At 37.4% G+C, this 60,948-nt stretch overlaps 2 long non-coding RNA genes and 2 pseudogenes across 2 annotated transcripts; 1 reads left to right on the top strand and 3 right to left on the bottom strand.

Annotated features, from left to right (window-relative positions):
* The first annotated feature begins 2,726 nt into the window (after positions 1–2,726).
* LOC147475566 (ribonuclease 3-like protein 2 pseudogene) lies at positions 2,727–3,970 on the top strand (annotated as a pseudogene).
* A 15,866-nt stretch (positions 3,971–19,836) lies between these two features.
* On the bottom strand, positions 19,837–20,671 carry LOC147475565 (uncharacterized). The gene is made up of 3 exons (XR_015207613.1): positions 20,564–20,671; positions 20,380–20,460; positions 19,837–19,896 (listed from the first exon to the last, which is right to left on the bottom strand). It is a non-coding gene; the product is annotated as an uncharacterized LOC147475565 (long non-coding RNA).
* Positions 20,672–24,670: 3,999 nt separating this feature from the next.
* Positions 24,671–25,794, bottom strand: LOC147475564 (uncharacterized). Its single transcript, XR_015209642.1, has 2 exons — positions 25,468–25,794; positions 24,671–25,134 (listed from the first exon to the last, which is right to left on the bottom strand). It is a non-coding gene; the product is annotated as an uncharacterized LOC147475564 (long non-coding RNA).
* A 4,684-nt stretch (positions 25,795–30,478) lies between these two features.
* Positions 30,479–30,572, bottom strand: LOC147475563 (small nucleolar RNA R71; annotated as a pseudogene).
* Between the last annotated feature and the right edge of the window lie 30,376 nt (positions 30,573–60,948).

The following is a 60,948-nucleotide window of genomic DNA, read 5'->3' as shown; positions in this document are numbered from 1 at the left end:
GTATTAAAAAAAAACACTCATTCAATTGGCTTCTCATACTTAGAACCAACTTTTTAGTTTCACTATTTATATATCGATTATTGCCACCACGGTGTCTACAACACCTCTTCAGTTTGACTTTTTTAATTAGATATTCAAAAAAATCAAACATAGAAAATCTTTCTTTGTTATCAAAAGCATACTCATTTGCCAACCAAATATCATTTGAAGAATTAAAAAACATCATAAATTTACAAGCACGATGCCTACAAAACAAAAAAATTGAGACAAAAACATTAGTAAAAAATAAAACTTGACTTTAGTATAAACTTTGATAAAAATAAACAGATAAAAAAAAATCAACTTACTCTTCCATTGAGAAAAATATTCCAAGAGAACCAATAAAATAATAATAAAAAATACATATAAGACATGGGAAAAAACTTTACTAAAATTTGACAAGGACTTCAAACAAAGCATTCTTCAAATGTAAAGAAATCTCTAATAACTAGAAATATTCAGTATATCAAAATCACTAATAATATGATATGATTTAAAAATCCAAATACAACTACAGCTATATTGTATACAAACTTTCACTCAATGAATAAAGCATAGAAAGCGTAAGTAGCGGTTTAATGTATATAAAGCATAGCATACTTAAGTATGCTTAACTAACGATAGCAAATTAGGAAACTATAAATAACGAGAGCGAGATCAAGGGATATTAGGAAAATTAAAAGTTACCTTTGAGAGCGATGAATTAACTTTTCACTTAAGTCAACTCAAGATAGATACTCAAGATTCAAGAGATAGGTTGCTTGGATAAGAGTGCGAAAACACGTCGGTAAATTAGAGATACAAGTGGTGAAAATGACACCACGTGTTAAGTAAAGTAATGGGCCCAAAATTTGGACATCTTAATACGGCCCATTCATACAAAAAAAATAGTATTTTAGTCCACAACCAAAAAGTTTGACATTTTAATACACTATAAGGCCCATTGATATACAAAAAAAACAGTCTAACAAATTATTGGTGCTGGGAACTTTGATAAATTAATTTACTGTATGAGTTTCAATATAGTTTGGAAGTAAGATTTTTGATACATAATAATAAAATGAAATAACGTATATAATTCGGTGAACAGGTTCCATTTAAATGAGTAATTTACCTAATTATTTTTGTCATTGATTGAATGCCCATTGATTTTGTTAAATAAACGGGTTCTATTACATATATGAATTTACATAATTATTCTTTTTGGCACTATAATTATGATAAGATTCATTGTTTGTGTGGGCGCTGGATTAGAAAATTTAATTTTTTGAATGTTGTATTGTTGTTGTTTTGAGAGGGCAACTGGCCTGTTAACATATCATCATGTTGGTAGAAGCTACAACGTGGCTACTCCCGCTCTATGTTAGGCATCTTTTGATGGGTTATTCAATCTACTCACGGACTCACCGAGTATTGAATGGAAAAGTACGATATTAAATCATTACAATATTCTAAAGCTAACACTTTTTGGTACATAATAATTCGATAAAAAAGAATTAAAAAAAAATATCAATTATATGAAAACGATCCCCGTTATGTGAAGGGTGCCAATTTATGTAATTTAAGTAAATAATTTAAAAATAAAAATAATTATTTTTTCACAAAATGTGAACTGAACATGTTTCGCCTATGAATTAAAGTGTAAATTAGGGAAAAAATGACTGGTTGTCAAAATATAAACAATTAAAAAGTGTCGTCGACAGTTAAACTTTAAGAGTTCAATGACTTTTCCAATTTGAATTTGTGCATGAAAGAAAGATAGATTCTACTTTTAAATTTTAGGATTTGTCAATGGTTTGGTCATAAATCAAATTAATTATGTTTTCGAGCTATTTTTCCCTTTTATTAATACTATATTATTATGCCTAAATGCCCTTTCTACGAATCAGTACAGTATTCTATAGTTAATTTTTTTTTGATACATAATAATTTAAAAAATATTAAAAATAATCAAATCAATTTTATCAAAACAGTCCCCGTTCGTTGAACGGGCTCAAAAACTAGTATATATATATATATATACAAAAATTCATCTCATTTGGAAATCTCTAACCTAGGAAAGCATTGCGAATGGATTTTTCAACAGCTTTTACAGAAACATCATCAACCTCCATGTTTGTACGAATTCGGCATCTTTAAAGAAAATTGTAATCGCATTTTCCTTCATATATGCTGCGGCATCCGGGCCGCCGTGACCATCAAACACCTCAAAGAAAGCACTTGGAGTGGGGCAGCTTCAGAGCAAGCCCAAATGCAAGGATAAGTCATCCATACGTATGTGTCCGTCTTCCGTAATTCTTCGCGGACCAATGTCACTAAAGCTACCGGAAGTCCGGAACGGATGGTTGGGACAAACTGTCCAACAGAAGACTCCATAAGCTTCACATCCGACATAAAGCATGGAATCTCTTTATCAGATTCTTCAATCATCGGATCTGTACTAGTTTTTTCAGTAGTAAATCTGCTAAAGCTGTTCTTTTTACTATACGAACTAGGAACATCTACAATTTGGATGCTCTTTATTTTACTATAAAAGTTATTTCTGACTTCAGCTACCATCTTTATTTCAGCAAAAAAAAAAAAAAAAACAGTTCCTAGCAAACGACTGCGAGTTTCTATTTATTCCAGAAATCTTCTAAGTTTTGTCCTTTCCGATACGAATTAGTATTAGTATTTCTATTTCCTTTCCTTCTTCGCCTTGGTTTCTATTTCCGTAGGCCATATAAATAGGTTTGGTGTCAGTAAGTTTCCTTTTCTACTTGCTTTCCAAAACAGAAACAGACCTCTTCTCAAACGCCAAGTATAAACTCACACACCTTCTTCCCTCTTACTGGTTCTCTCGTACAAAACAAAACCAAGTACTTTAACTTTGTTCTTTATCTCTTTTGATCATGAAGAAGAAAAGAACAGTGGTGAAATCTGAGGACTGCCACAAATCCGTTTCTATACCAGCAACGCCCATGATGACATTGGAGGACTACTTCATATCGTCAATTCAAGCGGTTGAACACATTCTCAAGTACCGGTTCAAGGATAAGTCGCTCTTGGCAGCAGCGTTAACTCACTCTTCCTACACAGACTCACCTTCTTACCAACGTCTAGAGTTCGTAGGCGATGCTGCACTTGGTCTTGCTTTTGGGAACTTTGTTTTCATCACATACCCTAGTCTTGATCCTGGACAACTTTCTCATCTCCGCGCTTCGAATATCAGTACTGAAAAGCTTGCTCGTGTTGCCGTAAAACATGGGTTGTTCCATTACGTTAGGCACAATGCGCCTGCTCTTCTTGCAAAGGTTAGTGAGTTTTCTGTAGCAATTCAAGAAGAAGATGATGATATTTCCGGGTATGGAGGAAAGGTAAAAGCGCCAAAAGTCCTAGCGGATATTGTTGAATCCATTGCTGCAGCAATATATGTGGATGTCAAATTTGATTTGCAGCTTATGTGGGAGGTCATTAGTCCACTGTTGGAGCCAATCGTTACACTTGAGAATCTACAGCAACAACCAGTGACAATGCTCTATGAGCTTTGTCAAAAAGAGGGCAAGAATGTTCGTATTCAACAACGGAAGAATGGGGAAAAGAACATTATTGTTGATGTTTTTGTGAATGGGAAGATTTTAGCTTCAGCGTGTTCAGAGCAGAAAGAGACTTCGAAGCTTATTGCAGCGAAAAGAGCTTTAGATAAATTGTGTATATCTGATCCTATGCTTATGAATGTCAATCGCAATTGTGACTTGCTGAGTGGAGTGCAAGAAACAAGTGGAGCTAAGCAGAAGCTTATAGCGATCTGTGGCAAGAGGCATTCGCCAGAACCAACAACTTACGTGTTTTGTAGTCGGATTTGCTGAGTTCAATTCTTGTTTGTCTGTGGTTTTTTTTTTGCAAGAAATGAGGCTCAACCCATTGGTTTTAACTTGGTTGAGTATAAACTCCCCCCTCCCCCCCCATCCACCCATATCACATAACCTCCCTGTTTTCCAAAAAAGAAATAAAATCTGGTCTGTTTTTATTTCCCATTTTATCTTATTTCTTTTTTTACTCTTTTGGACTATATGTAAATATATTTTTACATAGTCATATATATATATATATATATAAAAAACTATATTTGTATAGTCATTAGAGCTATAAATACTTAAATTTACATAGTAACTTTTGGGATTGAAAATTTCTCTATACTTGACAGAATATATGTAAATGTATTTTTACATAGTCATATATACGTAAAACTATATTTATATAGTCATTGGAACTATGAAAACTTAAATTTACATAGTAACTTTTGGGATTGAAAATTTTCCGACGACACCAAATAGAATATAAATTTAAATTTTCCCATGAAAAAAAATTTCATATGAAAATTTAAATTTAAATAGGTTAAGAAGACTATGTAATTTTATATTGCCATATGTAAATATAAATTTACATAGGATGACGTCAGCCCGGTTTGCCCTTAAGCCGAAATTATAAGTAAAGATTGATGACGTTAGCCCAATTTTCACAGAGGTATTTTGGTTTGTTTTGGCTTTGATGTTATGTTTTAAATAATAGAGAGGTTTTATGCATTTGTTTGCTTATAGGGGGTTTTTGTACAACCATTTAAGTACCAGGCAGATTAAACCCATTGTACCTTTTTTTTTTGTGTTACTCATGTTAGACTAACCATTTGGCTTGACATATGGCCGGACTTGCTACATAGATAGCTAATGACTCAAAAGCCTAAAGTCCACTTGAATAAATAATATATGTATATTGATAGCTAATGATTATACTTTGTTTGAAGGGTTTATGTTTTTCTAATTTTTTTTTGAAGGGGATTGCAAGTTCTCAAACTTTGATCTAGTAAGTGTAATGCGTATATCTTTTTTGGTTGATGCATCAGCAGTAGCAAAAGACAAATTGATGTCAATTTCAAATCTAGATGAGAGTCCTACCTTAGCTTTCTTAGCTGTTTGATGAAGCATTTGCACAGTTAACTTGTGGATTGTAGCATCAATCAGCACTCCACAAATAAAAATCAATATAATTACACTTCACAGTCAGAGTAGCAATTAAGACGCATTCGAAAAGGTCAAGCCAACATTGCACTTGGTGGTCTCTCTTTGCAAGATATCAAAGGAGACATCAATATATACCAAGCGCAAAAACAGTAAAAGTGTAAAACCGTTGCCTTCATTCCAAGGCCTAAACTAAGTTACGACAAATTATGGTAGAAACATGTTTTTTGACGTACCACAACTAATATAAGCCTATTAATCTCTTAGATAGTTCAATCGATGAGAACTTAATTAAGTACTTGACAATACTATACTAAAAACAAACAATGTATATTTTATCATTAGAGCAAACAATTTAGAACCTAACAATGCAAAGATCTAAGTTTTATAACAATACTACTACTTGATTGAATATTCAAGAAGAATACATGCCTTAAAATCATATGTTTATCTTTTTAATGATTCCACAAAAGATACGCTTATCAACTGTCACGGGGATGAGATGGGAAGATGAAGTGTTGTTTGGGTTTTGGAAAGAAGTGCGGTGGGTTTTAGATAGTGTTTTGTTTGTTGTGAATTCTCAAAAAAAAAAAAAAAAAAAAAAAAAAAAAAAAAAAAAATCTCTGTTAGATGTTGTTTCCTGTTTTTTTTTGTTGATTCATTGTTTCATTTTTTTTCTCCTGATTCTTGTGGGTAATTAAAATTTTATTTCTCTTATTTTCTCGTGACTAATTTTGGGTAATTAAAATTTGCTGATGTGGACAGCCTCAGAGGCTAGGAAAAGGAACTGCTAAAGACTAACTACTTGGCCCAGCCTATGGCCGGACTTGCAATTTTTTAAAGTTGACTTTGGGCTAGCTATATTTTTTTAGTTTATTATTATTATTATTATTTTATGATTAAGTAGAAATTGATATTATATTAAACATTAAAAAGCATGGATAATATTCCATATATATATATATATATATAATATTCCAGATGATATATTGTTGAAAGAGATTATTAAAAACCAATTGTGCGTGGCTGAGAAGTGGAATGAGTAAATATAATACTCTGCAATATTTTGTTGAGTGATTGCGTGCCCAACAATGGTGAACATTATCTTGGAAAACGGCTGCAATATAACCTAATCTAATTCATGATCCTGTATACCTCGATTTTTCCTAGAATAGGAAAAAAAACCTCTCAGACAAGTTTCCTTATCCTGTTCTATAGATAGTTCCTTTCCACTTAAGGTAAAATCCTTCATTGATTACAGTGAGAGTTCTTGAGTGGAAAAAATCTTGAATGAAATATGAATTCTCTTGTTTTGAATAGCCAAAATTTCCCATCCCTTCAAACAGCAACAACAGCTGCACAGCTACAAAACCCCACGCAAGTGGTGGAAAAAGACAGCAACCAAGGAGCAAATGGAGCTATCTCAAGAGGACAACCACGAAACTGGAACACTCTTTTCCAGGGAGGACAAGGAGAATCTATCGAAACTGGGCTTAAACAGTTTAATCTGAACATGGTTGAGGGTGTTGCACAAGTTCCAGAAGAATTCATTACAAAAGGTCGGTCTTTATGGAAAGATTATGTTGTGGGGTTCTTCTTAGAACAGAAACTTCCATATCCGGTGGTCAGGGAACTCCTAAGGAAAAAATGGAAAACTAAGGGGGACTATGAGATGGTTGCGAATGCAAACTTGTTTTACTTCAAATTTAGCAATGAAGAAGACAAGAGAAACGTGCTGGAAATGGCACAAATATACATGGCAGGGAAATGTTTCATTGTTACACAATGGAGTCAGGATGTTGAAAAGAGGAAAAACATAGTAAAGGCTATCCCTATTTGGGTAAACTTACATGATGTGCCAAAGGGCATGTGGAATGGGGAAGGCTTGGGATTTCTCGCAAGCAGAATAGGGGAACCCTAGAGGATGGATGAAGCCACTGCTTCAAGGAAAAGGTTAACTTTTGCTAGAGTCAGTGTTTCAGTAGAGATTAATGCAGAGTTACTTGAAACCTTTGATATCGATATGGGTGGGAGAGACATTAGAACGATTTCGGTGGAATATGGCTGGATTCCCAAGATGTGTGACTGCTGTAGGAAGTTCGGTCATAAGACTGCAGGGTGTTTGAGGAAAGGTAACATAGGGAAGAATGATCGACAGAAGAAGGTGATAGAGGACATTTCGGTCACTATTCCTGAGAGTAGCACACTAAGGATTGAAACAGGGGTAGAGATCACAAGTGTTGCTGAAGATGCAGCAAGGCAAAACCCAGACTCCCTAGCTGCAGATAGAGTGGAGTTGTCAAATAGCAACGCCAGTGAGGAAGGAGAAATACGAAACCCAGATAGTGGAACGGAGATCAACAAAGCTACCGTGGATAATCGCCGGTGATAGAGGAGGTGGTGAAACTTGAGGTCGATCTGAGAGAACGCCAGGGCTAAGCACAGGGATATTTATGAGCACAGAGGTAGTTGAACATGGTGAAGCAGTAAGAGAGACTAAGCTTAGTGGGGTTTTAAACAGAGATAGCAGAGATGAGGATTGTGAGATGGATCAGGGAGTTCAGACAAGGGCAGAATATGAAAATGAGCAAGCTACAGAGATACCAGTATCGGCAAGTGGTATAGAAAATGAACAGGAGCAGTTTAGAGTGGTAACATATGACAACAGGGTGGTTAATTCAGAGATGGAAGTGGGGGATTTTGACAATGCCTTAGTGCCTTATGAGGAGGCCTCACAAGGTATTGAAATAGTTACAGGATTTAACCCTTTGATGTGCTATGAGGAGGAGCAGGATGAATTCAATAAATTCAGTGAAAGCACAAGGCCGGGGGAGCTGTCTGACGTAGTAGTATCTGAAGAAGAGACGGAATACTTCAAAGATAGAAATCTGATTCCCTTGTCTGTAGAACCTCAAATGCCTGCTCAAGGTGGAGTTGTGACTCGCAGCCAAGGTAAACAAACCCAATAAGCCAGTGGAAAAAAACAGCAAGGAAGTAAAAAGAGGGGGAAACCCAAGGGAGCAAAGAACAAAAAAAATCATCACTAATGATAGGTCCGATCTGTGTATGGAATGTGAGAGGAGCAAATGATCTTTTGAAAGCAAAGGAAATAAATAAGGTGAGAGTTGAAAAGAAGTTATGTGTGTTTGGGATTCTCGAAACAAAAGTGAAAAAGGAGAAGTATGACGGAATAAGAAGCATTTGCTGTCCTACATGGGAGCATGAAAACAATTATGAGAAAGCTGGGTCAGGCAGAATCTGGGTATGCTGGGATCCTTTTGTGGTGAAGGTAAAGAAGATAGACATGACTGAGCAATTCATTCATTGCAGGGTTGAATTCCTACCAAAGGCGGAAGAGTTTTTCCTTACAGTGGTGTATGCGAGCAATTCTTTTCAGGAGAGGTTATATTTGTGGCAAGATGTGATTATGCTACAGAGCTCAATCATAAAACCTTGGTGTGTAGCGGGGGGTTTTAATAACATCAGAACAGCGAATGAAAGAACAGGGGGTGAACCTATGCATCCTAAAGAAGCCCAGGACTTTATTCTCTATCTTCAGAATGCCGGGTTAACTGATATCAATGCTAGTGGATTCTTTTACACTTGGTGGAATAAATCTGTGGGTGCGGCTAGCATTATGTCAAGAATAGATAGATGTCTAGTAAATAGTTTGTGGATGCAAAATATCCTAATTCAGGGGCTGAATTCCTACCTCGGGAGTTTCCACCACTCCCTATCTTTGCTCTCACATGGAATGACTTCACCGGTCCCCGACTCCTTTTAGATTTTGTAACTTTTGGGTTTATCAATCGGAGTTTAAAAATATTCTAGAAGAAGTTTGGGGTACACTTATATATGCTAATCCCATGTATGTTCTAATCCACAAACTCAAGATGCTAAAGGAGAAAATCAGACCTTGGGCCAGGAGAAACTTCTCAAATTTACATGAGAGAGTTATAACCGCAAGGCAGCAGTTAAGTGATGCACAGATCCACTTACAGAATAATCCATCGGATGTGGGGCTGGGATGGTGTGAAAAATAGGCAATGCAGAGATATATTGATCTTGCATGAGCGGAAGCAATAGATTTGGACCAGAAGGCTGAAGCTCAATGGATGACAGAAGGGGATAGGTGTTCGAGTTTTTTCTTTAACTCATTGAAAGAAAAGGCAGCCAGGAAGGGTATATGGGCAATAGCGAATGATAAAGGTGAAACAGTGCATGGACAGGCAGAAATTACACAGAGCATAGTGAAGTACTTCACGCAGCAGATGGGTATTGCAACGCCACCGGTGAGTGAAAGCGACTTTTTCACGGAATTGAATGTCAGAGATAGTGTTGACTCAGGTATGAGAACGATGTTGGAAGCTGAGGTGAGTGACACAGAGATCAAGGAAGCCTTGTTTGAGATGGATGACAATAAGGTGCCAGGTCCAGATGGGTTTAACCCATTCTTTTTCAAATTTTGTTGGGATACAGTAGGGGTGGATGTTGTGAATGCCATCAAAAATGTCTTTAGAACAAACAAAATGCCCCGGGGAACAAATGCTACATTTCTATGTCTGATTCCAAAAGTGGCTACGCCAGCTAAAGTGGAAGATTTCAGGCCGATTGCTCTGTGTAACACGATTTACAAATATATCTCAAAAGTCATCACCAACAGATTGAAGAGGGTGATACCAGATCTAGTACACGACAATCAGTCAGCGTTCATCCCAGGGAGATCTATACAGGATAACATCCTTTTATCCCATGAAGTTTTGAGAGGATATGATAGAAAACATGGAACTCCAAGATGCTCTATAAAACTGGACATAAGGAAGGCCTACGATATGGTGAGTTGGCAGGCCATCTTGAACATGACGGATAGATTTCAGTTCCCGTCCAAGCTGAAAAAATGGATTCAGTTATGCATTAGCACACCTTCTTATTCTGTCCTCATAAATGGCGCGCCTGAAGGTTTTTTCCCTGGAGGTAGAGGGTTAAGGCAGGGAGATCCCCTATCTCCATATTTGTTTGTGCTAATAATGGAAATTCTTGGCTGCCTAATCAGAGAGAGTGTGGAAAATAAGCGGATCCAATTCCATTCTAAATGCAAAAGGAGTCAACTCACGCATCTGGCTTTTGCGGATGATGTACTTATCTTCTGTAAAGGGGAAGTGGATTCCATATATGCACTCAGGCAATGTTTGGGGTACTTTAGCACAGCTACTGGGCTACAGATAAATTCGCAGAGGACCACTATCATGACTGGTGCTATGAGACAACAGGATAGTTTGGCTTTGGCTCGGATTTTAGGTATTGAACTCGTCTCCCCTCCAGTGAGATACCTAGGACTTCCTCTCATATCAGCTAGGCTTGGAATCAGAGAATGTCAACCACTGATAGATAAGGTCACAAGCGAGAATCAAGGATTGGAAAGCAAAACCGCTATCTCATGCGGTAGATTGCAACTCATACTATCAGTGCTTGGCTCACTACATGTTTATTGGGCCCGAACATTCATTCTGCCAAAAACAGTTCTTGAACAAGTTGAAAAAGTTTGTGCGACCTTTCTGTGGAGTGGTACTAATACAAAGAGATGTGTGCACCAAGCGAGCCGAAGAACCACATGCAAGACAAAGGAAGAAGGGGGTCTGGGGATCATGAATATGGAAGTATGGAACAAAGGAGCCTACTGTGGTTTGGTCTTCAAAGTAGTGGCGAAGGAAAGTAGCATCTGGGTTGACTGGGTATGGAAGAACTTTTTGGCCCATAAATACTTGTGGACGATGACAGTCCCGCAAGACTGCTCATGGTCATGGCGGAACATTTTACAGAGCAGAAAAGAAGCGAGAGAGCTCATTCAGTACTCGATCACCAATGGTAGAGATACATTAGTATGGCACGATCTATGGTGTCATAGTAGCCCTCTTTTTGTTCAATCTTGCAGGCGATTCTTGAAATACAGCTCCCACTAAATGCCACAAATGGATCAACTCTTAACGAAGGTGATTGGAACGGCGAAGTGGTACGAATATCCAGTGTAATAGGCTACGAGAGGATATCTTGAGTACACGAATCAACAAGCATCTAGTTCAAGATCGAGTGGTGTTGAAAGCTCATCAGAGTGGGAAATTCACGTCGAGAAGTGCATATGAAGCCCTGAGGGTAAAATATGTAAAAGTTAGATGGCAGAGACTTGTGTGGGGCAGATGGGTTATCCCAAGACACTCCTTTACGACCTGGCAGCTGTTTTCTAATAGCTTATCAACGCAAGATAGGCTGGTGCACAAAAAAATCCTCAATTCCTCCAACTGCTGCTTGTGTAACCAAAGTCGAGAATATTCAAATCATCTCTTCTTTGAATGCGCGTATTCGCGAGAGATCTTTGATGGTATAAAATCAGTCCTGGGCATAATAACGGATGTTAGAAGTTTAAATAGGGAGTGGTTATCGCTGCTGAGGTTATGTAGAGGATCCAGCTTCGTGGCAGATACTTATAAGGTCTATACATGTGTGGCAGTTGATGGGATATGGAAAGAAAGGAATGGGAGAAGGTTCAAGAGTAGGGAGAGACCAGCGAAAATAGTCCTGAGGAAAATCAGCAGAGATACAAAGAGGTATGTTCAGACGCAAGCAGCTGAGATTGAAGATTCGCTGGAAGCTAGACAGCTTTGCCAGACATTAGGAATTCGGGTAAAGTTCAGAGAAAGGAAGAGGTGAGAGTGCAAGTGGCTTCCTCCGGAGGAAGGCAGGGTAAAGCTAAACGCAGATGGTGCTTTGACGGCGGAGGGTCCGCCATGGAGGTATAATCGAGAATGTCAAGGAGAGGTGGTAGCAGCCTATACGGGAAGCGGTGATGTACAAGCTGTTCTCTATCAGGAGCTGAAAGCAATCGCGATTGGACTCGAGTTATGCACTGAATTAGGATATAAAAAGGTGGAAGTTAAAACTGACTCCCTTTCAGCAGTGAATATCATCACAAAAATTGCAAAACCACCATGGACTTGTTCGAATTTGGAAGCCATGATATCAAAGTTAGCTGCCACATTCAGCTACTGCTCTTTTGCGCATGTTTTCAGGGAAGCTAACAAGTCGGCAGATTTGCTTGCAGGGCTTAAAATTTCTGACTGTAATAACTTAGTAAAGTTTACTCCTCCCCTAGATAGAGAATTGTATAGACTCATAGAGGAGGATGCTATAGGTACGATCTATGTAAGACTTGGTTGATTTATACAGGTGAGGGTCAGCCTAACCCTAGCTTATCTTTAAAAAAAAAAAAAAGTTGTAGGTGGAATTCATGTATCCGCAATCAGAACCTAGGGACAAATAGTATAAAGAAATTGATCAATTTTTTTGTGTATCTCTCAAAGAGGAATCCCCATTATCTTCTAATGACAACAAAATTCAAATGAAAAAAAATATCTGGTTTACATGATAAATTACACGATTCCTTCATAAACTAAAATACATGTCAAGTGCATAATTACATTGACTGAGGTTACTCCAAATGGTACACTATTATGCTATTTTTATCTGAACATGAATGAAATTTGGTAGGATGGGTTGGAAATTTGACCTAATACTGCCTCGCCAGTGACCCTAAGGGGATGTTATTGCCTTGCTGCTCAAGTCCATACAAAGAGATTTTGGAAGAATAACCACCATTATAATTGTAAGGTGATAAACACATAATAATTCAATTTTAATTTCAAAAGAGTACAATAGTCAAATAGAGCTCACCTAGAGGTAGGCTCTCAAGAAAAATAAGACATACTACATTATGTACTACATGCCTGCTAATACGATAAATATGAATAAGCTACTTGAAGGCTCATAGGCCGTATAATACAATTTAACTGTTGTTTGCATTTGATTATACTAATAATATCCAACTACTGTCAAGTCTTTCCCGTATGCACAAAGTAATTCTTCTCTTCAACTGTTAAACTGTGATCCACATCTCAAAAGGTTAAACATGAGAAAATTGTTAGCATAAAAGGCTCCAGTAGATACATGGGTTGTTGTTTGCGAGGGAAGGAGGAACAAACTTTTCAGCCATAGGGTTCAATTTGGAGAGGAGATCTTCTAGTTCCCTCATATCCTGTTCGAAAACCTACAACAGATGTACAATTGTAATTAATAATCAAGAAAAGAGAGAATGTTTTGGTGCATGGATGTCCAAAAATTGCAGGTACAACATGGAAATTTGGCAGCCACAAAAGAGAGGATTATGGCATCTAAGTGTTACAAAAGGTGTGATACTACATATGCTCTTAAACATATTTTGTGCGACTGTCTAGATGCTAGATGCCCATGGGAATGACTGGAATACAATTTGGCTTCTAAGCTAAATGGTGATCAATGCAAACACAAATGAGAATTAATGTTCAGTGCTACTCTAACACAATGGAATGCAAGTACTTTATACACCTTTACTTTTTCTTTCAATTGAAAAAAAAATAAAAATAAAATAAAAATAACAGTGACAGTTTGGGTAAATAATAATACCCTTTGGCAAGCATCACAAAGTAACCACAAATTTCATACTAGCAATATTCTTAACAGCGAGACTATTAAAGAATCTAACCAAGTAAAAGACACAATGTCCATTTTGGGTTTCACTTCTCCAATCTTGTTGTTTCAATAAATTGTTGTCCACAATTTTGTAATCTAACTCTCAATTCAACATAATTAATTTGGCCCAGACACTTGCTATCCTACTTGTGAAGTGATGTTCGGTATGGATCTTCGTAGATATAGAAGTTTGTATACCTAAAGTACTAATATCAATTTTGATCTCAGAAGCATAAATTGGAGTCGTCTCAGAAACAACAAAATTCACATTAGATGTGCTTGACTCAATGCTTCCACTCCTATTCTCAACTGAATCAGCTGGTTTCGAAAACAACAGTTGAAAGGCATTCAATGGGCCATCTAACTTCAACTTGAAACCTGAAATCCCCACCAACAATCAAACAAATCCCAAGTCCTAAAGCAATGCGTTAAAAGCACTTAAGCAGCTGACACACATAAGACTTTCGTGTTATGTGTTAGACATTTTTCTTCAGTATTACGCAAGTATGGTATTCTAACTCAAAACTCCTTACTAATTTCAACAAAAGTAATGATTAAAAGATTGTTGCACATAACCTGTGTGAACCATGGTTCAACTCTTAGTCATTTTGGACAAATGTGGAGCAAGTGCACAAACAGAGCTGGTTACAATGATATAGTAGTAATGGATTAACTGATAACGACAAACTTTGTCCCTCACCGTGTCTGCATTATTTATTCTAGTATTCTAATCTTTGATAGGTAAACCAAACACAAACAAAATAACATAGCATATGCTAAAACACCAATCCCTTGAACAAAATAAAAGGATATTTTTTTAAATTATGTTCCCCTGCATTATTTATTCTAGTATTCTAATCTTTGATAGGTAAACCAAACACAAACAAAATAACATAGCATATGCTAAAACACCAATCCCTTGAACAAAATAAAAGGATATTTTTTTAAATTATGTTCCCATAAATATTATATTTGATTTATAGTTGCTGTTGACCATCAAGAGATCCACTTGTTCTACTTCAGCTAGCAAAAAAATCATGACATGCTCCGGCTGCCTATGCATCCTGAATATTAAAAGAAAGTGTAAGGTGTAGAAGATAATAATTCAAGAAACATAATGAGGCACATGCTTGTCAGCATATCTAAAACAGTAAATTGTAGATTCACACAGAGAGAGCATTTATCATATTAACGCATTATTTATTTATTTTTCTTTTTGTTGGTGGTGGGTGGGTGTATGTGTGTGTGGTGGGGGTTAACCCAATAATATATAAGGTGTCACACCCAACATTAAACAACACGCCATAGGAAAGACATAACAATAAGAAGTAAATATAATATACCCACAATTACTACCAAAAAAAGGTCTAGTATTCTTATTTCTTTCATGGTAAAACATGTATTCCATGTGACAACAGACATCAGTTTCAAGAGGGGGGAGATGATAAAGCTTCTCAGTTTGGTTGTTTATAGGTCAAGATGCCAATATCACCTTTTCTCTGGTATAATTCCTTTAATCCTTTCTTCCAGCGCTTATGCACCACAAAACGGATTTCCAATTTTAAGTTACTTGATCACAATGTGTCTGCAAATTATGAAATGGGCAATCATTCAATAAGAACTAAGTGTCTAAGTGTACAAACTGGTTTACAATCCAACCTAATGGTTACAATTTCTTCCACGTTCTAAAATAATTCCAGACGCCACCTAAGACCACTTAATTCAATAGACTTTGTATGCGAGTCTACCCATCAGATGAGTCACTAACATTTTTTGTAACATGATGTGTGTAGGAACCGTTATTTCAGAATGACTATTTCTACAAACCGCGAACACCACACGCAGCAGAATTAATGGGTGTCCACGATTTGTGATTGGAAAACATACCTTTTAGATCTAGTTTTGATAACTCTGAGAATCCAAGCTTTATGAATCCGAATCAACAATCAACCCCTTGATCTTCTGTTGTATTCCTTTAGAATAGATTGGACGTTGTGTGGACAACGATCTACCAATCCCCTTCTTTCTCACAAAGCTAGATCCAATTTTGGATCTATCTTTCCTTGCCTATTTTTCTAAACCAGGTGAATAGTGAATTTTGGCCAGAGAGAGAGTATTCTATTTATAGGCTACAACAGGGACCATGAGGAGAAATTAGGGTTGGGCCTCCTGACGGGCTTGGGCTTCCCATGTTCGCCCAGAACACAAGGCCCAAGTCCGTCAACAAATGACTTATTCCACTAAAGGCCATTATTGCACTACCGCCCTAATCCCAAATTACGTGTCAGCGTTTATGGGCTCCATATTATATGCTCGTTGATCTCCTCGTGTTTAAGATATCGAATATCCATTGATTAAGTCAAGTTACTGACAACTACATTAATCAACTTCTTATGTCCTTGAGTAGTACCACTCAACCTCATTGTCATGTCGGAATAAATCCACCTGCAGGGTTTACATGACAATCTTTTTGAGCTCCTCAAGGGGACATCATCAACCCGACTTCTTGTGGGACACGGATTCCTTCTATAATCAACATCACACCTTACATACAATATCATTACCCAATCCATCGAGTTTGTTGATTCACAAATGAATCTCACTTATTGATGATTTAAAGCAATGTACAATACATGTAAGTGTCCGTTATTATATCCAGATTAGGAGAACAAGCATCCATAATAACAGAGGTGTTTGTTCTCTTATATAGTCAGTATAAGGAGAAACAACCTCATTTGGTCCTGTTCAATACACACAAAGTGTATTAGTGTAATCCTATAGTCAAGATAGACTAATACCAGATTATACTACAACCGTACCAATGGTTTGTCCAAATCCATCTAGGTTGTGAACGATTACTTATACTTTATAAGGTACTGATGATATGATCTTATTGTGTTTCACACCATATCATCTACAACATAAAGTATTAGACACATGCATATAACTAATAACATATATAATATGCATAACATTTGCCCATATGATTCTCATTCAAAATATAAAGAATTAGAGTTAATACAAAAGTAATACTTTTAGTATATAACCCTATCAATGTGGCCATGTGGGGCATACACATATCACTATAAGGCACACGATCTACCGATACAATAATAGTTCATACACACATTACTAACAGAATCAGTGTGCAGTGAACTGAAGTGACCAAACTGACAAACGGAATGATAAATCAAAATCCAGTGAAAGTTCAGTTCGACATACATCTTGCATAGATCCATAAAATTCACAAACACCGTCTTTTTGGTGCCTTCACGAAGTACTTGGGGAAGCCTCATCACCGTCCTACGTCTATCTCCTGCAAGCTTTGGATTATTCTCACGCAGGATGTTGAATACTATGCCTAGAAGCTGACAGAAAATTTCAAAATTAAAGCCACTTTAAAACAAAATCACTAACAAAATTAAAAAAAGAATAGTTGTAAACTGAGGATGTTAAAACAAAATTAAAGCCACTTTAAACAAATGATCAAATGATCAAATCTTTACATACTGTATGTGAACCTTTTCATATTCTATTGTTTCGATCAGTTCCACCAAAGCATAGTCGTATTACATTATAAAATTTGATATTAGACGATTTGATTGGTTGGAAAGTGCATTGTGGATTGCTACTAAAAAAGAAAAATAGATGCTCACGATAGAAAATACATTGTTTCGCTGTACTTACATTTCTCATAAGTAGGGAAGCTTCCATTTGATGAGTTAGAGTACTCCAATGATTCTCTATTACGCAATTGTTCTTGACTTTGAACCTCATTCACTCGCTCTGTCCCTCTTTGGCTAAAGCCTAAACTCCTTTTATAGTTGCTACTTACCTCTAAAGGACCGAAATCACCCACCATCTCTATTGGCTGAACTCGACACGAATATCGATCTTATTCACTGCAAGTTGATAATGATCTAGAAATTGTCTTCTTGGACAACACTTGCTGGACTGTATCACCAACCTTTGCGGATTTGGCCTTTTTCTGTGTTAGATAGACAAATGTTGTAGTACCCACCATTGTACTTCGGCTAATGGATCAGTTACAACATCAACCTGTCCTTGTAGTAATAACAATGGTAGAGATATGTGTATCATATACTCTTATGAACATTATTAACCCACAACATCAAGCAAAACTGAAATTGATAATTGAAAAACAGAGTTCATCTTTTAACCAAACTTCAACAAAAAAAATACTTGGGCAAATGAAAAGTGAATTTATGTAAATGAAAACTGAAGTAGGATTTTCGTACTTCTCTTGATCATTTATCTATTTCTTGAGTTGTGTTGAGTAACTCTATGGCTACTTATGTTGAAATTTGAAATTTTGGGCGACTTTGATGAGCTGGAACTGAGTGTCTCTAATTCTATACATTTAAGATTCAATTCTTAATATCAAATTCTAATAATTTTGTTTCTTAATACCAGGAAGCAACTACGGAGAAAATTGTTATAGCTATTTCATAATACTATGGTACTGCTATTATTGAACTATTTAGGAATATACATCCAAGATTAAACAGAAGAACAACAACACCGATCTTTCAAATGAATCTCCAGAAGCCAAAAACTGTGAAATTAAATAAGTAATACATATATATTGCTAAAGCCAAATAGATATCCTCATTTCCAAAACATATCTTGTTAGGCAAAACATAAGTAGACATGACATAGATAGGCATTGCTTGAGCAACTGCTTGGACTAAAACTGATCTTCCAGCTTGTGAGAGGACCTCGATCTGCCCTCCACCCTCTGATTTTTTAGAGAACTTTATCCCTTGCTCTTTTTCAAATCTTCTTCTCTTTTCCCCTAGTTCAAGTCTATTCATACTAAGGTTGCTTAAGTATTGAATCATATTAATTTCACATAGCAAGTTTCGATTGTAATCCAATGCTTAGTGTTCTTATTTCATCAAACTACACTCATTCTAGATAAATCTTTGCACAAAGATAATTTATTTCTAAATTATGTAGTAAGCACTGATCTAGAAAACATCGAAAAAGAGTTTTCAAGAGTTACCTGAGTCATAGTCTCAAAACCCATGTCTTTAATCACTTTCATAGTTATAACTGAATCTCCCCCTTCTCCAACCAAATCCATTACTTAATCAAGACAAAACTTTGTTTAAATATTCTTTAACGTATGCAAGAAAAACAACCAATATGAATAGAATTTAAAATGATGTGCAATTGAATTCAATGGAGATTTAAAAATATGAAAGTTAATGATTAGCGACTAAGCGACTTTTTTTATGGAAAAATTGAGGTACTACTATTCAACTACCTTTTTCGATTTGTAGGTTTGTTCTTTATGGTCATTCTTCTCCTTCTGAGTACCTCCCTCAACCTGTGCAATCAGTAGACTGCGCTTATGGTTTATGCAAAATATACACATATCGTCATGATATATAGGACACTGTCAAAACTGATACATATCTTTGCTAATGCCAAAGGTTTTACAATTAAAATGATGGAAAATACTAACAAAAAAAAAAATTAGACCTTTGCTTTTCATTTCCTGGCCTGAGAGCTAACTTATCAATAAGATAAGTAGCAACTGCTACTTGCCGCTTCACAACATCATTGTTCGTGAAATCCTTGGCGTAATTTACTCTTATATTTTCAATGTATTCCTGCATAGATATCGATTAATGTACAGTTATTACCACATATGCACACAAACAGTACTCAAGAACAAACATAAAAAACAATACATGGAAATGAGTTGAGAATTTACTTTCAACAGCCTAGCCTTCTCGTATTTTTCCTTGTCACTTTGGCCTTTTAATGAACTTCTAGCTGCCAAGAATACATACTTGAATTCTTTTGGATTGATAGGTTCATTCCAAAATGCTAACCATGTAACAGTATTGTCATGCTTTACTTCTTTCCACCTGCAAGCCACCCCAAATAAATTAACCCTTGGAAGGATAACAGAATAAATCCTCATTCACACCTCAAAACACAAAATAAGTGCAATCTTAATGCAATTGGATTCAGGAACCTTTCACCAGGTATTGAGCACTCCAGAACTGGAGCACCTTTTCCTATATTGATGGTAATATCTCTTGGACGAATGCATTTTTTCAGTTTTCCCATCTGAAAGCATAAAAACCAATAAGACTACATATAATAACCTTTATGATAAAAATAAACTCTATTAACAGCCATTATAAGCTTTTAATCGCATGCTTTTCTAAAAATCAATCATTTTATAAACAACAAAGTATATAACCTTGGGATGGTCTCCACGACCACAGAACAATCCCGGTGGTTCAACTCTAAAGTTTCCAACCTGAGATTGAGAATGTCACATCCATTAAAAAAAATGTAAACCTTGAATAAATTAGCATGTACCTAAAATTACATATGCATATAAAAAAACATTTTCAGCGGAAAAACTAAACACCACCCCCACCCTTTTTTTTTGGTAAAATGCAAGTACTCTAGGTGTATGTATGCTATTACAAATGAAAACCATAATCAGCTATTCATGGCCATCCATAATGGGGACTATGTAATATGCAACAAAGCACAACCCCTAAACAACACCAACTCTGGAGAATTGTGTATGCTTTTTATCATTCTACTTTCCCAATTTCTCAAAACCACAACTTCGATATACACCATCATCTTAATTCTTTCTAATCAAAGTTTATATATGACTCAAACTGAGACCTATTTTATTAGAAAGAATTAAGTGCAATTACCAGCATAAGATTCATGTTACATTTAAATAAATATCTAAGAGCTTATATACGTCAAAGTCAAAGGTAACCTTCTATTTGACACCATCAACAATAGCCCACATATACTTCTCTTCTTGCTTCATCTTTTCTTCTTTCATGAGCTTTTTCTCCTGCAGAAGTCATGAATGTTAGTCAAATCAAAACAACATTGAACAATATACTAAGATCCATATACAAATGTTTCTTTATGTAACAGTAATCACACTAACATACTTTTGTACTCATTTGTTTTTTCTTCTCCTTCTCATTTTGATGCCATTCATAGATTGGGGTGAAATCACAAAGTTCAAATTTCTTTATAATATGATTCTTCCCTAGTAATCTTGTTCTCCAATCGGTCATGAAATTCTCTAAAATTTTTGGCTTCAGTAGCATAATCAAGTATCTTTCATCACTTTGCAAACATTGTTGCAACCTGCACTTAGCAAAGGTGAACAACTTCGATTACAGAGAAACCGAGATAAAACAATTTGAATGCATTAATACGACAATTTAGGCTGGAAAAAGACCATGTACTGAGTATTTAAACAGAATTTTTTTTTCTCAATAAACAGACAGCATATATTATATTTTTCCCCACCTCCTCTTGTTCAGGAGTCAAATCAATAGGTTTCCCATTGTAAATCATCTTCACTCCATGACCTTTTTTTTTGTGTGTGAGAGAGACTTGAAACTTCAATAATGTTGGTAAGGTTATTGCAATAGTTTGATTTACTTGATGAATGGAGGGCTTGAAGGGATGACCTTAGTTTAATTTTGGAAGAAGAATAAGAGAGAGGGTTTGAAGAGATGATTTTTTTTTTGCAGAGTTGGGGGTGTTTTGTACAATGGAAAAGAGAGTATGGAAAGAGGGGTTTTGTTTTTTTTTTTTTTTTATCTATTTTGGGTTACGAACAATTGAAATCGGCAAAAAAGGGCGTAGATTTACTTTTTTTTTTGAATTATTGTAAAATCTGATGTGTCAGTATCAGAGAAAAGGGGGGGGGGGGCTGATGTGGGTCACTAGGAGCATTCTCAACTACTCAGTATTCATGGTCTTTGATATATATGCATTTATGCAATTTTGTATTGTCAAAATATACCATTTACGTAAACAATTTTGTGGTATAAATTTTTGAAATTTCTTTGTGTGCTTTTATCATTGTTTCTCATATTGATTTGGCTTTAGAGCTAGAAAGTGTCATTTATTTATTCTCTGCGACAACACTTCAATTCAGTCACATAAAATTGGGTTTATATCGCAATCTATTATACTTAGGATTTAATGTTCAAGTTGCTTTGGCCATAACCAATTTGAAGTCTAGAGTGCTTAAAAAAAACAGTTCTTTGAGGAGCGCTGCTATTATGCAATTATATACTGTCAAATTGTCAATGTCCCTAGGCCCGATGTGAATTATTAGGGGAAACTAGTTCATTCGAATGCTCTTATTTTTTGATTGGGCAAGCCTGTTTTAAATGAGATTAGTGACTCTTTGATGCTGGCGGAGTTTGGGCCCCAGACCTCTGGTATCATCACCCAAAAGTTTTACCGACTTTGCTAGTCGGCACCTGCATTCACTCAAATGTTGCCATTAAGCATCATTGATTTAACTAGTTTGCTGGAGTAATAATTATTTGAATGACTGAACCTATTATTTTTCAATATGGAATAAAAATGGGGGGCGGTATTGGCACCCCTTTGGAAAAAAGTAAAAAAATAATGGTTATTCCTTATATGTCCACATGCCCATAATTCTACGGTATTGGGTTGCCACGAGATCGCACTATCCCCAGCATCGGGTTGCTGAGAGATTCCATATCCCACGGCAGGCAGTTGCCGCAGAACATTTTTTTTTGTTTTTTTTTCACTTCAAATTTTGCATATTGAACACACACGGCATATGGATACCTCATTTTCTTCTTTAAAGCTTCTTTATATACTCCAAGAACAACAGCAAAACCATGACAAAAAAAATGTACAATCGAGGCATAATTTTGCTATCTCGCAACAAATATTTTCATATGCTATAAGAAAAACTTGTGATCAAATTAATGAAGAAGAGTTTTGATAATTAACACAAGAAAAAACTCTATTTTAGTGAACACAACCATCTCGCGTCAACTAACTTTTTTTTTATGGTGGCTATTAAAAAAAATTTAAAAGAAAAAAGGACCCACGACAACCACCTTTCGTGGGATATGGGATCTCGCGGCAACCCGATGCCGTGGATGGTGCGATCTCACGACAACTTCTTGCCATGAGTGTTTTTTATATGATTAATGGAGGGTTGCTAGTACATTTGAATTGGTCAAAGGGGTGCCAATTCTATAAAGTGGGGTGTCAATACCGCGACCCATAAAAATACCTAGTCAAAGTTAAAGTAATGGATCATGGAGTAGTGGAAAAATGGTTTTTCCTGATCTACTAGCTAACTTCTTGTGCACTTCTGCCATTGGAAAAAATTGTTTAGCCGGTTGATAAATGCTCTAAATGGTGTACGCTCAATAATATCCTTGTTAGTCCAATTTGTAAGCTAAGTTTTGTATGGAGGGGTATAAAATGGAGACTAAAAGAGATAAAGCCCAACTCCCAGTGGGTGGTGGGTAATGGTAAACAGAGAGTGAGTCTCAAGGACAAAACCGACAAAATAATCACCCGCAGAACCACTTTTTTTTCCATAATAAGCCAGAAAGACCGGGTAGATGAAATCTCTAGTCTACCCCTAAAACTTAAAAAGCCAACTTAACCACCCACCATCTTTCATCTGTTCTTCAAAACCCTAAAAAACTGGAAACTCCCCAAAATCGCGCGCACAACCCAAAACACTGAGAACCCCAAAGAAACTGAGGCGCAATCAACTAATCATTCTAAAGTATTCAAATAAGCCCCCACATGTGGTTATGCTAACCACTAGGAATTCAATTAATTCCTAAAATTGAGAATTTTTGTTGATTTTCCGTTATTATATCACTCGTCAGAGCCGTATTGCAATTTGCAAGCACAACCATCACAGCTTTTGGGGAACCAGAATTCTATATTTGAGGGGAGGCTTTTTTAAAGTTGTAGAGATGATCTTATAGTGTGAGCAAATGTTTTCTTTTCTATAGAGGAGGGAGTTAGTGGCATTTCCTCGCTTAAGGCGAGAAGAAAAAAGAATACACATTGTTTACTTCAATTTGAACATAATAACATTTCTAAAAACCTTGTAATATGCTCACCATCTATTTGGACTATGAACAATGATTGTTCACACTGAACAATCATTGTTCATACCCCTAGTAGACATTGAACAATCAATGTTCATAAGCCTAGTGGACTATGAGCAATCATTGTTCACACTGAACAATCATTGTTCATACCCTTAGTGGACTATGAACAATGATTGTTCATACCTATTGGACTATGAACAATCATTGTTCACACTGAACAATCATTGTTTATACCCTTAATGGATCGACTATGAACAATCATTGTTCATACCCCTAGTGATTGTTCATACCTCAACAACATGAGGAATGACTAGTGAGAATACTATTGGACTATGAACAATCATTGTTCATACCCATATTAGACTATGAACAATAATTGTTCATACCTCAACAACATTAAGAATGATCAGTGAGAACACTATTGGACATATTATTTATACTGAACAATCATTGTTCATACCTATATTGGACTATGAACAATAATTGTTCATACCTCAACAACATGAGGAATGATCAGTGAGAACACTATTGGACTATGAACAATAATTGTTCATACCTCAACAACATCAAGAATGATTAGTGAGAACACTATTGGACAGATTATTTATACTGAACAATCATTGTTCATACCCATATTGGACTATGAACAATAATTGTTCATACCTTAACAACATGAGGAATGATCAGTGAGAACACTACTAGATGAACAATCATTGTTCATACCCATATTAGACTATGAACAATAATTGTTCATACCTTAATAACATGAGGAATGATTAGTGAGAACACTATTGAACTTTGAACAATAATTGTTCATACCCATATTGGACTACGAACAATAATTGTTCATACCTCAACAACATGAGGAATGATCAGTGAGAACACTATTGGAATATGAACAATCATTGTTCGTACCCAATAATTCGAAGTGGGGTACGTGCTTTTGTACTTTTGTTAGAACATAAAAAATTTACAATGTGTTGCTTCAAGTCTATGTTATCAAAGGATCTTGGCGGATTTGAACCGTCATTTGCTATCCAAATGCGGGTATGGGCATCCTTGATCCACATTTAACAAAGCAAGTTACACAGAGAACAAAAGGAAGATTACTATTAAATGAAGAACAGAAAATAAACTGGTATAACTTTCTAATATATAATGTAATGTGTAGGTGTAGAAGTGAACTGACATGAGAAACGTGCTTTAAGCTCCAAAAGCAACTAAATTACAACATATTTCACATATCTCTAGAACAAGATGTATTGAAAAGAGAAAAAAAAAAATATAGCGCCGGACTACATCTTGAAAATATAAATAGTGCTGGACTCCTGTCAGTGAGGTTTGAATGGTTGATTGTACACATTCTACTTTCTTATTCGGATGCCAGGGATATCTCTCAAACCCATCTTGACTGCCGTTTTCCTGAAAAGTGCAGGAGGCTTATGTAGGCCAATTGAGTCACAAAAACGACTTGCTAGTTCTACTAGTGTAGTTTTATCACGTCCTATCTCCTTAATTGAATTGTAGTATCCAAGCCGAGTGTTATATGCAGCTTCCTTGATGCTACAATCCATATTCACCAATGCATCCTTGACCTGCATGTACAAGCAGGTTCAACAAACTAGAAATCAACTTCGACATGCCCACAATCTCTCTTATCAAAGTAAGCCAAATGACAGTTAATGACTGATGGTAATTGATAATGCAATCAACAATTTATCAACTCAACAAGATAAAATTTAGTTCATCAAGAACTATGAAAAAAACACAAATTTCCTAATTCACATTCAATTTGCAACTTTGGATAACTAATTAATATGATAAATTTTTTGATCCATCTACAGAAATGAGCTCAACATATCCATATCACCAACATATAAAGAGGCAGTAAGATCTAATAAAAAAAGACTAAAAGATCAAGAACTTACTTTACGAAAAGATGATCGACGTCGTCTCATGGCTGAAACCTTAAAAAACTCTCTTCAAATATGAAATCTCTACAACTAGCACTAGTTCATCACACCATATTCCGAACAGTCAATCAACTCAAAAGAAAAGTAGATGTTAGATATGTTAGGAAAAAAAATGATAGATCACAAGCTTCAAAGCCAAAATGATATTCCAAAGAGCAAGATGCTGATGCTGGTCTATTACCAACATCACCATGATTGCATATAAGTAACTACTACTCCATTAGTCGCCAGTTCCATCTCTCTCACTCACTCTGGAGAAAAGAAGACGAAGGGTAATTTTAATTTTTTTTGATTACTTATAAAACAAATCGAATGGTGAAAGTGGTATTTAAAACAAAGAAAATATAGGGCCAAATTATTTTGTCCTTGAGGGTTATTAAAATAAAAAACTGGGTTCGTAAGTTGTTTCTACGATGTAAATGGTTTTGAGAGTGACAATTTCTTGAATGGCAAATGTATCAATCTATGGAGGGATAATTGTTTGGGTAATTTTTCAGTTAAACAAGTGTTAAGCTATACTTAAAAGATGCACTGCTAAAGTCAGTCATTTTTTAGTGAATGGCTAGTGGAGACCTCCTGATAACTTCAAAGAGCTACCGCACAACCATGGGATTTGCACGGAAGTCATGAAGAAACTAGTAGTGGAAGGGGAATACACAATGGTGTGGTGTCCAGATCATAAAGGGGACTTCTCAACAGGTTCGGCCTTTGAATTGATAAGGAAAAATAAGGACAAGGTAACATTAGCCACGGTTGGCAAACTTGTGTATACCACTATTTTCCCAATAATAGTGGGTAATAGTCACTTACCAGTTACCACAGTAAATATATCTTAGTAAATATATCTTTTCTAATTTCGGTACAAGCAAATACCACTGTTCTTGTAAAACAGTGGTATCCAATACGCCATATACCACAGTACAAACCAATATGCCTATTTTGTTTTCTCATATTTATATGCCCCACTGTTTCTATAGAAAAAGTGGCTAATGTTTTCCTAAAAAATTAATATCGTGGGTAAAGAAATATACCAAAACCCCACTCCCTTAAAAAAAAAAAAAAAAAAAAAAAACCGTCTCGGGGCTCTTTTCAACAGAACATTTCTCAACCTCTACCATTCTTTTTTTTCAACTAGCTAGGGTTTCAAGTATTGATTTTGTTCATCTCTCCCCAATTTCAGCTCTCAGGTATTTGGTTTTCTCTCCCTCTCTCTTGATTTTGGCTGTAAATTTAGTGGGTTTGCTTTATATCGTTGGTAGATGTTAATAGGGTTTTCTAAAAATGTAATTTTCTTCTCCAATTTAAGTAAAACCCAGATTGTAGTGATTTTTGTATGTGATAATTTTGATTAAAAACCTTGTTTCTCTTTTTGTGTTAGTGATATAAACTTTTTACTATGTTAGAGATTTGACTCTCTAATTTGGCGAAAGAGCGAATTCAAAGTTTCCTTACTCACGATCTTCGTGTTCGTAAAGTTGAAATAAGGATTCGAACCAACCTAAAGTCTAGGACAACTACAATTTGGTTTTTACTCTTAGGGAACTAGTGAGTAAGTTAATACAAATACTAAGTTTCTTTCCTACACAAACATTAAAGAAAAACATTAAGATTAGAAATCATGAAACTAAGACAAAATACAAATTGCTAAAGAAAAGGTGGAAAGCTAATCCTCATCATGTGAAAATAACTTTTTGTTGTTGAATTGAATAGGCTCATTTGATTCTTCCTAGACTCATAGACAAGCCCTAATGAAAGAAAACTTGATCCCTAACATGTATGGCTAATCTCTAAGCTCATACATGTTAGCAAATGGAACAAAGCAATGACTTATCTCTAAACTTATCACTTTGATTCCTAACTAGACACTACACCAACTATCATTTTGGGAAAGGATGTAGGTCTAGTTGTTCTTCCTAAACAACTTACCAACCTAACAACAAATATTTTCCCTCACATGAGTTGGATTAACTCCCCAAAAGGGAAGTTAGCTCATGATCCTTGGGGATAAAGGATTACTAGTTAGAAATACAAAAAGAGAGAGAGAGAAAGAAGAAAAAGAAAAGTAACTATCTAAACTCACTTGATTTTTATTTATTTTCTAGAAGAAAACCAAAGTTTCCTCCATTAAAACTATTACAAGATTTTCTTACCAAACTAAAACTAAATAAAAAATGGCTAAGGAACTAAAATAATACAAGGTAAGGAAAAGAAGTCAAGGGAGTAAATAGAGTGTCCCCCCCTTGTTTTGTTTTCTTCTCCATTTGAGAGACATCTCATTTCCTCCCATGTGAAACATCAAACCACATTTACTTCATTTTTATCCACCACATTAAAACAAAGTCACACCTTGCCTTTTTTTTTTTTTTTTTTTTACTATTAACACCTAATCTAATTAATTACATGCAAGGTGTCAACTTTGCATCAATAATTTGTCATTTTTGTCTTGACATGCTCCATGATTTATGACTCATCCAGTCTTGTGGGACCGTGATAAGAGCCCAAAACTGTAATTTTAACCCCGTAACAATCATACTTTTAGACCAATTATGTGAGTAATAAATAAGAGTTAACACTGATTACGTGTTTTTATGCATTTCAGGCAGTAAAGTCCATTATGTGCAGAAATGTGCCACTTTAGCGAGATAAAGGAGCAAAGGTCGGTTGCTAAGGAGTTCTGTGATTAAAGGCCAATTTTCAAGAAGACAAAGCCTCTGTAAAGCCCGGTCAAAAGATGAAAAGTCAAAGTCCACGCGGGCAGAAATAGTGCACAAAGTCAGCAGAACTTCCGAAGACCATATCTTTGGACTCAGACCTCGGAATTGGGCCTACCTTACGTCAAAACGACCGACTCGGAAAGAGCTTTCCAATGGTCTAAGCCTTGTCCCAATCAAAGGAGTAGAAGTGGACGAAAAGTCTGTTGAAGCCAAATATAGCTGAAGAGCCCTTTTCGGACTAAAAGAATTGGGTTTTGGGCCCGATTTTCCGGCCCAAAACATGGCTCCAACCCCATGCACGATTTTTGGATCTGAAGCATATAAAAACAAAAGCTTAGCTCTTTGTTAAATGTAGCTAATTAGACCTAAACTATATATAATTCTAGATCTAGTTTTAGTTGTTTTTAATTAAGTTTAGTTTCAATTCAATTCTTGTTTTAGATTAAACTCTTAAATCATCGTTCTTCATCATTAGATAAATAAAATAGTAGATTCTTGTTCATTTCAATTTTTTGTCATTTACAATTATTTAGATCTAAATTCCTTTATTACTTGTTATTCATTTCCTAGTTATTACCTAAGATTTCAATTAATGTTTAGACAAATTGCATAAAGATATAATTTTTATATGATGTCTAGTTTTAATTCAATGGGAAATGATAGTTGTATGAATCAAGGCTAAACCTCCATTAGAGGGGTTGAAGAAGCCTTGATGAAGCTTGATCTTTGTTAAACTTAGAAATCGTCGTGATAATTATTCCACTCTAGAAACGATTAATTCACAATGAGAATGGGTTTAATCGCTCACATACTAGTTATTAATTGGTAGAAATGCCATGTATAATTAGGGATTAGAATTACTATTTTGATATGTGAAGCATTCAATTTGGATCACGACGAGTCTTTGTTAGTAGGATTAAGTCGAGTTAAGGTGGATTCAATTCCCTTTAATTCTTTATCTAGATTCAAACCCTTAGCATTCTCTCATTTCGTTATTCGTAACTTGTTAATTGAATTCACCTCGTAGTATAGAATTCCCCTCATAAATCTCTCACTAGACTTATGATTGATTAGTTGACACGAAACCATTGCATGCTAAAGAACAAGGAGTGGAACGAACTTCCTACTTCACTATATCTTAATTTGATTGAGAGTAGAAAACTTTGATAAATTAGATATACGAAAATAGTTCTAGTTTTACTAGCGTTTAGAGTTCTCGCGAGCTTTAGTAATTGGTAAAACTATTCTTTTTACGGTTATCAAATGGTGCCGCTGCCATCTTAGTTCCCTTTAGCATTGGTTTCATAGTATAATTAGTCATTTTTAAGTCCCATTAAACCCACCCACCCTTGTTTGATTCATACTGTGGTTGTCCGTTTCAGCATTGAAAAGTTCCTCGAAAAATTACACAGAGCGCACCTGCGCCCAAACGCCTGGAACCCTGTGCGCGACCTGCGCCCAAACCGAGCGCGACCCGCGCTCAAACACTGTAACTTGAACTTACACGGAGCGCACCTGCGCCCTCTGCTGAAATTGTCCGATTTCCCAAGATTTGTTTCAAACTTTCCATTTCTTCAAGTTTTCAGTGTTCTAACTTGTTATACACACTGATCACGCGAAAACAAGATGCTATTCGTAAGCGAAGCAAGGAGGCATTCAGGTACTCTTTTCTTCCACACCTCGCACCTCCAGTTAGAGGTTTATACTAGTATATCAAGATTGTTTGGAGTGTTGTCGTGTTTAGACTTAGACTTGCATGAGATTAAGGTCTGGTCGGAGAAAAACACCGAACGTAATTAACCGTCAACGTCAACAAACACGTCTATCTAGTATACCAATCACTACACCTCTAGCTACTATTCCACACACCACACCTGACATAATGGCTGAAGAAAGAGAGACTCCTCTCTCCGACTTTTACAAAGCCTTGAGCGATAGCCCTAAATCTTGCATCGTTCTAGCAGACCCAGTGGGGGATTTTCGAATCCCCCCAAACATATTTAATTTGTTACCCATTTTTCATGGTTTAGGATTGAACATGCGTAGGATTGAAAAAGTCCTTACAACATTCTACCATCCTACGGTTGGTGCGGAACAAATTAAACTGAGGGTATTTCCCTTCACCTTAGCCGATAAGGCGGCGTCTTGGTTAACTGCCCAAGCGCCTAATTCTGTGGACTCGTGGGAAAAACTTGTTCAGCTGTTTATGGAACATTTTTACCCACCCCTAAAGACGGATGAGATGCTTTCCAAGATTCATTTCTTTTGACAAAATCCTCATGAATCATTTTCAGAGGCTTGGAATCGTTTCACCGATCTCCTTATAGAATGTCCACATCATAACCTAGCGAAAGACACGTTAGTTCGTGCCTTTTTCAAAGGACTTCTATATCACCATAATGAAGTCCTTGACATAATGAATGGGGGTAGTTTCCTAAGTAAAGGAGCCTTGGAGGCTTACAAATTTTTAGAAGATCAAACTAAGCACAATAATAATTGGGGGGTAGTGATGATATCCCCGCCTCGCTAGTTCCTCGCTTCAAAAGATTAAGGTCACGGTATGTTTGAGATGAAACCCGATCCGAACTTAAAAATTTAATCGAATCTCTAACTAAAAGGTAGAGGCTATTTCGTTCAACAAAAGCCTATCCCCGTCATGAATGCCAACTCCAACCCATGTAATTTCTGTTTGAGTCTCGAAAGCACCACGACTCCTATTGTCCTCTAAGCCTATGAACAATAACAATCAGAGGAAGATAATGTTTGCTCCATTAATAGCTATCCTATTCCTAATGCCCCATGGAGACAACATCCCAACTTTAGTTGGCGAAACAATCAACAAGTTACACCTCCAGGGTTTAATAACCAAAATGTTAGGCAAGCAAACAATTATAACCAAGCTCCACCTAGACAAGGACAAGGTCAGGGGAATTATAATAATTATAACAACCAAGCGCAACCACGACAAGGTCAAGCACAAGGTCAGGGTAATTATAATAGTTATAATACCAATAGAGGTATCGTTCCGGTTAACAATAATAACTATCACACCCCGCCCATAAATAATCAATGTGAGATAGTTCCAGTCGCACCACCTGTGACTATTACACCTACACAATCGGATCGTTTCGACACCTTTATACAGGTTACCCAACAACTTGTCCAATCAATGACTCAATCGAACCAACAGATCTTACAATCCATAAATCAGGGCATACAACAGTTAGCCCAAGAGAAAGCCTAACCAAAAGGCGTGTTTCCAGGCCAAGCAATATCAAACCCTAAAATAGCAAACACAGCCTTTGAGGTAAACGGTAATACTAGTACGGAAACTACAACCGTAGGTGAGCTAAATGCCATCACCACTCTCCGTTCTGGTAAAGTGGTTGATAACAAAGTAACTATGCCTATAGTTACCGCACCAGTAGTCCCTACACCGGATATCGAACTAGATACCGAAATAGAAACTGAAGAGCCTACCACTGTAGAGGTACCAGTTAAACCACAACCTAAGAAACAGATACCCAAGGTTAGACATCCAGTTGAGCCATACGCTAAATATAGAGAGAAATCACCGTTTCCCCAGAAATTAGCCATGATGACCAGGGATACAAACTTTGAGGAGATTAGGAACGTTTTCAAAAATCTAACGATAAACCTTCCTTTTCTCGAAGCTATTAAAAAGCTACCTAACCACGCAAAGTTTCTTAAGGAGCTGTGAACTACTAGGCGCAAGACCAACATACCTAAAGACGCCTTTCTAATTGAACAGTTCCCAACTTTATCAGAAAATAATGGAATTGTTAAGTACAAGGACCCTGGTCGCCCCATCAGAAAATGCACCTTAGGAGAATCCCACACGACGACCGCTTTATTAGACCTGGGGGCGAGTGTTAACTTACTCCCATTTTATTTGTATAAACAAATAGGTCTACAAGAAATGCAACCTACAAAAATGACGTTGCAGTTAGCGGACAGGTCTATAAAGTATCCTAAGGGTGTAGTGGAAAACGTGCTTGTTAAGGTTCAGGATTTCTACTATCCTGCAGATTTTGTTATCCTCGATACAGAAGTCGCTAACGACTCTGTACCGATCATCTTAGGGCGCCCCTTCTTGGCAACTGCCAATGCGCTTATAAATTGCCGCGATGGTAAGATGTCCTTATCTTTTGGTCATCTTTCTGTTGAGGTAAATGTTTTTAAAATGTGTAGTCCAGTGGCGGTCCGGTCTTTGGGCAATTTTACAACTTCCCGCCTATGCGTAGAGTTCATCGCCCTGATTGTCTGAGCAGCTCACTTGTCGCATTCGAAGTCCTGGTTCAAGAGGTAGGAGCTTCGAAAGTTTGATGCTTCTGTGTGGATTTGGAAGAATTCATATATATGTCGTTCCTCGTGCTTTATCGCAGGTTTAAATAATATTTCCATGTTTACTGCGAATACCCCAAAAAGTATGAAAACATATTTATTTCATGATTATTAAACACATAATTAACCAAATTTATATGTCTCAATGGGGTTTCATAATACACTTTTGGGTGCTTATCACACTACCCCCCAAACAAAGACTTTGCTTGTCCCTCAAGCAAAGAAGAGACATTAAAACAGATAAGTGGCCAAAAATGTGTAGTCCTAACTAATTCTCGTTTTAGCGAGTGCGGTTGCATTGACCATATGCAAAAGGTCTTAAACCACTAGGAATTCCCTAGTGGACGAAGTTATAGCCTCGTGAGAGTTTTCCGAGAAGATACTCACAAACTTCATTTATACTACAAAACGACTCAAATGATGTAAACTTCGTTTCCTAAATTAATCTCAGATATCCATACATCTCTTTAGCAGGAAACGAGGATTGTTTTCTTTGAAACTCAAGTTAATATGTATTCAATAATTAAAACATCTACATATGATCATACATGCAGTGAACTTTTCATTGAAATGTACTAGCAGGGTTGTTTTTGAATCCTTTGGAGAGTGTACCTAAATGGGTTCTCACAGGTATGTGTCAAAACACAATTTCACTCAAAAATTTTCCACTCAGGTTTTGTTAACTCCAGTGTGCAGTGGTCACACGTTTCCTCACATCTCAATGACAGTCAGAGGAGCCGATGTCGATCAATCACGTCTACTACTTATTATCACACCACCCTACTCCTAATCGAGCTAGAGGTCTTTATTAGGTATTGTGGGGCTTTGGTGATAGTGTACAAGAAAATGAAAATGGATAATCAAAATTTACGAGTATGAGAGAATAGGGTCTTCATATATTTACACTAGAGAAATCCTTGTTTTCTTTCCTTCTTCCAACTGAGTTTTTCAACCTTGTTCAGTAAGAATTTATATATATATATATATATATATATATATATATATATATATATATATATATATATATATATTATTTTAGATGGCTTAAGAACATGATTCTATTTTTCTTTCCTGAAATAAGTAACTGACTTTTATTTGGGACAAGTCTTTCTCTTTATTCTTTCCATATTTCATCCTATTTCTCATACTCATCACTTAGGTAGGTTCTTTTATTTGGTTTAATAGATGGGTAAGGTTTTTTTTTTTTTGATGAAAGTGAAAGGTTTGATGAAAGGTTCAGTGGGGTGACTAGCGGTAAAATTTGTAACAGGTAAGAATTTTTAGCTATGTCGATCCAAAGATGACCTAAATTCTCGCCTAGGGTTCGGGTGGTGATTAAGTAAGTAGATGCATGATTTTCTCTAATCGGGAAAACTACTCGTCTGTGTCATCACACACAAATCACTCATGTCAAGGTTTTTGGTTAGATTCTCACAGGATTTATAGTTTAAGTAACTAACCGTTGGTTCTAGAAACTTATTGCTATGTACAATCGATGATACTCAGTACATGAATGTTCATGAAAAGATGTATAAACTATTGTATACGTATTATCTTAAGTTTCTTAAAAACAAATCCTAATTCGGATACTAATGTGAGATTTCTAGACAATTTTCATCATTGAAAAGGAAACAAGACTTTGTCACTAAGTTCAATTATAAACATGAAAATAAAAACTATATACAGGTTACAATTTGCCTAATATTTGCTCTGAGGGTTAAAGCACCCCAAATGAGAATGATGCTTAGTCCTCGGCATATCAATAAGTAAAGAGAGAAAGTACCTGAGAACCGTGAGCAAAATTAGGGCTAGATTGCTGGAACAGAAAGGTTGGAGAACATAATATAATATATTATTCAGAAAGAACAATAAAATATTCAATAACACACTAAACATAGCACACGAAATAATGAAAAACAAGAGCATACGAAACATGAAAAACGATAACACACAAAACATAAGGTTTAGCTAGATATATACAATGGCAAGCTCAAGTTTACCATCCAGCAGGATGTGAAGTTCTGGCGTCCTCTTGAAGGAAATGCATTTCCTTAGCATCGCACCAAAAGATAATAGTCTGCCAAATTTCTGCCCATTCTTCGTTTTAAGATTTCCTCAAATGTGTCTTCATATCTTCATCCTTTGGGTAACAACGAACATGCCTCAGGTACCGAGCGGGACGCTTCCATTGCCGAAACCTCAATGAACGAATGATTCTGTTTGCTGGGCACATAGAATATAACTTGACCCAGTCATGAAAAGTAGCTGAAAACTGTGGGAAATGTGTCTTCATGATTCGGCAAGCGGTGACCGGTAAAAGTATATACTGATCATGAAAAGTGCAAGCTCGTTTTAGGTTGGAGATAACACAACCTATGATGTTAAATAATGTATGACCTTGAGCTAGTGCACTGAATACGACGCAAGCAGCCTCATTGGCAGTAGAAAAATGCCAATCTCCCATAATGTTCAGGAGTACAAATAACATCGCAGTCCCCATGTTCATGGTCATGCTTGCTAAGGGAATGGTGACGTCACGCCATGCCACATGGCCATTTCCTTCTCGTTTAATCTCAAGACCATTACCGTAAGTTTCACAAAATGCTTGCCACTGAAAGGAACGGTAAGAATTATGATAGATGTAATGCCATGATGCAACAAGTTCGTGATATGGAAGATCCAAAGTTAGTGCAAGTTGTTGTTCAGAAAAGATATGAGGTGTGTCACCAACTTGGATTGTGAACCCGTGTAAGTAGATACCATGCGCATGGTTGAATGCTGGTGTGTCTTCCATATTAGCATAAAAGTATGCAGCCAAACTCGGAGAATAAGTTTGGTCAGGTTGAAGAATTAGGGAAGACCATCCGATGTTTGTAATGTAGTCACGGAAGAGATGGCCATAGGTATTGGAATCCATCATAGACTGAAAGGATTGCTCAGGAATGAGTTTGGGAGATACCATGTTTGATGAAGATGCAATTGATGAAGATGCCATAGTGGATGAAGTAAAGAAATAGGTAACAACAAAGGCAAACTGGATGGATAAATGAGTATGTAAGAGAATAGACCCTCCTGTAAGCACATGTTAAATTATATTAGTCACAACGCAAATGATGACAATCCTATTAAGCATTTCATACAAAAGAAAACATAAAGATAAGACAAAATTGATAATACGACGAAAAATGTAATAACTGATACGAGTATTTATTTATTGACTTAGTAATATTAGAAAATTATGGATTGTTATGTTGATCTTGGAGACGCATATCGTGCACCAGACTGTTTAGTTCTTCCATTTGTTGGTCGAGCTGCATCTGAATGTCCCCTTGGTTGGCAGAGAGTACAGTTTGATTTTCCATTAGGAGAGCGTGATTTTGCAAGGACTGAGAATGATTTTCCAAGATCTCCTCTTGTTCAACATCATGCATTGCTTGACATTCTTGGAAATCCTTAAGAGTTGTGATGATGATATTTAGACGAGCGTGTAGTTCCCTCAAACCATGATGAAGAAGTTGAATGCCTTCCATGGGATTAATAATGTTCAGCATGGCATTTTCATCAAATAAATGGTCAGAATGTGAGCTTGGGTCGTTCTGTTCATCTATCAGAGTATCAGGAGTCCAAAAACCAACGGAGTAGTCTGTTTGGAGTACTTTTATATGTGCTTTTGAAGGGGTGTCTTTGGAGAAATTATTGGATAACCCCAACACATCATAATCTGCATGACTAAAGTGGGTAGGGGTGCTGACCTTCTTGTTTTCTTGGTGATTACGTTCCAGAGGTGTTCTTGTTTTCTTGGTGATTACGTTCCAGAGGTGTTGGATTAGACAAAAGTTATCTCTTTGAGTCTGCAAAATCCAAAGTAGGTGAAGTTGAGGCTTTGTGACTTCTGATTGGAGTGATGTACCTACCACATTGTGTCCCAACCAGTGGAGCACAACACGTTGATTCTGTTTCAAAGAGCGTTGAAGAACAATGTGATGTGTATTTCCAACTTCGTCATGAGATACGGTAGCTCGTAGTAAAGATTTGGCGGAATCAAATGATGATTGTTGAAAAAGGGACTCCTGAATATTTATTGGGATTTGAAGTATGTCGGAGATCATTTCCTTAGTCAATTCCAATTGTCGTCCATAGGCATTGAAGTAGAATTTTCCATTTTCAGATCCGCTAAATTGGTAGAACATCAAAACCAATTCTCGAATAACCAAATTTGAATGATATAGAAGAGGCGTCCATCCGCGATGTATGATTTCGGTGTCAAAATAAAGAGAAAACCGGCCATCTTCGAAAGTTTTTAGGTACTCTTTCTCAGCCGTTATTTTTCTTGGTTGATCCATTGGTAGTATTACTGAGGGAAGGATAGTGAAAATTGTTTGAATACGAATGGCTGAAAAAGACGAGATTTATAGCCAATCTATGAGTCTGTACCAATCTAGATTCCAAGTGTAGTTAATGACCCATGTGATTATGAACATCATCAATGGGGATCCATAATAAGTCTTGTCATGTCAGATTTCCCAAGACAATTAATGAGATGGTTCAATGTTAGAAAATATGGAGGAAAGTTTTACAGGATAGTTAGACTTACACGTAATTTCAGAAATGATGATCATAACTCAGTAATAGAATATGGATAGGATAATCGAGCTGCATATGTGACAAGTGTTATACGTACCTTGTAGCGTGCACGATCTTCTCTGAACACTATGTGTATCAATTAATTAATTATTTTGGTGAGTTTGGGATGGTGTTTCTTTATTATGGTTTCCATTTATTTATTTATTTTCATTTATTATTTATTTTTTTTTTAGAGTAAAATACAACTAATATACATAAATATTTAATACTAAACTTCTCCATTTAATACGTAACCCGTACAAATGTGTGAGAATTATTTAACACACCATACTAATATACAAAACGACAGACGGAAAGAGAGATAGTTACATATATCTAGATGTTCTGGATCATGTTATGCATGAGTGACAGCAGAACAATGATAAACACTGTTATCACGAATATTGTGATAGCCCATTCGCGTTGCTCTTTTTCCCATCGCTCTATTTGATTCATTATGTTCAAGAAATTGAGAATTTGTGAAGAAGAATTTGTGAAGAGGGAGAGAAGGGAATGAGTGAAAGTGAAAAAGGAGAGTTGTATTTATAACTTGATTTCTGACCGTTTGGATCAGTCCGTTTGGTTATGACCGTTGGGCTTTTAGAGTAGGCCCAATGCATCAAGGGACAAACTAATACAGTAGGAATTACAATAATTGCATAACATAAATAATTTCTCATTCAAACCGTCTGGAGATACAAAATTATGAGAAATCAACCGATATATAATGTTTTTATCACAAGAAAACTAAAAATGCAATGCATAAGGGAAATAAATAGCTACTGGGAATCCTCCGGGTTAGCAGAAGATGAACCCGGGTTTCTACGTCGTCGGCCATGACGAACATCTGGCTAAGCTGACTGGTCTGGAATGTGGCCTATAGATCAGCAATTGATTGATCTTGAATTGCGATTAGCCATCATCATTCTCTGGAAACGGCCTTGGCGATTTCGCATTTCTTACTGGAAGTCATTCTGGGATGTAAGCATCTCTTCCTGACGAAGAAACATCCTGCGCATACTAGTGTTCATGTGTCTCAAGGCTTCCATGGGAGTGTTGATTCGGTGCATGGTAGCCTCATTAAAACAGTCGGGTGGTGAAGGGGGAGGAGGAGGTATGATAAGAGCCCAAAACTGTAGTTTTAACCCCTTAATAATCATACTGTTAGACCAATTATGTGAATAATAAGTAAGAGTTAATACTGATTACGTGTTTTTATGCATTTCAGGCTTCAAAGTCCATTATGTGCAGAAATGTGCCACTTCAGCGAGATAAAGGAGCAAAAGTCACTTCGAATGCCATATCTTTGGACTCAGACCTCGGATTGAGGCCTACCTTATGTCAAAACGACCGACTTGGAAAGAGCTTTGCAATGGTCCAAGCCTTGACCCAATCAGAGGAGCAGAAGTGGACGAAAAGTCTGTGGAAGCCAACTGCAGCTGAAGAGGCCTTTTTGGACTGAAAGAATTGGGTTTTGGGCCTGATTCTCTGGCCCAAAACATGGCTCCAAGCCCATGCACGATTTTTGGATCTGAATGTATAAAAACAAAAGCTTGCCTCATTGTTAATGGCAGAAGTTAGGTTAGGTAGATAGTTAGACCTAGATTAGTTAGCCTCCATTAATTAGTTTTAGAACTTAGTTTAATTAGTTCAATTCATTGTATTAGATTAAACCTTTGAATCTTGTTCTTCATTTGATTAGATCAATAAAGTAGTATTCTTTATCAATTTTGATTTTGTCATTTCCAATTCTAGATCTAATTTCAATTCCTGTCCTTATTTTATTTTAGTCATTAAATTAGATTTCATTATTGTTTAATTAAGTAAATTTCAATGCTTTATATTATGTTTAGATTTAATTTAAATGGAAATGATTATGAATGATTCAAGGCTAAACCCTCCATTAGAGGGGTTGAGAAACCTTGATGAAAGCTTGATTCCAATTATCGGAGATTGTCGTAATTTCCTTTCCACTTTAGAAACGTTTAGTTCACCATGAGAATGGGTTTAATCGTTCACATGCTAATTATTAATTGGTAGAAATGCCATGTGTAATTAGGGATTAGGAAGAACCGATTGTTCTGCATAGCAGTTTAATTCGGATTACGACGACTCGTCGCTAGTGGATTAAGTTGAGTTAAGGTGGAATCAATCCCCCTCTAACTCCTTAACATCGAATCAACGTAGCATTCCCTTAGTTGTCTGATAATAAACTAGTTGCATCTTGTGGGTAGTTGCATCGTAGTCTAGTTTGTAATTCGTAAATCTCTCATTGACTTAAGACTGATCTTAGACTTAGAAAACAATCCATGCTAGGGTACTAGGAGTGGAACGAACTTCCTACTCCACTTAGTGCAATTCGCATTGAGAGTAGAAGCTTTGATAATTGAGACTCGTAAAAGTTCAGTTTTAGTTTACTTACGTTGTGAATTCATCGTTCATTTCATAGGTAGACTATTCATTTCACTTTTACCAAATGGCGCCGCTGCCATCTTAGTTACACTTTAGCATTGTTTTCATAGTAGAAGTAGTCATTTTTAAGTCCCATTAAACCCACCCACCCTTGTTTGTTTCATACTGTGGTTGCCCATTTCAGCGTGACAAATTCCGCGAGAAAATACACGAGCGCCAAGGCTTCAAGGAGAGCGACCGCGCTAAAGTTCTTGGAATTTCGTCTACCACTCGAAGGCCAGCGCCATACCCATACCAAAGCGGACCAGCTCAAACACTGGAACTTCGACTTCACACCGAAGCGACCGCCCCATTTAGAGCCACCACCCTAAAAAAAACTATAATCTGAAAATTACTCGAGCCTTGAAGCCTTCTATCTTGGCCTTGGCAGCCTGTTAAAATTTCTGGATTTCCACGGTTTTGATTCAAACTTTGATCTTCCATATTTTTCAGTGTTCTAACTTGCTCTATACACTCGAACAAAGCGTAAACAAGACGCTATTCATAAGCGAAGCAAGGACGCTTATCGGTATTCCTTTCTTCCATACCTCGCATCTCCGGTTAGAGGTTTATACTAGTATATCGAATTGTTTGGAGTGTTGCATGTTTAGTTAAGTTCGACTTAGTCTTGCATGAGATTAAGGTCCGCCGAACAAAACACCGAGCGTAAATACACAACAACATCAACAATCAAATCTATCTAGTATACCACCCACTACACCTCTAACTACTATTTCACACACACCACCGATATAATGGGGAAGAAAGAGACTCCTCTCTCGGACTTCTACAAAGCCTTAAGCGATAGCCCCAAATCTTGCATCGTTCTAGGAGACCCAGCGGGGGATTTTCGAATCCCCCCAAACATATTTAATTTGTTACCCGTTTTTCATGGTTTTGACCATGAAAAACCTTATCAGCACATGCGTAGGATTGAACAAGTCTTAACAACATTCCACCATCCTACGGTTGGTACGGAACAAATTAAATTAAGGGTATTCCCTTTCACCTTAGCCGATAAGGCGGCGTCTTGGTTAACTGCCCAAGCGCCTAATTCTATGGACTCGTGGGCTAAACTTGTTCAGCTGTTTATGGAACATTTTTACCCACCCCTAAAGACGGATGAGATGCTTTCCAAGATTCATTTCTTTCGACAAAATCCTCATGAATCATTTTCAGAGGCTTGGAATCGTTTCACCGATCTGCTTATAGAGTGTCCACACCATAACTTAGCGAAAGGCACGTTAGTTAGTGCCTTTTCAAAGGACTTCTACACCACCATAAAGAAGTCCTTGACATAATGAATGGGGTAGTTTCTTAAGCAAAGGAGCCTGGAGGCTTATAAATTTTAGAGGATCAAACTAAAGCGAAATAATAATAATTGGGTAGTGACGATTACTCCCGCTCCGCTAGTTTCTTCTTCAACAGTTAAGGCACGGTATGTTTGAAATTAAACACGATTCGAGCTTAAAACTCTAATCAAATCACTCACTAAAAAGGTAGAGGCCATTTCTGTACAACAAAAGCCTATCCCCGGTCATGAATGTAAATTCAAACCCATGTAGTTTCGTTGGAGTCCCGAGCATCCCGACTCCCATCGTCCTATAGCCTATGAACAGGCTTGTTCCATTAATAGTGAACCTAACGCCCTTGGAGACAAAATCCCAACTCCGATTGGAGAAATAACCAACAAGTCACACCTCAAGGGTACAATAATCAATATGTTAGGCCAACGAGCGGCTTTAACCAAGCTCCACTACGACAAGGATTGTCGTCGGTAATTTTAATAATTATAACAACCAAGTGCAACCTCGACAAGGTCAAGCACAAGGTCAAGGTAATTATAATAATTATAATGCTAATAGAGGTATCGTTCCTGTCAATAATAATTATCAAAATCCACCCATAAATAATTCACGTGAAATAGTTCCAAATACACCACCGTGACTACTACACCCACACAACCGGATCGCCTTTGACACCTTCATACAAGTGAGCCAAAAAACTTTTCCAAACCATGGCTCAATCTAACCAACAAATTTCTACAATCCGTTAATAATTTAACCCAACAGTTGGCTCAAGATAAAGCCCAAACCAAAGGTGTGTTGCCGTCCACGCAATACCTAATCCTAAAACAACAAACACAACCTTTGAGGTAACCGATAATACTAGTAATGAATATAAAATGTAGGTGAGATAAATGCCATCACCACTCTCCGTTCTGGCAGAGTGGTTGATAACAAGGTAACTATGCCTATAGTTACCCCACCAGTAGCCCCTACACCTACTATTTTACTAGATACCAAAATAGAAACTGAAGAGCCTACCACTGTAGAGGTACCAGTTACAACACAACCTAAGAAACAGAAAGCCACGGTTAAACATCCAGGTGATACCATTGCTAAATATAGACAGAAACCACCGTTTCCACAAAAAATTAGCCATGTTAACTAGGGATACAAATTACGAGGAGATTAGGGGCGTTTTCAAGAATCTAACTATAAACCTTCCCTTCCTCGAAGCTATTAAAAGCTACCACATCATGCTAAGTTTCTTAAGGAATTGTGTACTACTAGGCGAAGACAAATATACCAAAAGACGGCTTTTAACGAACAATTCCCAACCTTATCCGAAAATAATGGAATTGTTAAGTACAAGGACCCTGGTCGTCCCCTACTGTACAATGCACCTTAGGAGATTCCTATACGACGACCCGCGTTATTAGACCCGGGGCTAGTGTTAACTTACTCCCATTTTATTTGTATAGACAAATAGGTCTAGACAAGATGCAACCCACTAAAATGACGTTGCAATTAGCTGATCGGTCTATTAAGTATCCTAAGGGTGTAGTCGAAAATGTGCTGGTAAAAGTTCAGGATTTCTACTATCCGGCTGATTTTGTAGTCCTCGATACAGAAGTCGCTAACGACTCTGTCCCGATCATTTTAGGGCGTCCTTTCCTGGCAACTGCCAATGCGCTCATTAATTGCCGTGATGGTTCAATGTCCATGTCTTTTGGCCATCTTGTTGTTGAAGTCAATGTTTTTAAAACAAGGACACAGTTACCCGATTCGTCTATGGATGGAGAGGTAAGCATGATCGAGAGCTTCGCTCGAGATTATTTCAACAACACGTTCCCTGATAGTCATATGCCCAAAATTCTTTCCTTTGGAAAGTCAGACTCCAACATTTTCATCCCTACACTAGTCGATACACATATTATTGATGAGGACGGGATAGATGACTTTCTCAAAGATGTAGAGGACTACCATAGTAATGTGGATATGACCAATCTAGATGAGGAATTCGATGAGTTTCTTCGAGTAGGTGACGATTCACCCTATCAAGATCTACCTTGCATAACATCCACCTCGATTCCCCTCCTTCCACCCTTTCAAAGGAATCTCGAGTTTGCACTCGATCCTTTTGTTTCTCCTGTGCTTCATAATTTCTTAAATCCTCCTAGCAAACAGATACTTCAGAAGGACAAACTATTTGACACCTTCATTTTCAGAATTGAGACAGTCCCTACACACAATGATGAATGAGTTCGGTCTAAAACCACATCCTCATTGGTACAGGCTGTCTTTCTACAACTTATCCATATCCACCATATTCTCCACAACCATTCACTTTTCCACACTTATTTACTAAAACACCCACTCATTCAAAAATTAAAAAGAAGGTGCATGATAGGTTACACAATAGGGTTATCCGACTTCATTTTCATTCCACTAGGTCAAGTCGTAGGACATCTTGGTGGTTGATTGTGTTTGGATATGTTTTCTGTGATATTTATTTATGGAATGATCCACAACTATTTCGGTTGTTGATATATGATCAACTGCATGTTCATACATATATTTTAGATAAAGTCTCGAGTATCTGACTATAAACGACTCAACTTCTGTGTTTGGTGCAATTCCTTTCACTTTAATATATTGGTGAGTGCACCATTAAGGTAACCGGCCCTCCCTATGGAGTGTGTGGCTGTAAAGTACGGATCCTAAGTCCACGGTTCACATAGTTCACATTTTCCACTCTTGCATGTTTTTCTCGGATTTTTGAGTCATGTTTCTCTATAGTGTGAATTATGTCTTTATTGCTTATTGTTTTTCCTTCTAAAAAATATATATATATATATATATATATAAAATATATAAATAAATAAATAAATAAAAATAAATAAAAATAATAAAAAAAAAATAAAAAAAAAAATACACATAGTAATCTAGAAAGTCTCGAATCGGTTCAGAAAAGACCACATCATAAAAACAAATTTTCTAAGCCGTTGTAAAAAATTTGTTTGGGGGTGGGGTGTTCGTGTTTCCGTACTAAAATATTTTATGTCCCATTAGAGTTGCTTAGACCGTTTAATTGTATTACGATTTGGATTGACATAATCTATTAATTTAGAGTTCATTCGTTTAGCATAACTTACGTCATGCACCCACTTTGAGGCATTTTCCACTATCTCGTATGTCACCTGAAGTCGGAATAGAGTGTTTTATGGATCATTGGATAGGAAATTCTCTCCTGATCATTTCCATATCTCATTCGCAAAAAAATCGGACCCGTAACGGCGGGAATTTTGAATTGAAGTTAGCGAAAAAATCGAAAAAATCAAAATTTCGATTTTGGGCTTGGGCCCAACCAGCCCCATCTACCGGTATTCCAGCGCCTTTTTCTCTTTCTCACGAAGTTCATCGTTTTCATCTTCCACAAAAAAAAAAAAAGCTTCAAAACCCTAAACAAAATAAAAATTAAAAAGAAAATACAATAAACCCACGCCCAAAAATCAAATCCTAACCCCAAATCTTCTCTAAAACCAAACCACCACAACCTCCACCGATTTAAATCACTAAAACCACCGAAAATTACAAATTTTGGTCTTTGCGCCCACCACTCCACCACCACCACCTCTTTCCAACCCACCACCACCACATCATATTTAAACCCTCACTCCATTCCAAACACTAGATGGCTCAACAACGCCCGAATTATACCGAGCAAGTTTTCATCCCGACCACTTCGCGCCGTTTTTATGGTGACGAAATGGCTAGTAGAGACTGGGGTAGTTTGTGGTACTTTCGACCGAAGCCTTCTACCATGAAGACTTGGTCCGACGGTTCTACAACACCGGGGAGTTGGAGGGAGTATGATTTTGTGATGGTAAGGAAGAAGAGGAGGGAGTTGACTATCGATCGGTTTGGCCGAGATTTTAGGCATTCCGCCTAGAATCCATCCGGGTTGCCACTCTACAGAGCCCCAGTTTGATGGGGTAGAGCCTCGATGGGCGTGGTATCATCGATGGGAGCTACAATACAAACTCCCATTGTGGTATGCGCCGGGCATCCCTCGGGACCAACCGGTGGCTACTTGACTCGGTGGATTGGTCGGAATGTCCTAGGGAAGGACAAGGTCGGCGACATCGGTCCGACCGCCTCCATCGTCTTATGGGTACTCCAGAGGCGTAAGTCGATTTCTGTATCCTGGAGTTTTTGCTGAGCATGATTAGGGGGGTCGGAAAGTCTTTGGCACCTCTTCCTGTGTTAATCACCAAGATCATGCTGAAGATGAAAGCAGCTCCGGCGTCTGAGAGGATTTACATTACCCTGCACCGTAACACGCGTATCTATAGGGAGTGTGTCCAACAAGTTTGGAGGAGGGCTGAGGATAGAGAAGAAGAAGAAGAGGATGGTGGAGCTGGGAATGAAGAGGAGGCTGGGGGACATCAGGATGCCTCCGAGGATGAGGAAGACTTGACCTGCTTTGATGCAGATGCCTTCCAGAGGTGTTGTTTCGATCACGAGCGCATGGCTATGCTTCATAGGGGCATCGTTCACTAAACACTATCTCAGAGACCTCCTCCGACTCGACAGGCGACTATTCATCACAACTTCGAGATCCGCACCCCGTGAGAGGGATGAGAGATGGGAATAGGCGGGCTGAGATGGAGGCCCAGCGCCCGATTTAGAATGGATATGCTTACACGCTTCCCACCTCATACTGACTCCGCCGAGGACACAACTACTGAGGCATGAGCATGAGCATCGACGGCGAGGAACGGCTTCTTCTTTGGACCTTCGAGGAGCCACCACCACTAGAGTGTGCCCTCCGCCACCGATGGCGAGGTGTTTAGAGAGTCTGAGGATTGATAGTGGTTGTTGTTTTATTTACTTTTGTTGTTTTTATTGTAATGTAACTTTTATTTTCGTAATTTGAATTTTGTAGTGGTACTCCGAATGAAATTCTAATATAAGGGCTTATTTTCATTATGCATGGTTGTTTCATATTGACCCCACCTTCTCAACTTGTTTGGGGGTGGTTTTATCAATTCAAGCTTTGTTTTTATATATAACCCTAGTGTTAGAATTTATTGCGGAGTAAGGTGAAAATATGGCCGTTTAGGCATATCTATGAGTGAGAATCATTGTAGGATGAAATCTAGATTAAATAGGTACATTCAATCATAAAATCAACCTAAAAGATACTGGGTTTGAATTAGAATCAAGAAAATGAGTTGTTTCCGTTTTCGGGTTTGGAAATTTTAGGATCTCCGGAAACTGCCGTAATTAGTTTTGGCAACTTTCCGACCCATTTTAGCAACTTAAAACCTATATAAACTTGATACAATCTATCCTCACAACTCACACTACACCTAAACTCCATCACGCACCTTTCACACCCGCGATTCCCACGTTTCGTCTCCATTTTTGCAAATCTGCAACTCGGAGCCGCGCCTTGAGGGAAGCCAGCCTTCGCGCCCTCTTCGACAGAAAATTTTACTCGAGGCGCCCAAAGGCAAGCCAAACGCGACTCGCGCTAAAACACTGGAATTCCAAAATACAAAGAGCGCGACTCGCGCCCTAGTTGAGCGCGCTCGCGCCCTGACTTCCGTGGACCAGAAATTTTCCAGTTTTTCGCGCGTAGTACCCGGTTGTTTTGCAGCTGTTCCAGAGCGTAGTTTTGAGATGACATCTCCTATAATAATACCGGAACAGTCTTTCGAAGATTTGTTCCAAAGCACTACTTACGGTGCTTGGTTTCATGAGGTGATCACATCGTTGGTAGGGAACCTCTTATGGTAAGATCGGTGAACTTTATTCTCCAAAGACTTGCATCTTATTTTTATAATAACTGCATTTTCTTTGAGAGACCGGATGGAGAACAAGTGTTCTCCATCAACATTGACGATGAACCAATGGAAATTACCGTGTTCTTGCTAGCATTTGTTCTTGGACTTGCTATGCCCGCCGAGATACAAGACCCATGGTGCTATTAGGTCGATAATATGCATGTCTACACTTATGAGTCTTTGCACGAGGCTTATGGGGCAGGCATTTTCGTATTGAGGACCAAGGGGACTATAACGTTGCCGCTTGGTAGCCCGTCCATGAACATAGGAACTGTTATGTTTTGGATTATGCTAAACATTTTAGGGAATGGCGTTTTTTTCTTACGTGAATGGCGCCACTTGCAGCATTTTCCTTGCTTTAGCCACGGGATGCGGTTCTATGACCTTCCCGAACTTTGATGTCTAGTTTAGCACGAGCCCATACCATGAGGCATAAGTACCTTCTTATGCCTGTTCTAATTTCACGCCTTATGCTATGTTTCTTTCTGTTTTTGTACACGTTTCACGGATTGGATTAGGGTAGACACGGTCGCGACCCACCAATAGTATTATTCGATCTTTCCGTGCAATGACTTGGCAAGGGTGGCGGATACAACCTCACCAGGTTGCACCCTACACCCCATCAGACCAAGTGGCACTTAATAGGTTAGCAACCATAGATGATAAATGGCGTGAAGCCTGGCAAATTATCATAGAATGGCGGGGGCCTTGAAGGAGCCTCACTTCTTTATAGAAGTAGAGGATGACGAAGATGACGAATAACAGTGGGAGTGGAGGTAAGTTTTAGTTTCTGTTAGTGTCTGCTTATGTCCCAAGCAATTTAATTCTATTAACCCCATAATGGGTGGAACTCTTATAGAGTTCGTCGGTTTTATTTCCTATATTAGTGCGTTCTAACCTTGTTTTGCGATGTTTACGAATTTCTCGGCTTGATGGTATTTTTCCTACCCTCTTTATTTTTAAATGCTTTGAGGACAAAGCATGCTTCTTGTTTGGGGGCATAGAAACACGGTAATTAAGACATCTGCTAGGATATAAATATGTATAATATGCATTTGTTTTCTAGTTAAAATTTCAAAAATTCAAAAATATAAATAAATAAGTTATGCTATACACTTAGGAATATTGGTATTGTTTCTTTCTCCATGCTCTTAACAATCTAGAAGTCTCAATAGTTAGTCATTTAGCGTCGAATAATTGTTAGAAACTTAGGTTAATACATAGGTAATAATCTTTACATCTATCTATAAATATATGACATGAGTATCTATGATTGTTAGCGATAAGTTTCTCAAATCTAGGCTAGAGTACTTATTCTACAAATCCTGTGAGAATATAGCCTAAAGCCTTATATGAGCGAAACATTTGAGAAATGACACAAGGGAGAAGTAAAATCCGGATAGAGAAATCACACGTCCACTTGCTTGATCATTAAACCATATCCTAAGCGAGAATTTAGGCCCTCTTTGGATCGATATAGCCAGAAATTCAACCCTATGAATTATTTTCCGCTAGTCGCCCCTCTGAGCCTTTCATTAGCCCTTCCATAAACCACAATTCCTTTACCCTGTTACAAAAACAAAACAAAATATAAATATAAATCAACCTACCCAATTTAGAATAAGTCTGAGAATAGAATAAGGAAGAAAGAAAAAGAGAAAAACCTGTGTAAACAAAAATTAGTAGTTGCTTCAGAAAAAGAAAAGAAGTTTCCATCCAAGAAAGAAAAAAAAATAGAAATAAATAAAAACTCCAAAAATAGAATAAAGGGAGTCAAAAGCCAAAGAAAAGAAAAAGAAAAAGATGGCTAAGGATGAAAACAAAGTGTAGAAGCAAAAGTAAATAACAAGGTTTTCTCTAGTTACATAATATGAAGACTCTATTATCTCAGACTTGTCCTTTTGAATATCCATTATTTCCTTCCTTCTTAAACCATCTCCTAATCCCCGTAACACCTAATAAAGACCTCTAGCTCAATTAGGAATAGGTTAGTGTGATAGTAAGTGGCAGATGTGTTTGATCGACTCCGGCTTCCTTGTTGTCATTGAGATTGTAAGGTAAAGTGTGCCCACATTGCATTAATCGGAGTAGCTTAAACTTGAGTGGAAAAATCGAGTGTTGTTTCTTGATTATTATTGTGAGAACCTACTTAAGGACACTATTCCGAAGTTCTCGAAACAAACCCGCTAAACATTTTATAGTACTACTCATTGTGTATATGTTTACTTCGTAGATGATAGATTATTATGCATATATTAGCTTAGGTTTTCGACTTGGTTATTCTTATTCAATTGCTAGAGAGATGTATAGATAGTTGAGCATGAATAAGGAAACAATAGTTTTATTTTCTTAGTCGTTGTAGTATAGATGAAGTTTGTAAGTACCTTCATCGGAAAACTCTCACGAGGGCTATAACTTCGTCCCACTAGGGAATTCCTAGTGGTTTAAGGCCTTGTTGCATATGGTCAATGCAATCGCTCTCAGTAACGCGAGTAGTTAGAACTCCATTTTGGTCACTTATTCTAATTTCTCATCTTTGCTTGAGGACAAGCAAAATGTTTGTTTGGGGGTGGTTTGATAAGAGCCCAAAACTGTAGTTTTAACCCCTTAATAATCATCTTCTGTTAGACCAATTATGTGAATAATAAGTAAGAGTTAATCTTGATTACGTGTTTTTATGCATTTCGGGCTTCAAAGTCCATTATGTGTAGAAATGTGCCATTTTAGCGAGATAAAGGAGCAAAAGTCGATAGAGAACTTCGAATGCCATATCATTGGACTCAGACCTCGGATTGAAGCCTACCTTATGTCAAAACGACCGGCTCGGAAAGAGCTTTGCAATGGTCCAAGCCTTGATCCAATCAGAGGAGCAGAAGTGGACGAAAAGTCTATGGAAGCCAACTGCAGCTGAAGAGGCCTTTTTGGACTGAAAGAATTGGGTTTTGGGCCTGATTCTGCGCCCAAAACATGGCTCCAAGCCCATGCACGATTTTTGGATCAGAATGTATAAAAACAAAAGCTTGCCTCATTGTTAATGGCAGAAGTTAGGTTAGGTAGATAGTTAGACCTAGATTAGTTAGCCTCCATTAATTAGTTTTAGAACTTAGTTTAATTAGTTCAATTCATTGTATTAGATTAAACCTTTGAATCTTGTTCTTCATTTGATTAGATCAATAAAGTAGTATTCTTTATCAATTTCGATTTTGTCATTTCCAATTCTAGATCTAATTTCAATTCCTATCCTTATTTCATTTTAGTCATTAAATTAGATTTCATTATTGTTTAATTAAGTAAATTTCAATGCTTTATATTATGTTTAGATTTAATTTAAATGGAAATGATTGCGGAATGATTCAAGGCTAAACCCTCCATTAGAGGGGGTTGAGAAACCTTGATGAAAGCTTGATTCCAATTATCGGAGATTGTCGTAATTTCCTTTCCACTCTAGAAACGTTTAGTTCACCATGAGAATGGGTTTAATCGTTCACATGCTAATTATTAATTGGTAGAAATGCCATGTGTAATTAGGGATTAGGAAGAACCGATTGTTCAAGGTAGCGATTCAATTCGGATTACGACGACTCGTCGCTAGTGGATTAAGTTGAGTTAAGGTGGAATCAATCCCCCTCTAACTCCTTAACATCGAATCAACGTAGCATTCCCTTAGTTGTCTGATAATAAACTAGTTGCATCTTGTGGGTAGTTGCATCGTAGTCTAGTTTGTAATTCGTAAATCTCTCATTGACTTAAGACTGATTTCTTAGACTTAGAAAACAATCCATGCTAGGGTACTAGGAGTGGAACGAACTTCCTACTCCACTTAGTGCAATTCGCATTGAGAGTAGAAGCTTTGATAATTGAGACTCGTAAAAGTCCAGTTTTAGTTTACTTACGTTGTGAATTCATCGTTCATTTCGTAGGTAGACTATTCATTTTATAGTTATCAAGGTACGTTATCACGCTCAATGTCATCTTTAGCTACTGGGTCCCAGTGGTCCAGAACACAAGTCTCAAAAATTCCGAAATTCTCGAAAGACCTTGTTTAAATGAAAGGAGTAGCGGACTGGAACCCTAAGTTAAGCATAAGCTGAGTAGCAAGTACAGTAAGATGAGCTAACCTGTTTGACGCGGTCGTAAGAATATGGCCCAGAAAATGGACCATACAGAAAGTGTGCTTCTTTTCCTAGAGGATCCACAGCAGGTGCAAGAATGTCTTGTTCACGTCAGACGTCTTTGAAGTTCTAATGACGTTGCAAGCCAGCCATTGAGTGACGGCTAGTTGGTTTCGTCTGAGCGAGTGCTGGTACATGCAGTTCGAGCCATCATTGTACTCTCCCTCGAGAAGCGTGTCAAATATTAAGTCCCTCAGAGTCGGATATTCGCATACAAATGAGTCGGACTATCGAGTTTATTGGAATCGTGTTGTATTCGATATTAACTCCAAATGTGAGTTCACGTTCCAACCCATCCGCCCGTAATCCAAAATTCATCACCCCGAAACCTCCATTGTTGTAAAATTTCAACACTAAATCTTCGAATCTTGGGCGGAATTCAATGCAATAGATATTCCCACTCTTTACTAGCAATTTCCTCATCGAAAAATGGATGGAACATCCCAGAATTGTAGAGATTTTTGAAATTCTTCTCAACTGTGATTCTCCTTCGTGCTGCCATAGAGCGGTCTAGATGAATTTCTGAGGGTGAAAATCGCTAGGATTGTTGGAGGAGATGGTGCTGGAGGAAGGAGTTTCAATTTGGTGGAGTTTGGCCTGCGTGCGCGAGTTGAATTCACGTCTGTCGAGTCGCGTGCGCAAGGGGAGTGTGAGGGAGACTAAGATCCGGATTTTTAGGGGGAAAAAATGAGAGGGGTGGACGTGTGGGTTCCCTGCGTGTGGGTTTTTGTAGCCGGGTTCGTGAATTTGGGTTAGGTCCAAATTTTTCCCAAAGCCCAAATGATTTCCAAAAATTCCCCTTATGTCCCGAATTGTTTCGAAATTTCAAACTTGGAATTTCGATTTGTTTTAACTCCAAATTGAACCAATGAGATATCAAAACGATCGACATTAAAAATTCCATCCACTGGAATATGACATAATCACATTCAAACTCTTTTTTTTTTTTTTTTTTTTGGTTTTTATTTATTTACACTTTTATATACAAATGTACAAGACGAAAGGAACGTGTCAACAACACCGAAGTCCAAATAAAACAAAGACATCATAACAGCTTAACTTTCGAGGCAACTTTCATGTCGGCTCAGGGTGAACCCAATCCAGCCCGGTTCAGCGGGCTTAACCTTTATGTTTTGGGGGCCTAGGGTTCAGGACGGTACCATCCCTAACCAATGTGCAATGGTATAATAATAATATTACCCTTAGTACATATGGTATAGCCTCAAACCGCCCCTTGATACAGTCACATAGAAAACCGATCAGGGTTGGCCTGGTGGAATCCATTGCTCGTATGAACTAGGAAATGTCCGATGTTGCATATCACGACTCTCTTTGGGCACCATGCTTGGTGCTAAGGGAAAAACGATTATATACATGTTGAGTCTTTTAACGTCAGATCCTCAAGACGGATCCCAACCTGTGGGATCAACGGGACGACGACGAAGTTTATCCTGCTGAGCTGGTGTCAGACAATAATATACCTTATACCGGCTCATCTCGGATAGAAGATCAAGACACGGACAAAGGAGTTTGGCCGGTTCATACACCACCCAATCCTTTTCGCCCGTCGCTTTTGAGCAAAAGTACTACGACCATTACCTATTCGAGATGGGTGAGATTTGCACCAAATGATGAGTTGGAGTTCGCGAGGAGAATAGAAAAGGGAGGAGAAAGAAGGAGTTGAAATTTTAGGTACCCATTGTTTTCCAGGAGGCACGTTTGCTCGATTATCAAAAGGCATTTATACTCAGTTTTGAAGTAGAGTTTTTGTGGACTATGGTTCCGGCGCTTGCAACCACACACTCTAGGGATGTTTAGAAAAGAAAATAGAAGAGGGCCCGGCTACCCAAATGGCGTACTTTCTCTGTTTAAACACATGGAAAGAAGTACACCATCGAATCTATTAGTCTATGTAGACTGGATCATTGAGAAGAGTCTCTTCGACATCTGGAGAGCGCAACTCATATGTTTAAGGCGTTGGCCATTTACTTGAAATTCGCTATCATCATTTACGTTTTTCAAAGAAATAGTCCCATAAGGGGTGACAGCAGAGACGGTGAAAGGACCAGACCATCGAGTTTTTAATTTTCCTGGAAAAATGTGTAATCTTGAGTTGTATAACAAAACTTTTTGACCAACTTTGAATTCTTTTCTCAATATGTGCTTGTCATGCACTCTTTTCATGTTGGCTTTATAGGATTTCGAGAGATCATAGGCATCACTCCGAATTTCCTCAAGCTCATTTAACTGCAATTTTCTCTTCGCGCCTGCCACGTTAGTATTATAATTGAGGCTTTTGATGGCCCATAGAGCCCGGTGCTCAAGTTCAACCGGCAGATGGCAAGGTTTTCGAAAAACGAGGCGATAAGGAGACATCCCTATAGGTGTCTTAAAAACTGTTCTGTATGCCCACAAGGCATCAAATAATCGTAGAGACCAGTCTTTTCTAGATGGATTGACAGTTTTTTTCAAAATGGATTTGATCTCTCTATTAGAGACTTCTACTTGACCACCGGGTTTGAGGGGATCGATCTGGAGTTGCCACTTTGTGCGTGACTCCATATTTCTTTACTAATGATTCAAAAATTTTATTGCAAAAATGTTTTCCCCCATCACTAATTATAACTTTTGGAACACCAAATTGAGAGAAAATATTTTCTTTTACGAACAAAACGACCGTTTTATGATCGTTAGCACGACATGCCAATGCCTCAATCCATTTTGATACCTAGTCAACTGCTACTAGAATGTATAGGAAGCCATGTGAATTTGGAAATGGACCCATGAAGTCGATGCCCCATACATCAAAGATTTCCACAATTAAAATGGGATTTAAGGGCATCATATTTCGTTGAGTAATGCGTCCCAGCTGCTGGCAGCGATTGCATGCTTTGCAATGCTCATGTGCATCTTTAAACAGTATTGGCCAATATAATCCACATTGTAGGACCTTGGCCGAAGTTTTCTTACCACTAAAATGACCACCACAAGATTGTTCATGTCAGAAGGATAACACGTCATTGTGTTCCCAGTCGGGAATGCAACGACGGATTAGTTGGTCTGAACAATAGTTGAAGAGGTAGGGATCATCCCAGAAATAAAATTTCACAGTGGATAAGAACTTTTTCCGGTCATTACAAGACCAAGATGAAGGGACTTCTTCGGTAACTAAGTAATTTACTATGTCAACGGTACCAGGGGGGGCTAAAAAATAGAGTACAAGTGTTCATCCGGAAAAGAATCACGATATAGGTTCGGTATCGATATCAACATCACCGACAAGTCGTGATAAATGGTCCGTAAACCACATTTTCGCCAATCTTTTTATCTCTAATTTCTAGAGTAAACTCTTGCAAAAAGGAGAATCCATCGGATCAACCTTTATTTTGCATCTTTTTTAAGCTAATAGATAACGGCGCCGCGTGGTCGAGTGTAGACAATAGTTGGAGAACCCACTAGGTAAGGACGAAACTTATCCAAAGCATATACAATGGCGAGAAACTCTTTCTCAGTGGTGGTATAGTTACGTTGAGCTTCATTAAGGGTTTTACTCGCATAGTAAATGACAACTGGCTTATCTTCTCGGGGTTGCCCTAGTACAGCTCCAATAGCATAGTCGCTCGCGTCACACATTAATTCAAAAGGTTTAGACCAATTAGGTGGTTGAATTATGGGAGCAGTAGTTAATAGCGGTTTTAAAATCTCAAAGGCCTGTTTGCAATTGAAACTGAAGTTAAAAATGACATCTTTAAGCAGGAGATTGGTTAAAGGTCGAGCAACCTTTGAGAAATCTTGAATAAATCTCCTATAGAAACCAACGTGTCCTAAGAATGCGCGAATGTCTCAAACTGATTTTGGTATAGGAAGTGAAGCAATTTTTTCTATCTTAGCTTTGTCGACTTCAATTCCATCTTCTGAAACGATATGTCCTAAAACTATTCATTTAGTAACCATGAAATGACATTTTTCCCAATTAAGAACAAGGTTTTTCTCTTCACAACGTGTAAAGACCCTTCCAAGATTTGACAGATAGCTATCGAAAGAATCTCCATATATTGAGAAGTCGTCCATGAATACTTCCATAAAACGTTCAACCATATCACTGAAAATGTGAAGTATGCAGCGTTGGAAAGTACCAGGTGCATTGCAAAGGCCGAAAGACATTCGTCTATATGCAAATATACCAAATGGACACGTGAACGTGGTCTTTTCTTGATCAGCAGGGTCTATGACTATCTGAAAATAACCTGAATAACCATCAAGAAAATTGTAATATGCATGACCGGCTAAGCGTTCGAGCATTTGATCGATGAATGGAAGTGGAAAGTGATCCTTACGAGTGACGACATTAAGTTTGTGATAATCAATGCATATTCGCCATTTCACTGGGATACGAGCGGAAATGCATTCATCTTTATCATTTCGCACAACTGTAATGCCAGATTTTTTGGGAACAACGTGTATTGGACTCACCCAAACACTATCAGAGATAGGGTAAATAATACCCGCATTGAGTAATTTTAAAAATTCATCTCGTACCACATCTTTCATGGTATGGTTTAGGCGACGCTGCGGTTCACGCGATGTCTTAGCATTTTCTTCAAGGTGTATGCGATGGGTGCACACAGTAGGTTCAATGCCTTTAATGTCATCGAGGGACCATCCAATAGCAGAACGATGTTGTTGAATGACATTAATTAAACGAGCTTCCTGATCATCAGTTAATTGTGAAGAAATGATAACTGGGTGACGACCATTTGGATCAAGCTGTACGTATTTTAATTCCGAAGGAAGAAGTTTTAAATTAGGGGTGGGCAGAGTGGGTATTAAAGATTCTTGAGGAAAGTCATCATCCATGCAGTAAACAGATTGATGTTCATCCAAGTTACTGGACATCACAGTCGTAGGGTCAAATAATGGTATTGACTCTAATAACTCATTTACTTCTTGTGTATAATCATCGTCCTCAAACTCGGATTCGCTAAAGGAAAGAAATTGGTACACTTCATCTTCTGGAAACGAGTTTGTTAAATACTCTTGTGGAATGCTATCAACCCTATTCACCTCACCATCAATGTCAGGCTCTGGAATTTGTTTCATCAACTTGAACACATTCACCTCGACCGATAGATTTCCGAAGGACATGGTCCTTGAACCATCCCTACAGTTAATAAGAGCATTAGTAGTTGCTAGGAACGGACGTCCTAAGATGATAGGAATGGAATCACATGCAACTTCTATATCCAAAATAACAAAGTCTACATGATATAAAAAGTCTTGGACTTTTACGAAGACGTTTTCCACAATTTCTTTTGGATACTTTATGGAACGATCGGCTAACTGTAGAGTCATGGTGGTAGGTTTGAGCTTATGAATACCTAGTTGTTTAAATAAGTAATACGGAAGTAAGTTCACACTAGCTCCTAGGTCTAGTAGCGCAGTAGTCGTATATTTGTCACCTAAGGTGCATGGAACTGTTGGTCTACCAGGGTCTTTGTATTTGACTATACCATTGTGTTCTGTGATGGATGGAAACTGTTCGGTGAGGAACGCTTGTTGAGGAACATTAGTTCTTCTTTTTGTGGGGCAGATATCCTTCAGAAATTTTGCATGTTTTGGTAATAGTTTTAAGGCATCGAGAAAAGGTAAGTTGATCGTCAAATTTTTAAAAGTCTCTCGAATTTCAGCAAAATTCTCATCAGGTTTATTCTTTGCCAAGCGTGCAGGAAACGGTGCCTTAGGGCGGAATTTGGAAAAGGGGTCTTCTTGTTTATTTCCTAAATTCTAAGATGTTGACTTTGTTTGATCTGGTGAATCGTTCGTAGGTTCATTATTGGAAATAGATTCATTGGAACCTTCGGATTCCTTTGGTTGATCATCTGGCATACGTATTTGATTGTCTACCGTTTTTCCAGATCATAAAGTAGTGATTGCATGCACCTCACCTTGATTGGAGGTGCTTGTACCAGGTGCATTAGTAAGTTCAAAGGCTGTGTTTGCTGGTTTAGGGTTTGGAATTGCTTGTCCAGGAAACACGCCTTTCTAACTCTTTTCTTGCGCCAATTGTTGAAGTGATTGTTGGATAGATATTAAAATTTGAGACTGTTGGTTCATGTAAGACAAGAAAGTCTCGTTTGTCCTATCCGTAATGGGTGGCGCAGGTTGTGCAACAGGTAGTAGTTCTCGACTATTGCTTAAAAGTTGCTGATTATAGTTGGTATCTGGATTAGCTGGAACAAGGCTGCGGTTGGTTTGATAATTAGCATTGGAATTATTTTGAAATTGACCTTGTTGGTATTGTTGATTATTTCCTTGGGGGTATGGAATAAAATTGTTGGTAGGTCGAACAGGTGGATTAGCGAAACCTGGAGGAGCCCCCATTTGTTGGTTATTTTGGCGGCAAGCGAAATTCGGATGTTGTCTCCACGGTGCATTGGGAATGTTGAATGCACATGCCTCCTCCGATTGTTGAGTAGGGGAAACATATAACAAGGGACAATATGCATCAGGATGGTCAGGACTAAGACAAAGGACACATGGGGCGGTGTCAACGTTCATGACTGGTTTTGGTAGTTGATCGTTTACTTGAACTGCAAGGGCATCTACTTTTTCAGTTAGGGATTCTATCAAATTTTTTATTTCGGGATCGGGTTTTACCTCAAAAATAGATGTGGCCTTTGTAATATTGTCTTTCGATGACCTAGATGACTCAGTGTTACCCCAGTGTGTACCTTTTTTTGCTTGTTTTTCAAGAAAAGTATAAGCTTCAGTAGTTCCTTTGTCCATGAAGCAACCTCCGTTCATTATATCAAGAGTTTCTTTTTGATGATCAGACAGACCATTAAAGAATGAACGAACAAGGACAGCTTTGTCTAGTTGGTGGTGAGGACATTCTAACAGAAGATAAGTGAAATGACTCCATGCTTCCGTAAAGGATTCATGAGAATTTTGACGAAAGAATTGAATTTTTTGAAGCATGAAAGCTTGAACTAATTTATTCCATGTGTCTATGGATTGTGGCTGTTGTCCTGCTAGCCAAATTGACGCCTTCTCCGCTAAAGTGAATGGAAACAACCGAAGCAAGAGTTGTTCCTTAGAGACTGCGAAATGTTGTGGCCACTTGTTGTAGCCTACGAAGATGATTGTAAGGTTTTTCATGCTCCAAACCATGATATATAGGTAACAAACTAAAAACGTTTGGTGGGATACGAAAATCACCAACAATGTCCTCAAGTTTGATGCAGGAAGAAGGTCCTTCTTGTAATGCAGTATAGAAGTCCGAGAGGGGCTTCTCAGCTGGTGGAGGATCGTCGGCCATAATGACAGAAGTTGATGGCGACGAAGGATCGTGATGAAGGTAATTAACAGAAGAAGAACAATTTTTAGGTGAGAAATTACGCAATTTCTTATCGTATTTTTTTCGACGATAGGTATGTTCGATTTTTTAGTGGAACCAGGCCTTAATCTCATGCAAGCCTAAAATTAGATCTAATTTACAGAAGGAATTTAGTAGTACTCGAATTTTATTATTATCTTAAGCATTAGAGTTGAATCAACGTAGGCCTAAGCTGCTGCTAACATAGTAGTGAAGCTAGGAATACGTGTGTATAAACCAATAGCCAGGTCACAAGAGAGATATGAGGGAGGCTTTCCGTGCGAGCACGATTCTAATTAAGTAACCTCAATCTTTCAAGTTTCCTAGACACCGTTGGAATATGATTAAGATTTATTGAATTAAAATTTATGCAAAGGCGGTATTAATTTTAATTTAATTTGTTTTTTATTTGTTTTTAATTTTTTTAATTTTTTTTTTAATTTTTTTTATTTTTTTTAATTTTTTAATTTTTTAATTTTTTTTAATTTTAATTTTTTTTTTTTTTTTTAATTTTAATTTTAATTTTTTATTTTTTATCTAAGATTTATGCAAGGGTTAAAATACAAACATGCAAATAAGATCTACTCATACAATACTAGGTGCAGTAGCATGTGAAGATACTCTACTCATACGTATATCTATACGAATAGGCAAGCTTGTGTCATCGATAAATACTTCTATACGTACAGGCAAATATACATCAGTAATACGTATATGTACACTAATTTGTAAATTGATATTACGTAAACGTATATCAACAGTAATAGGCAAATTTGAATCACTCATACGTATCGAAATACATTAGCATGCGAATACAATATACGTACGCAGATAAATACGACAAAACTAAACATGCAAGGTATTATACATAAACTAAAATACGACTCTTGTATTGCATAATAATTTGATTTCGACAATACTCATTGAGATTGCGAAAGTGTCATATAGAGAGCGGCTTTTACCCCGTAGGTTTTAAAACAACTTACCCAACTCAGATTTTAACCCTTGTTGGAATGTTCTCCTCTTTCTTGACAAAATCGACTTATTAGACAATACCGGTAGTATGCGATATACATAGAAAATACTAAACATGCAATAATAGACACTTATACATATAAATATAGATAACCATGCAAAATAGTACCATTGGTATGTACATATACATTAATATGCAATTCATACCCACTTAATCGCATATAAATATTTACGGGCGTATTAACATAATTCATGCATATTTCTAGCCTAAGACGTAAATAATAATACATAAACTAATTTATAATAACTACGTACATGGCATTCATGCAACAAAAGAAAAAAAATTAAACTTTGGAACCTGTAGCTTCCCGCTAGTCCGCCAAAGAAATGAAACAGACGTTTCAAATCGTCGACGTGATTAATCCCAATAGAATAGTTGAATTTTCAGTTACAGGTCCAGAGATTTAGGCCTGGATATGGATCAAGATAGATCAGAGGATGCTGGAGGTAAATTATTAGCACCAACGTAAACAAATACATCCGGGACGGTTAGACCAGCGGGACGTGTCCAATACCACAAGACGCTGCGTGTCTTTGATGTCACAATGAGTTCAACTTTTCACAGAAACTCTTATAATCGCTTTGAAGTGTACTTTCCCAGTCCTAACTTTTGGTACCTGGAAGTACAGCAAACAATCTGTGAGCGAACAGGTTGTTTACGAGAGAAAATTCGAAAATAACAAAAAAAAAAAAAACGTAAAAAGAACGAAAGGGAAGAAAGGAAGAGAGTAGGGGTTCCCCCTTGATGCAACTTCCAATCTGTAGCACAAGTCCTACGCCTTTAGAACAGCAATGGTGCCATTTTGATATAAGCTTTTTACTACGTTAGAGATTTGACTCTCTAATTTGGCGAAAAAGCAAATTCAAAGTTTCCTTACTCACGATCTTCGTGTTCGTAAAGTTGAAATAAGGATTTGAACCAACCTAAAGTCTAGGACAACTACAATTTGGTTTTTACTCTTAGGGAACTAGTGAGTAAGTTAATACAAATACTAAGTTTCTTTCCTACACAAACATTAAAGAAAAACATTAAGATTAGAAATCATGAAACTAAGACAAAATACAAATTGCTAAAGAAAAGGTGGAGAGCTAATCCTCCTCATGTGAAAATAACTTTTTGTTATTGAATTGAATAGGTTCATTTGATTCTTCCTAGACTCATAGACAAGCCCTAATGGAAGAAAACTTGATCCCTAACATGTATGGCTCATCTCTAAGCTCATACATGTTAGCAAATGGAACCAAGCAATGACTTATCTCTAAGCTCATCACTTTGATTCCTAACTAGACACTACACCAACTATCATTTTGGGATAGGATGTAGGTCTAGTTGTTCTTCCTAAACAACTTACCAACCTAACAACAAATATTTTCCCTCACATGAGTTGGATTAACTCCCCAAAAGGGAAGTTAGCTCATGATCCTTGGGATAAAGGATTACTAGTTAGAAATACAAAAAGAGAGAGAGAAAGAAGAAAAATAAAAGTAACTATCTAAACTCACTCAATTTTTATTTATTTTCTAAAAGAAAACCAAAGTTTCCTCCATTAAAACTATTACAAG

The sequence above is a fragment of the Coptis chinensis genome, chromosome 9 (genome assembly GCF_015680905.1).
Source record: "Coptis chinensis isolate HL-2020 chromosome 9, ASM1568090v1, whole genome shotgun sequence".
NCBI lineage: Eukaryota > Viridiplantae > Streptophyta > Magnoliopsida > Ranunculales > Ranunculaceae > Coptis > Coptis chinensis.
The sequence above is the reverse complement of the archived record's forward strand: the minus strand, read 5'-3'. Positions and strand labels throughout refer to the sequence as shown.